The 72,089-nt window shown below is 43.3% G+C and overlaps 1 protein-coding gene across 1 annotated transcript; it reads left to right on the forward strand.

The window, feature by feature from the left end:
• Positions 1-29,078: 29,078 nt before the first annotated feature.
• Cldn11 (claudin 11) lies at positions 29,079-50,432 on the forward strand. The gene is made up of 3 exons (XM_004652353.3): positions 29,079-29,396; positions 33,073-33,237; positions 49,829-50,432. Exons 1-3 carry the CDS (start codon positions 29,171-29,173, stop codon positions 50,059-50,061), a joined length of 624 nt encoding a protein of 207 aa, XP_004652410.1. The 5' UTR covers positions 29,079-29,170; the 3' UTR covers positions 50,062-50,432.
• The last annotated feature ends 21,657 nt before the right edge of the window (positions 50,433-72,089 follow it).

The following is a 72,089-nucleotide window of genomic DNA, read 5'->3' on the forward strand; positions in this document are numbered from 1 at the left end:
GATGGATTGCCTTAAACGATAAGAGCCAATTTAATAGGAAGAAATAGAAAAACATTCCAAAAAGACCAAAAAAGAAAAAAAAAAAAAAAAAAAAGAAGAAGAAGAACAACAACAACAACAATAACAACAAAAGGCTGGAGAAATGGCTTAGCAGTTAAGGCGCTTGCCTGTGAAGCCTAAGGACCCCCCAAACCCACATAAGCCGGATGTACAAGGTGGCACATACATCTGGAGTTTGTTTGCAGAGGCTGGAGGCCTGGTGTGCTCCTTTTCTCTCTCTATCTGCCTCTCTCAAATAAATAAAAATATTAAAAAAATAAAAAAAAAAACAAGAACAAAATCATTCAACCAACTCTCTTGGTCTTTGCAGCTAAATTCTGTCTCCTTCAATACTCACTAGGATTGAGGCAATCGTAGAGGTCAGCCTAAGGTTGCTGTAGTCCCAGGGATCAGCCCAAGATGAATGCTTGACTTTCTCAGGTCTTCTCTGGGCATGTTTCTTGCCTGGGCATGCGTGTGGCTTTCTAAATTCCTTCACATGCACAGCTCTTTTGAATGCCCTTGTTTGCCAAAAGAACTTCACCCAACTTCTCCAGACTGTCTTTAGTCTCCCCCACCCCCAAACTTTGAGACATGGTCTCATGTATCACGGTTTCCCCAATCCACAGACATCATTTTATAAACTCCCAGGGACATGACACCCTGATAACACAGCCTTGGGCAAATCACCACCCTTTAGGTCTGTTGACCCTTTTCCCATGTTCTCAAACTTTAGGGTGGGTCAGAACAACGTGGTTTGGAATGTGACTCTTGGGCTCCCTTCCAAACACTGACCCCTTAGGGCTGGGGTGGGACCCATAAATCATTTTAGCTGACTGAGTTGTATGCTAAGGATCCCCATACCATAGTACAGACTGCAGATCTTTGCTTAGATATCCTCTGTTCTGCTTGGGACAAGGTCAGCTGGCTAAGGGAGGAATGGATTTGCATAACCTGGGGCTGAAGGGAAGTGTCCCACAGCCAGGTCAGCCTGTGGATGGGGTGATGAGTGAGGCCCCTGTGAACACGTGGGTGACTACTCTACTCACGGAGGCCAGTGCAGAAGCAAGAGCAACACTGAGAAGTCCTCAGATGCCCAGATGTTCTTGTGGTCCTGGACGTCTAGATGTGTGTTTTCTCTGACCTTTTGTCGACACAAACACAACCAGGCAGCAGAGGAACTCAGGGAGGTTTTCTTCCTAGCAGAGACTACAATATCTAGAAGGTTTGGGAAAATGAGGCAATGGTGTCTCGTGATTGTCTCAGCTGGTTTTGCTCAGTATGCTGTGGCGGGAGCAATAATAAAAAAGGTGGTTTGCTCACAATACTCCCAGACCCTTGTACCTGAAACTGGGGCTGTAGGAATCAGCATGTCCCCAAGTCTCCCAAGACACAAATATGGTTCCCTTCTCTGTGGAGCACAGACCACGGAGATAGAACTGTGACATAGGGTGGAGAGAACAGCCTTTCCTATCCTCAATACATTTTTTTTTTTTTTTTTTTTGTTTTTTGAGGTAGGGTCTCACTCTGGTCCAGGCTGACCTGGAATTAACTCTGTCATCTCAGGGAGGCCTTGAACTCATGGCAATCCTCCTACCTCTGCCTCCCGAGTGCTGGGATTAAAGGCGTGCGCCACCACGCCCGGCTCTCAATACATTTTTTATCTTATGAATGTTTTGAAAGTTTCCTATCAACCATTTTTTACAAATATCTTCATATATGATCTCATGCCAACAAAATTGAAAAAATAAATGTTTTGTCGGGCATGGTGGCACATGACTTTAATCCCAGCATTTGGGAGGCAGAGGTAGGAGGATCGCTGAGAGTTCAAGGCCACCCTGAGACCACATAGTGAGTTCCAGGTCAGCCTGGACTAGTGTGAGACTCTACCTTGAACACCCCCCCCCCAATGGTTCAAATGATTTGAAAAGAGTAGCATATTCAATCGAAATATATTCTATTATAGGCACTAAAGGAAATAATGTACCCCCTTTCTAAAAAATGCTTAGCATTGGGCTGGAGAGATGGCTTAGCGGTTAAGCGCTTGCCTGTGAAGCCTAAGGACCCCGGTTCGAGGCTCGGTTCCCCAGGTCCCACGTTAGCCAGATGCACAAGGGGGCGCACGCGTCTGGAGTTCGTTTGCAGAGGCTGGAAGCCCTGCTGTGCCCATTCTCTCTCTCCCCCTTTATCTGTCTTTCTCTCTGTGTCTGTCGCTCTCAAATAAATAAATAAAAATTAAAAAAAAAATGCTTAGCACATTGTTTAGCATACATTATATAAAATTATATAAAAATCCTAGAATTTATCCTAAAGAAATTATCATGTGTACATGAAAAGATTTACCTGTAAAAAATGTTCATGGTGGGGCTGGAGAGGTGGTTAAGGCACTTGCCTACAGAGCCTAATGACCTAAGTTTGGTTCCCTTGTACCCACATAAAGCCAGATGTACAAAGTGGTGCATGTGTTTGGAGTTTGCTTGTAGTGGCTGGAGGCCCTGGCACACTCATATTTTTTTCCCTCTCTCTGTCTGCTTGAAAATAAATAAAAATATTTAAGAAAATTTAAAAAAGGTCATGGCAACATTACTCAGAGTTCATGTATCATTAGATGCACCCAAACAATGGAGTATTGTACAAATATTTAAGTCTGTTTTGAAATTTCACAAAACTATATGTACTTTATTTTAAAATACACAAAGAATATATGCAAAAGAAATTACCCTAATGAAATTACCCTAATAGGTGATCTCTTCTTCCTCCTTCTCCCTTTCCCCCCTTTTCCCCCTTCCCCCTCCTTCCCCTTCTCCTTTTGAGACAGGGTCTCACATATCCCAAGCTGGCCTCCCACGTGCCATGTAGCTGGGGACTACCTTGACCTTGTGATCTCTTATGTCTCTGTCTCGGGGCTCCTGGTTTAGGCAGTGCAGTGGATCCAGTCTCGGGCCTGCTAGGCAGGTATTCTACCAACAGAGCTACATTCCCAGCCCCCAGGCAGTCTGCGAAGTGTTTCTACTTACAACTTACTGACTCATGCACCTGCATGTCCCTGGTCCACACTGTATCCTTAGCAAGCAGTGTTCATTGCTTTTTCTAAGGCTCAAGCTAGGAGAAACGGAGATGCATGTCTTGAATTAGTCCTTCGGGTATCTCCCAGAGAAGTTGTTAGCGGAGTTTTAGGGCCAAAGCCTGAGTTCTGAGAGTCCCAACAGACTGGGGTTTGCCACTCGTATGGACATGTCAGTTAAGGAGACAGCGGTGAAAAGTAAAGGAAGGAGAGATGAAAAGGGCTCAGGCTCCATCCAGGTCCATCTCCAGGACACTGACTGAGCTTCAGGCTTGTGTAGAGGAAGCATGTGGGCAGGGGGCACGGGGAATGCGCAATGGACTTGGTCAAGGTGTGGTCTAGTTGATCCCTATCTCAGTTCTAGTTCTGCAAGCTGGTTTGAAGATGTCCTTATTGCTTGAAGGGACAAACCAGTTCCCACGAGATGATTGCTTCTGTTTTGGGGTGATCTCACGACGGAGTGATCTGTCTGAGAGGCTCTGCCGTTCCTGGAATACGAGGTGAGTGCAGGTTCAGCACAGTGACTAAACCTCCAGGCACCTTTTGAGGGTCTGGAACAGGACACTGTAAAAGCTGACAGAAACATGACTCAGTGACTCTTATCTTTGTGCCTTCATCCTTGAGGGAGATGAGACAGGTTAGGTAACTCTGGTTTTCAGACACTCCTTAGTGACTAACATGTCTATGCAGAGTTAAGCAAGTGACTGGCCCAAAGTAAGAAAGTGCCATGATGCAGACAGAGGGCTGAGGCATCGTGTTTCTTCAATAAAAGTAGTGTCTAGCTATCTGTGATAAGATTAGAACAGTTGCATATAACAAATTTCAAGTAAAGTCTGCCCTTTCTCTCATCTGAGGGAGGGAAATGGATTTTGTCTGTTTGCTGCTGGGGAGGGGGTTGGACCAAAGGCATGTAAAAACTCAATGCATGTTTCATACCATTTTCAAAGATGGATTTCTCTTTTCTTTTTTTAAAAGCAGCTCCCTAACTATTTTATTTATTTATTTAACAGAGAAAGAGGGGAGAGAGAGAGAGAGAGAGAGAGAGAGAGAGAGAGAGAGAGAGAGGGAGAATGGGTGCATCAGGGCCTCCAGCCATTGTAAACAAACTCCACATGTGTGTGCCCCCTTGTGTATTTGGCTAACGTGGATCCTGGGGAATCGAACCTGGGACCTTTGGCTTTGCAGGCCAATGCCTTTACTGCTAAGCCATTCCTCCAGCCCAAAGATGACTTTTTCGTAACTAACCATGTGCTTGCTTGGTTACTATAAACTTTACATTATTTTGCAAAGGACCAAAAATATTGTTTTCTTATTTTTATATAATTTAAAAAATATTTTATTTCTTTATCTAGAGAAAGAGAGAATGGGTGTTCCAGGGCCTCTAGCCACTGCAAACAAACTCCATGTGCATGTGCCACCTTGTGCATCTGGCTTATGTGGGTACTGGGGAATTGAACCTGGCTGGGTCCTTAGGCTTCACTAGAGCCTTAACCACTAAGCAATTTCTCCAGCCCTTTTTAAGCTTCAAAAAAAATTATTAGAGATAGAGAGAGGGATGGAGAGAGAAAGAGAGAGAATGGGCATGCCACTGCAAACAAACTCCAGAGGCATGCGCTACTTTGTGCATCTAGATGGCTTACGTGGGGCCTGGAGAATCAAACCTGGGTTCTTAGGCTTTTCAGGCAAGTGCCTTAACTGCTAAGCCATCTCTCCAGGACCCCCTCCCCTTTTAAAACATTTTTATTGACAAATTCCACTATTACAGACAATAAACCATAATAATTCCCTCCCCTTCCCCACTTTCCCCTTCACAAATCCACCCTCCATCATATCCCTGGCCCTCTCAATCTCTCTTTTATTTTGATGTCATCATTTTTCCCTCCTAATATGAGGGTTTTGCAAGTGTAGGTAGTGCCAGGCATTGTGAGGTCATGGATATCGAGGCCATTCAAAGATATTGGTTTTGACAGTTTTTTCTACTGTTTTCACTGTGGTGAAACCAGTGATTGGAGCTTCCTAGTCTACCATTTTGGTTACTGATTAGCCAACAGTCTCTTTATAACCTCACCTGGCAAGTGATCTAGAAACACTTCCGTCATATGCCATTGGTCATATTGACTAACCCTGTAATAATGTGAGAGAATAGTTACTCTTGTCAACTTGACCGGATTTAGAATCAGCATGGAAACAAACCTCTGGGCATATTTTTGAGGGAGTTTCTAGATCCAGATTAATTGCTGAGGGAAGACCCACCCTAACCATAGGTGGTACCTTTCCATGGGCAGGGGTCCTGAACTGAATTAAAAGGAAAGAACGATCTGAGCACCAGAATTCCTCCCTTTCTGCTTCCTGACTATGGGTGCCATGTGGCCACACATTTCACGCTCTGGCTGTCATGCCTTCCCCACCATGATGGACCGTGTCCCTTTGAACTGCCAGCCCAAATAAACCCTTCTCCCCTTACTCCTTTTCAGGCATTTAGTGACTGATACAGAGGGCATCATACAAGACTGTCATTACCAGGAAATGGGGATCACCCAGGGTCATCTTAGAAATCATTTACCCCTTACCACAGTATAGTGCCAGAAAATTCCTCCCCGAAGACTGGCAATAAGGTAGTGAAATACTTTGGGCAGGGCTCCATAGCAGGGAATCTTAGACATTAAAGCTAGAATTTTTTTTTTCTTAATTTTAAAATTTTTGTTTATTTATTTATTTGAGAGTGACAGAGAGAAGGAAGGAGGGAGGGAGGTAGGGAAGGAGAGAGAGAGAGAGAGGAAGAATGGGCACGCCAGGGCCTCCAGCCACTGCGAACAAACTCCAGCTGCTTGCGCCCCCTTGTGCATCTGGTTAACGTGGGTCCTGGGGAATCGAGCCTCGAACCGGGGTTCTTAGGCTTCACAGGCAAGCGCTTAACCGCTAAGCCATCTCTCCAGCCCAAAGCTAGAGTTTTTGAGTATAGAGTCCAGTATTGACTCTGGCTTGACATCAATCCTATAGCTTTATTACAGGAATGAGTCAGACATGGAGTGTGCCTTTGAGGGGTTCCCAGACACCTGAAAGATGCCTTCAGAGTCACGTGGGTAAGTTAAATGGCAGAGGTGTACACAGGACACCAAGGTGAGAGGTACCCCAGTTCAGCCTGGAAGGTGGGGAATGTTCCTGCTCAAGGTGACACCCAAGCAGAGATTTGCAAGGTGGGAGAGCCATGGAAAGGAGGAGAATCTGTGACTGTTGGGGGCATTCTAGGCCAAAGTTGCATGAGGACATATTGGAAATGGTACTAATACTACAACTGTTACAGATGTAGTATTGTATTTACCGAGATAATCACTTGCAATAAACCCAAAGTACAGGACAAATTTTAAAATATGTATTTTGTTCTTTTTGTTTTGTTTTGTTTTTGTTTTCTTGAGGTAGGGTCTCACTTTAGCTCAGGCTGACCTGGAATTCTCTATGTAGTCTCAGGGTGGCCTTGAACTTATGGTGATCCTCCTACCTCTGCCTCCTGAATTCTGGGATTAAAGGTGTGCGCTACCATGCCAGGCTTGTTCTTTTTTTTTTAATATTTAATATAATTTTTTTGAGAGCAAGAAAGAGTAAGATAGATATAAAGAGGCAGATAGCCGGGCGTGGTGACACATGTCTTTAATCCCAGCACTTGGGAGGCAGAGGTAGGAGGAACGCCATGAGTTCAAGGCCACTCTGAGACTACAGAGTGAATTCCAGGTCAGCCTGGACTAGAGTGAGACCCTTCCTCGAAAAACCAAAAAAAAAAAAAGGAGGCAGATAGAGAGAGAATGGGCATGCCAGGGCCTTCAGCCACTGCAAACAAGCTCCAAATGTACATGCCACCTTGTGCATCTGGTTTACATGAATCCTGGGGAATTGAACCTGGGTCCTTTGGCTTTGTAGGCAAGTGCATTAACTGCTAAGCCATCTCTCCAGCCCTTTTCTTTTCTTTTTAGATGTCATGTGTGTACGTATATATATATGTTTGTGTGTATATGTGTGTATGTATGGCTGCACGTGTGCCATGGTGTGAATGTGGAGGTCAGAGGACAACCTTAGGGAGTTAGTAACTGTCCTTCCACCTGTTTTTTTTAGAAGTATTTTATTTTTATTTATTTATTTGAGAAAGAGAGGGAGAGAGAGAAAGAGGCAGAGAGAATGGGCATATCAGGGTCTCCAGCCACTGCAGATGAACTCTAGATGCATGTGCCCCCTTGTGCATCTGGCTTACGTGGGTCCTGCAGAGGTGAACCTGGGTGCTTTGGTGTTGCAGGCAAGTGCCTTAGCTGCTAAGCCATCTCTCCAGCCCCCCTATTTTTTCTTCTTTTTTATTTTTTTTTAATTTTTATTAACATTTTCCATGATTATAAAATATATCCCATGGTAATTCCCTCCCTCCCCACCCCCACACTTTCCCGTTTGAAATTCCATTCTCCATATTACCTCCCCATTACAATCATTGTAATTACATATATACAATATCAACCTATTAAGTACCCTCTTCCCTTCCTTTCTCCACCCTTTATGTCTCCTTTTCAACTTACTGGCCTCTGCTACTAAGTATTTTCATTCTCACGCAGAAGCCCAGTCATCTGTAGCTAGGATCCACATATGAGAGAGAACATGTGGCGCTTGGCTTTCTGGGCCTGGGTTACCTGACTTAGTATAATACTTTCCAGGTCCATCCATTTTTCTGCAAATTTCATAACTTCATTTTTCTTTACCGCTGAGTAGAACTCCATTGTATAAATGTACCACATCTTCATTATCCACTCATCTGTTGAGGGACATCTAGGCTGGTTCCATTTCCCAGCTATTATAAATTGAGCAGCAATAAACATGGTTGAGCATGTACTTCTAAGGAAATGAGATGAGTCCTTTGGATATATGCCTAGGAGCGCTATAGCTGGGTCATATGGTAGATCAATCTCTAGCTGCTTTAGGAACCTCCACACTGTTTTCCACAATGGCTGGACCAGATTGCATTCCCACCAGCAGTGCAGAAGGGTTCCTTTTTTTCCACATCCCCGCCAACATTTATGATCATTTGTTTTCATGATGGTGGCCAATCTGACAGGAGTGAGATGGAATCTCAATGTAGTTTTAATCTGCATTTCCCTGATGACTAGTGACGTACAACATTTTTTTAGATGCTTATATGCCATTCGTATTTCTTCCTTTGAGAACTCTCTATTTAGCTCCATAGCCCATTTTTTGATTGGCTTGTTTGATTCCTTATTATTTAACTTTTTGAGTTCTTTGTATATCCTAGATATTAATCCTCTATCAGATATATAGCTGGCGAAGATTTTTTCCCATTCTGTAGGTTGCCTCTTTGCTTTTTTCACTGTGTCCTTTGCGGTGCAAAATCTTTGTAATTTCATTAGGTCCCAGTGGTTAATCTGTGGTTTTATTGCCTGAGCAATTGGGGTTGTATTCAGAAAGTCTTTGCCAAGACCAATATGTTGAAGGGTTTCCCCTACTTTTTCCTCTAGCAGTTTCAAAGTTTCCGGTCTGATGTTAAGGTCTTTAATCCATTTGGACTTAATTCTTGTGCATGGCGAGAGAGAAGAATCTATTTTCATCCTTCTGCAGATATTTATCCAGTTTTCAAAACACCATTTGCTGAAGAGGCTGTCTCTTCTCCAATGAGTATTTTTGGCATTTTTATCGAATATCAGGTGGCTATAGCTACTTGGGCTTACATCTGGGTCCTCTATTCTGTTCCACTGATCTACATGTCTGTTTTTGTGCCAGTACCATGCTGTTTTTGTTACTATGGCTCTGTAGTATAGGTTAAAATCAGGTATGGTGGTACCACCAGCCTCTTTTTTGTTGCTCAGTATTATTTTAGATATTCGAGGTTTTTTGTGATTCCAAATGAATTTTTGGATTGTTTTTTCTATTTCCATGAAGAAAGCCTTTGGAATTTTGATAGGGATTGCATTAAATGTGTAGATTGCTTTAGGTAAGATTGCCATTTTCACGATATTGATTCTTCCAATCCAGGAACAAGGGATGTTTCTCCACTTTCTAGTGTCTTCTGCAATTTCTCGCTTGAGTATTTTAAAGTTCTCATTGTATAGATTCTTTACTTCCTTGGTTAAGTTTATTCCAAGGTATTTTATTTTTTTTGATGCAATTGTGAATGGGAGTGATTCTCTGATTTCATCCTCTGTGTGTTTGTTGTTAGCATATATGAAGGCTACTGATTTCTGTGTATTTATTTTGTATCCTGCTACATTGCTGTAGGTTTTGATCAGCTCTAACAGCTTGCTAGTAGAGTCTTTCGGGTCCTTTATGTATAGAATCATGTCATCTGCAAATAATGATAACTTGATCTCTTCCTTTCCAATTTGTATCCCTTTTATGTGTGTCTCTTGCCTTATTGCTATGGCCAAGACTTCCAAAACTATATTAAATAGAAGTGGGGACAGTGGACACCCTTGTCTTGTTCCTGATTTTAGTGGAAAAGCTTCCAGTTTTTCCCCATTTAGTAATATGTTGGCTGTAGGCTTGTCATAAATAGCCTTTATTATATTGAGATATGTTCCTTCTATTCCCAGTCTGTGTAGGACTTTTATCATGAAGGGATGTTGGATTTTGTCAAATGCTTTCTCTGCATCTAATGAGATGATCATGTGATTTTTGTCCTTCAACCCGTTTATGTAATGTATTACATTTATAGATTTGCGTATCTTGAACCATCCCTGCATCTCTGGGATAAAGCCTACTTGGTCAGGGTGAATGATCTTTTTGATATACTCTTGTATTCTGTTTGCCAATATTTTGTTGAGAATTTTTGCATCTATGTTCATGAGGGAGATTGGTCTGTAATGTTCTTTTTTTGTTCTATCTTTGCCTGGTTTTGGTATCAGGGTGATGCTGGCCTCATAGAAGGGGTTTGGTAGAATTCCTTCTTTTTCTATTTCCTGGAAAAGCTTAAGAAGCAATGGTGTTAGCTCTTCCTTAAAAGTCTGGTAAAATTCAGCAGTGAATCCATCCGGGCCTGGGCATTTTTTAGTTGGGAGATTATTGATAACTGTTCGGATCTCCATGTTTGTTATAGGTCTATTTAAGTGATTAATCTCATTTTGATTTAATTTAGGTAGGTCATATAGATCAAGGAAATCATCCATTTCTTTCAGATTTTCATACTTTGTGGAGTATATGCTTTTATAGTATGTCCCTATGATTTTTTGAATTTCTCTGGAATCTGTTGTGATGTTACCTTGTTCATCTCTGATTTTATTAATTTGTGTCTCTTCTCTCTTTCTTTTGGTCAGATTTACTAAGGGTTTATCAATCTTGTTTATCCTTTCAAAGAACCAACTCTTTGTTTCATTAATTCTTTGGATTGTTCTTTTTGTTTCTATTTCATTAATTTCTGCCCTAATCTTTATTATTTCTTCCCGTCTACTAATTTTTGGTTTGCCTTGTTCTTCTTTTTCCAAGGCTTTAAGGCGAAGCATTAGGTCGTTTACTTGCGACCTTTCTAATTTCTTAATATAGGCACTTAAGGCTATAAATTTACCTCTTAGAACTGCCTTCATTGTGTCCCAGAGATTTTGGTATGTTGTGTTCTCATTATCATTTGACTCTATAAATTTTTTGATTTCCTTTTTGATTTCTTCATTGACCCACTCATCATTTAGTAGTGTATTGTTTAGCTTCCATGATTTTGTGTGTGCTCTATAGCCTTTCTTGCTACTGATTTGTAGTTTAATTCCATTGTGGTCAGATAGAATGCAAGGAATTATTTCAATTTTCCTGAATTTGTTAAGATTTGCTTTGTGTCCTAATATATGGTCTATCTTAGAGAATGTTCCATGTGCTGCTGAAAAGAATGTATATTCTGCAGCCTTTGGATGAAATGTCCTGTATATATCTGTTAGGTCCATTCCTTCTATGACCTCATTTAGTCCATATGCCTCTCTGTTTATTCTTTCCCTGGATGACCTGTCAATTGATGAGAGTGGGGTGTTAAAGTCACCCACCACCACTGTGTTTGGTGTTATCTGTGACCTTAGTTCTAATAGTGTTTGTTTGACGAATTTGGGAGCCCCCATGTTAGGTGCATATATGTTTAGGCTTGTAATGTCCTCCTGTTGGAGTGTGCCCTTAATCAATATAAAGTGACCTTCCTTATCTTTCTTGACTAACGTCGGACTAAAGTCTACCCTGTCTGATATTAGGATAGCAACCCCTGCTTGTTTTCTAGGCCCATTTGCTTGAAACACCGTCTTCCAACCTTTCACCCTAAGATAATGTCTATCCTTTGTAGAAAGGTGAGTTTCTTGGAGACAACAAATTGTAGGATCCTGCTTTTTAACCCAGTCTGCAAATCTATGTCTTTTCGTTGGGGCATTGAGACCGTTGATATTAAGAGATATTATTGAAAGGTGTGTATTTATGTTTGCCATTTTTGTGTGTGTGTGTGTGTTACTGGTTCTACCTGTGCTCTCTTCTGTTAACTGGTATTTGAGTATAGCTTGTTTTTTCTAGGTTCCTTATATGTGTGCTTTTCCTTTTGTTCAGCATGGAGGATTCTATCAAGTATTTTCTGTAGAGCTGGTTTTGTCTTCAAATACTCCTTTAACCTGCTTTTGTCATGGAATGTCTTTATTTCTCCATCTATTTGAATGGATAACTTTGCAGGATAAAGTAACCTTGGTTGACAGTTGTTATCTTTCAGAACTTGGAATATATCACTCCAAGCCCTTCTGGCTTTAAAAGTTTGTGTTGAATAATCTGCTGTAATCCTGATGGGCTTGCTTTTGTAGGTAACTTGATTTTTCTCTCTAACTGCTTTCAATATTTTTTCTTTGGTGTGTGTGTTTGGAAGTTTGATTATAATATGGCGAGGAGAGGTTCTTTCTGGGTTTTGTCTGGCTGGGGTTCTAAAGGCTTCCTGTAACTGTATTGGCACCTCTTTCCCAATTTGGGGGAAATTTTCCTCTATGATTTTGTTGAAGATGCCTACTATGCCTCTGGAGTGGAGTTCTTCTTCTTCTACTATGCCCTGAATTCTTATATTGGATCTTTTCATAGTGTCCTGAATATCTTGAAATTCCCACTCATACTTTTCTATAAGTTTTTCTTTCTCTTTGTTGGACTGCATTAGGTCTGCCACCTGGTCTTCTAGCTTAGATATTCTGTCCTCTCCCTCATCCATCCTATTGGTGAGATTTTCTACAGCGTTTTTTATTTCATTAACTGTGTTCTTCATTGCTAGTAATTCTGACTGGTTTTTCTTTATTATTTCTATTTCCCTATTTATGTCTTGTATTGCCTTCTTTATTTCATTAAATTGGTGTCCTGCCTCTTTTTTGATTCCTTTGATTTCCTCTTTGATTTCCTCTTTGATTTCTTCTTTGATTGTTTTCATGTGTTCTTTGACCTCTTTGAACATATTTATAATTATTCTTTTGAACTCTTTCTCAGGCATTTCCTCTAACTCTTTCTCACTGGAGGACATTTCTGATGCATTAATACTTTTAGGTGGATTTATATCGTCTTGCTTTTTAGTGTTTCTTGTGTTATAATGTATATATTTTTGCATCTTGGATTAAGTTAATGCTTGGATTTTCTAGCTAGCTGTGTATTCTTAGCTGTATCAATTGATTTGATGTAATATATTTTCAGGGTAGGACCTTAAGGTATTAGGTGTGGCTCTTAAGACTCTCAGAGTATCTACAAAGATGTTCTTAGGGGTTGAGTTTCCCTGCTATAGGAGTATTCAAGCAGGCTGAGTGGAATAAAATACAGGTAGATTCTAAAATTTAACTAAACACTGTACACATTCAATCAAAAACAGCCCCGAGTATGTATGCAAGAGTAGTTATTATAATGACCAGATCCTCTATCAACAAAGAGGTTTAGATTTCTGGTCTGTTGAGGGATCCAAGTCAGCTTGTGACCAAGTGAGACCCTTCCCTGGTACAATCCCAGTTACCTTGGGTGATTTTGGTCTCAGTCAAGTTGCTGCCTGTGTCGTCGGGCTGCTGTTCTGATTTCTGGAGCTGGGCACTTGCTTTTCCTACGGGGCAAACCGAGCTGCTGCTGCTGCCTCTGCTGCTGCCGTAGCTGCCACCACCGGAGCCACCACCGCTGCTGAAGCTGCCGCTGCCGTGTCCACCACTGCTGCTCCCCCCGAAGCCGCTGCTGCGGGATCTGCCGCCGCCTCCGCTCCTGGGTCCACTGCTGCTGGGGCCGCTGGTACTGGTGCTGGAGCCGCTGAATTTGCTGCCGAACTCTGCTCCTGCTTGGGTCCCGCTGTCAGCCCAAGTTGGCGTGGCCGGTCCCGGGCCTCTGCTGTGTTCGCTGGAGCTGGGCTCAGGCGGTGGGGGAGGGGAGGGAGCCGCAGCTGCTCTGGTTGTATCGCTGTTCCACGTGTTCTTCTACCTCGCGGTCTTCTCCTCCGCTGCTCGCTGCCGCTCTCCCCTCACGTTTCCCGAGCTGCGGAGAGCGCGGTGTGAGGGGAAAATCCCGCACCTGGCTTTTCCTGCGGCTCGAGCCGAGTCTGGCGGTTTTCTGCTGCGCCGGGGCCGCGGGCGGTTGGCCGAGCTGCCAGAGCCGCTTTCCCACCTGTGCGGGCTCTGGCTGCTCTATAACTCTTCTATTTCTCCGCTGCCGCCTCAATTTCCTATACACCTCACTTTTTAGTAAAAGTGTGTATTTTGCTGAGTTTTTTTGGTCTTTTTCCCCCCTAAGCAGCTTTGGCGTGGTACCTATGCCGCCATCTTAACCGGAAGTCTATTTTTTTCTTAAATCAAGTATATACTTTGTTTGGATACATTATGTGTTGTTATCATCATTTTCCTCCTCCTTGCCCCCATTCCACTGAGGGCCTTCCTCACTGGGATTGCTGGTATTCATCATGGGGTTGTGAATTATGAGAGCAGCAGTCAGTCATTGGGAGAGGAGCAATACCTCTGGATATGCCATCCCAACCTGTGGCTTGTACAGTCTTTCTGACCCCTCTTCTATAATTTAAAAAATAGTTTATTTTTATTTATTTATGTGTATGAGAGAGAGAGAGAGAGAGAGAGAGAGAGAGAGAGAGAGGGAAAATGGGTGCACCAGGGCCTCTAGACAGTGCAAACAAACTCCAGATGCATGAACACCATGTGCATCTGGCTTATGTGGGTTCTAGGGAATTGAACCTGGATCCTTAGGCTTTGCAGGCAAGTGCCTTAACTTTTAATCCATCTCTCCAGACCTCTTCTGTAAAATTTCCTGAGCCGTGTGTGTGTGTGTGTGTGTGTGTGTGTGTGTATTGGTTTTTTGAGATAGGGTCTTGCTCTAGCCGAGGCTGACCTGGAATTCACTATGTAGTCTCAGAGTGGCCGCAAACTCACAGTGATCCTCCTACCTTTGCCTCCCAAGTGCTGGTCTTAATAGTGTGTGCCACCACGCCCTTCTACCTATTTTTAAGACAAGATCTTTCTTGTCTTTTCTTTTTTCTTTTTTGCCATTGAGAAGGCCAGTCTAATTGGCCTGTGAGCTTTGGGATCCTCCTGGTTCCATTGCTGTGGATACTGGGGAATCAACGATGGTTACATGATGACGTTACAGAGACATGAGTAGGTGCTCAATGACTCTTAGGTAATAACAAATATTTTTAAGCATTTAAAATATTTTGCACCTAAAAATTAAGAGAATTTTCTCATTATCAAGACAACTCATGTTTATTATAGAAAAAATGGAAACTGTCAATAGATCAAATATCAGTAATTGATTGCTGTGGGTGTGTTGAAATTATAGATGTGTGCCCTTGTATCTAGTTTTACATGGGCACTGGCGGTTAAACCCAGGTTGTCAGGCTTGCAATACAAGCACCTTTAACTGCTGGCCTCTCTCCCCTTCCCAGTACATGACATATACATTTTTATATTTTTTTTAGTTTTTTTGAGGTAGGGTCTTACTTTAGCCCAGGCTGACCTGGAACTCACTCTGTAGTCCCAGGCTGGCCTTGAACTCACAGTGACCCCCTACCTCTGCTCCTGAATGCTGGGATTAAAGGTGTGCACCACCATGCCCAGTTTGACATACATTTTAAAATATTTATACCAGTATTTTATTTTTTATTTATTTTTAAAGTTTTTTGAGGCAAACCCAACAGACTGGCCTTTTTTTGAAAAATGATTTTATTTATTTATTTATGAGAGAGAGAGAAAAAGAGAGAGAGAGGATGGGCTTATGTGGGACCTGAAGAATCAAACCTGGCTTTTGAGGCAAGCACCTTAAGTGCTAAGCCATCTCTCCTAACCTGGCCTCTTTTTTTTATGTGAGGGAGCAAGAGAGAGAGGAGAGAGAGATAGGAGAGAGAGAGAGAGAAGGAGAGAGAGAGAGGGGAGAGAGAGAGAGAAGGAGAATTGGTGTGCCAGGGCCTCCAGCCACTGCAGTTGAACTCCAGACGCATGTGCCCCCTTGTGCGCATTTGTGACCTGCAAACTTTGTCACTGTGCATGTGGCTTAGTGGTACCTGGAGAGTTAAACATGAGTCCTTAGGTTTCACAGGCATGTTCCTTAATCACTAAGCCATCTCTCCAGCCCTAATATTTTGTTTTTAAAAATATTTTTTATTTGAAAGCAGAAAGAAAGAGAGGGAGAGGGAGAGAGAGAGAGGGAAAATGGGCAAGTCAGGGCCTCTGGCCACTGCAAACACCCTTTGTGAATCTGGCTTTATGTGGATACTGAGGAATCAAACACAGGACGGCAGGCCTTGCAAGCAAGTGCCTTTAACCTCTGAGCCATCCCCTCTGCCCCATGCATGATATATTTTGATAAGAACATATACAAGGTGCTGTAGGACCCCTGAGAACGCCTCAGGGAGAGATAGAAATGTCATGTTGTGGGAGGTTCTTAGCCTATCTAAAGCTTTTGAATGAATGTAAATTAAGTGAAGACTGCCATTTCCAGCAGAGTGGGAGGCAAAGTATAGACAGCACAGAGAGTGAGATGTGATGTCCCTTCATGAGGAATGGTCCAGGAGTTCAGCTGGGGTGAGATGGACTTGGCTTGGGGAGGATAGTGCATACGTGGTGGGGGCTGTTGACAGAGTTGTGTTACAAGGGGTTGTGTGATTTTTGTGTCTTTAGAATTTGAAGCATGTCCTCATGGTGAAGAAGACTGCTATTGAGGTAGTGCTATGTTACCAGGATGACCACATTGGGGTGGGAGTGTAGCTCAGAGGCAGAGCATTTGTCAAGCACATACAAGGTCCTGAGTTCAATCCTTAGAAAATCAGGGGAAAATAAAAGATGGGTTCATGATAGATCGAGACATGAGTAATGCTTAAAGATTTACATAAAAGAGGTATTTTTTTAAGCACTTAAAATATTTTGCACACAAAACTTAAAAGAATTTTCTTTTGGGTTGGTGAGATGGTTTAGCAGTTAAGGCACTTTTTGGCCTGCAAAGCCAAAGGACCCAGGTTTGATCCCCCAGTACTCACGTAAAGCCAGCTGCCCAGGGTGGCACACGTGTCTAGAGTTCGTTCGTAGTAGCTAGAGGCCCTGGAGTGCCCATTCTCTCTCTGTCTGCCTCTTTCCCAAGTAAATAACTAAAATACAAACAAGTTATAAAATTTTTCCTCATTATCATGTTTATTATGGAAAAATTGTAAAATGTAAATAAAACAAATGTCATTACTCAAAGAAATTATTTGTTAATTTTCAGTGTACATTTTCCAAACATATTTATATGTATTTTAAATATTTTGTTTTTATTTATTTATTTGAGAGAGAGAAAGAGGCAGAGAGAGAGAGAAAGAGAAGGGGAGAGAGAGAGAGAGGATGGATATGTCAGGGCCTTCAGCCGCTGCAAATGAATTCCAGATGCATGTGCCACCTTGTACATCTGGTTTACATGGGTCCTGGGGAAGTGAGCCTGGGTCCTTTGGCTTTCTAGGAAAGTGGCTTAACTGCTAAGCCATCTCTCCAGCCCTATTAAAAAATATTTTTAGTTGGGTGTGGTGGCGCACGCCTTTAATCCCAGAACTCTGGTGGCAGAGGTAGGAGGATCGCCGTGAGTTCGAGGCCACCCTGAGACTCCATATTGAATTCCAGGTCAGCCTGAGCTAGAGTGAGACCCTACCTCAAAAAAGTCAAAGCCAAAAAGTGTTTTTATTATTTATTTATTTATTTGAGAGATAGAGGCAGGCAGATAGTATAAGCAAAGAGAGAGATTGAGAAAGAGAGAGAGAGAGAGAGAGAGAGAGAGAGAGGGAGAAAGACAAAGAGAGAGAATGGGCATGCCAGATCCTCTAGCCACTGCAAATGAACTCCAGATGCATGTGCCACCTTGTGCATCTGGCTTTATGTGGGTCCTGGGGAATCAAACCTGGGTCCTTTGGCTTTGCAGGCAAGCGTCTTAACCACTAAATCATCTTTCCAGCCTCCATTTTATGTATTTACTTATAAGAGAGCCAAGGAAAGAGAGAGATCTGGCACACCAGGGTCTTCGCCACTGCAAACGAACTCCAGATGCATGTATCGCCTTGTGTGTGCATGGCCCACCTGTGTGCATGCATATCCTTGTGCATTTGGATTATGTGAGTACTGTGGAGTCAAACCTGGGTCCTTAGTAATGTACTGCCAGATGCACAAGGTGGTACCTGCTTCTAGAGGTTGTTTGCAGCGTCTAGAAGCCCTGGTGTGCCCATTTTCTCTCCCTCTCTCCCTCTCTCTTCCTCTCCGTGCAAATAAATAAAAATATAAATAGTAAAAAGTTTCTAGTTTGAATGACATTTATCAATGTGTACTTTGAAAATCATATTTTATAACATATCACCTACTTCTTAATTATACTTAATTAAAATGCAAACTTCAAAACTTCATTGAATATTTTATAATATTTTTAAAGAAAGTTGGAGAAGCTGGATCAAAGTCTGTATATATATATATGTATTTTTTTTTTTTTTAGTTTTTCGAGGTAGGGTCTCACTCTGGTCCAGGCTGACCTGGAATTAACTATGTAGTCACAGGGTGGCCTCGAACACACGGCTATCCTCCTACCTCTGCCTCCCTAGTGCTGGGATTAAAGGTGTGCGCCACCACGACTGGCTAGTCTGTGTATTTCTGTTGTTGCTGTCATTTTTTTTAAATTTTTTTTTGTTCATTTTTATTTATTTGAGAGTGACAGAGAGAGAGAGAGAGAGAGAGGCAAATAGACAGAGAGAGAGGGAATGGGTGCGCCAGGGCCTCCAGCCACTGCAAATGAACTCCAGATGCGTACGACCCCTTATGCATCTGGCTAACGTGGGTCCTGGGGAATCGAGCCTCGAACCGGGGTCCTCAGGCTTCACAGGCAAGCGCTTAACCGCTAAGCCATCTCTCCAGCCCTGTCATTTTGTTTTTTGAGGTAGGGTCTTGCCCAGGCTGGCCCTGAATTTACTATGTAGTCTCAGAGTCTCGAACTCATGACAATCCTCCTACCTCTGCCTCCCAAGTGCTGGGATTAAAGGCATGTGCCACCACACCCATCTTATTTATTTTTAGTTTTTGAGGAATATGTATGCTTTAAATCTTTTTGCCATATATTGCCAAATTACTTTAGAAAAGGCTTAGGCCAGAGGCTGCTGTTGACATTTTGTAATTTTTTCGTTCTTTGGATTCATTATTTCTCAGTTCACTTTTATTTAGTATCAGTGGGAGATTGTGAGCACCCTCCAGTGGCCAAGATAATTTTTGCATAACGATATTTTCTGTGGAATTAGAATCATTCCTAACTGTCAGATCTTCACAGCCGAGAGAAAGGGGTGCCTGAGTTTAAAAGGTCTTACTTATCTTGTAGGTGGAACAAAGAGACGCTGTTTCATTTCTTTCCAAATTCTGTCCATGTGCTAATGAATTGTCCTGCAGGGTTATATGAAGATTGATTGTGTTTACAAACAGATGCACAACCAGCTCATTAACTATTTAGCACGTATGGAAGCTCACGTTCACTCATCACTTATTATGAGTTCAGCACTGCTCCAACACTTACAGTGGTACCTTTAGTTCTCACAGCCTCTATGAAATAATGACTACTATTAATTTTATTTTCTGTATTTTTTGTTTTGTGTGTGTGTATGATGTGGGTGTGTATGGGTGAGTGTTTGTACATTTGTGGGGTTGGAGAACAACTTTGGGGTGTTTCTCTTCTCCTCACACTTACTTGAGACAGGACTTCTCCCATCCAACTACCAACCAGGCCCTACCCTGCTTAGCTTCCAAGGTCAGGCACATTCAGGGCGGTATGGCCATAGACTGAGACACGATTTCTTTTACTGCAGAAGCTTGCTATCTTCAGGTTCTGCCTCCATGGCCGTAGGAGTGCTGGGATTATAGACACTTGTATCACTTTGCATAGGGCTTTATGTGGGTGTTGAGGAGGATTGAATTTGAGTCAGAGCCAGGCATATTGCTAAATGCCTTTAATCCCAGCACTCGGGAGGCAGAAGTAGAATCACTATGAGTTTGAGGCCACCCTGTGACTACAGAGAGTGAATTCCATGTCAGCCTGGTCTAGAGAAAGACCCTATCTCAAGCTCCCCCCACACCACTCTACCCCCCAAAATAATTTGAATTGGCAGGTTTGTAAGCAAGTGCCTTTAATTGCTGAACCATCTCCCTAGACCTATTAATGCCATCTTATTGGCAGGAAATGCAATATTAATCACTTAACAAAGAGATTAGATGCGTTATTCCCCTAGTGCCCATAACCACCGTGCAATAATGTCTCCTTTGATCTTAGTGTTCAAGAATGTTCTCAGTCAGGGCATTAATTTAGTGTTGCAGCCAGGTTCACATTGTTGGCAGAAATCACCCGACCAAGAGCAGCTTGTGTGAAAAAGGGCTTATTTTGCTTATAGACTTGAGGAGCAGCTCCATGATGGCAGGGGAAAACAATGGCATAAGCAGAGAGTGGACATCATCTCCTGGCCAACATCAGGTGGACAACAGGAACAGGAGAGTGTGCCAAACACTGGCAAGGGGACACTGGCTATAATACCCATAAACCTGTCCCCAACAATACATTGCTTCCAGGGGGTGTTAATTCCTAAATCGCCATCAGCTGGGAACCTAGCGTTCAGAACACCTAAGTTTATGGGGGACACCTGAATCAAACCACCAAATTCTTCCCCTGGCCCCCATAAACTGATAACCATCCATGATGTAAAATGCAATGCATTCGTTCCTTCAAAAGTCCCCATATTTGTTATCAATCCTAATGATGTTCAAATATCCCCATAATTCAAGGTCTTTTAACTGAGCCATAATATCAAAAAGTCACCCCAAAACCCATAATGGCACAGAATAAACATTCACACTGCAAAAGATGGCATTGGGCATAGTAAAGAAATTTTCAACCAATACAAGATTTAAAACAACCAGAGCAAACATCAAACTCTGTAGCTCCAAGTTCAACAACTCTAGTTAGTGACAAATCTCCAAATCTGTACAAATCTGATAATTCTAACCAGCAACAAGTCTCTGGAGTTTCAATTTCACCCCTCTAGTTAGGCTACTTACAGTCCTGGAAAACTTCAACTGGGGCTGATGACTTTCCTTAGCAGCCATCTTGTGGTCCTGGCATCTCCACTGGGTCTCCATTGCAACCCACAGTCCATCCTCATGCCTCCATTGAGTCTCAATGCAGTCATCCAGCAAATCTGCTTCACACTGCCCATGGCTGTTTCTAAAATACAAGACCATGTTGCAAACTCAATGACCCTCTCTTTTCTGCATTTCTTATTCTCCACAACACCAGGTAGGGTGCCAATTTTTTAATCCAGGGGGGAATAAAGCAGACTTTGAAGAACAGGGCACTCCATGAGCACTCAGGCCCCTTCAAAAGAATCTACATTTTTCCTGTTGCCCCAACACAGGTCAGCTGGCCCAATCTCAAAGGTTGTAATCTTTCAGTTACAGCTAGATGGGCAGCAGTGCACCCAAAGCTTTTATTTTTTTTCTGTGCCATATCCCTCAGCTCACATCAGTCTGTTTCTATGCAAAGCTACCCTGCACAACTTCTCAGGACACAGGCATAACAGCAAGCCTCTCATATAAACTGCTTCTAGCCCAGTCCAGGCAAAGTTCTTTTTTACCCTCATAAGCCAAACCTCACAGTCCTTAGTTCTTACTGCATTCAGGTCTTTTAACTCTGACCAGAATAGTCCATCAAGTTGTACCTACAGCATTGCAAGGCCTCTCTTAGGCCAAGGTTTCAAATCCTTCCACATTCCTCTTGAAAATCAGCTCCAAAAGGCCAAAACCACATATTCTGGTGTCAACAGCAAATGACACCACTCCTCAGTACCAACATTACTATTGCAGTTAGGTTCGCATTGCTGGTAGAAATTACCCAACTAAGAGCAGCTTGTAGGAAAAAAAAAAAAAAAAGAGGTTTATTTTGGCTTACAAGCTTGAGGGGGAGGCTCCATGATGTCAGGGAAATGATGGCATGAGTAGAGGGTGGACATCACCCCCTGCCCAACATCAGGTGGGCAATAGCAATAGGAGAGTGTGCCAGATACTAGCAAGAGGGAGCTGGCTATAACACCCATAAGCCCACCCCCAGCAATTCACTGCCTCCAGGAGGTGCTAATTCCCAAATCTCCATTGGCTGGTAACCTAGCATTCAGAACACCTAAGTTTATCGGGGACACCTGATCCAAACCACCACACGTAGTAAGCACAGTTGTTTATGTAGGCAACAAAAAGAAAAGATATTGGGCATATGGTGGCACATTCCTAAAATCCCAGTGGGGATACTGAGGCAGGAGTCTTATGAGTTCAAGGCCAGACTGGGCTACTAAGTGAGGCCTTGTCTCAAAAAAAAAGATGAAAAGAAATAGAAGAACAAAACAATCAGCTTTTCTTTTGTTCATTTGTAAAATGAAGCAGTTGTGTAGTGTTGATAACAGAATTTATGGTTTTTTTTTTGTTTTTTTTTTTTTCCGAGGTAGGGTCTCACCCTGGCTCAGGCTGACCTGGAATTCACTTTGTAGTTTCAGCATGGCCTAGATCTCATGGTGATCCTCCTACCTCTGCCTCCTAAGTGTTGGGATTAAAGATGTGCACCACCACGCCCGGCAGAATTTATGTTTTTAATGTAATGAATGACTAACCAGTGGACATATGATTAGATGGTATTGTTTTATCATTTACATGTTTTCAGTAAAAAACTTAAAGTTTGACAAACTGGTTTTTACTTCAATGTCCTAGATAGCTAAATGAAAATCCTTTTTCCTTAATTTATGAGCTAGAGATCTTAATGCTGGGGCTTTTAAAGTTTTTTTTTTTTTTAAATGCAGTACTTATATTTTTTATTACTACGATATTTTTGGAGATTTTCAGTTTGGACTTGAAAAGAGTACTTTTACTGCTAGTCAGGAAGTGTGATGTCAGAGGTTGAGTCCCATGCGGGCAGAGACTTGGATAAGTAGAATTGGTTGTTTGAAGGCAGAAGAGTGGACACGAAGTGAAAACTCCAGGTATCACATATTTTCATTGTCTTGGTTTATTTACAAGCTGAAGGAAGGCACATTTGGGATAAAATGGCTTCTGAACAAATGCTATTATAATTGTATAATGAAGGAACAGAAATGAGACCCTAAAAAAGGCATCGCGCAACAGCTGAATATTTATTTGTATTATTTATATGTTTGTTTGTTTGAGGGAGGGTCTCACTCTGGCCCAGGCTTGCGTTGAACTCACTGTGTTCCTGTATCCTCTGCCTCCCAGAATGCCTGGTCATTTGTTTTAAAATTGTAGTTATTTTTTTTTATTGTTGTTTGCTCTTTTTAATTTTTTTCTCAATTTTTATTAACATTTTCCATGATTATAAAAAATATCCCATGGTAATACCCTCCCTCCCCCCAACTTAACCCTTTGAAATTCCATTCTTCATCATATCTCCTCCCCATCTCAATCATTGTACTTACATATATACAATATCAACCTATTAAGTACCCTCTTCCCTTCCTTTCTCTTCCCTTTATATCTCCTTTTTAACTTACTGGCCTCTGCTACTGAGTTTTTTCCTTCTCACGCAGAAGCCCAATCATCTGTAGCTAGGATCCACATATGAGGGAGAACATGTGGCACTTGGCTTTCTGGGCCTGGGTTACCTCACTTTTAGTATAATCCTTTCCAGATCCATCCATTTTTCTGCAAATTTCATAACTTCATTTTTCTTTACCGCTGAGTAGAACTCCATTGTATAAATGTGCCACATCTTCATTATCCACTCATCAGTTGAGGGACATCTAGGTTGGTTCCATTTCCCAGCTATTATAAATTGAGCAGCAATAAACATGGTTGAGCACATACTTTTAAGGAAATGAGATGAGTCCTTAGGATATATGCCTAGGAGTGCTATAGCTGGGTCATATGGTAGATCAATCTTTAGCTGTTTTAGGAACCTCCACATTGATTTCCAAAATGGCTGGACCAGATTGCATTCCCAACAGTGTAGAAGGGTTCCTCTTTATCCACATCCCTGCCAACATTTGTGATCATTTGTTTTCATGATGGTGGCCAATCTGACAGGAGTGAGATGGAATCTCAATGTAGTTTTAATCTGCATTTCCATGATGACTAGTGACGTACAACATTTTTTTAGATGCTTATATGCCATTCGTATTTCTTCCTTTGAGAACTCTCTATTCAGCTCCATAGCCCATTTTTTGATTGGCTTGTTTGATTCCTTATTAGTTAACTTTTGAAGTTCTTTGTATATCCTAGATATTAATCCTCTATCAGATATATAGCTGGCGAAGATTTTTTCCCATTCTGTAGGTTGCCTCTTTGCTTTATTCACAGTGTCCTTTGCAGTGCAAAAGTGATTAATCAGTAGTTTTATTGCCTCAGCAATTGGGGTTATATAAAATTGTAGTTATTTATTGTATGTGTATGTGTTCATGTGTGAGTGTGGGGTCAGAGGACAATTTTGGGGTTAGTCCTTGTCTTACTCCTAATGAAAAATTTATTTTTATTTATTTGAGAGCGACAGACAGAGAAAGAGAGAGAGAGAGAGAGAGGGAGAGAGAGAGAGGGAATGAAAATGGGCGTGCCAGGGCATCCAGCCCCTGCAAACAAACTCCAGACACGTGAGCCCCCTTGCGCATCTGGCTAAGGTGGGTCCTGGGGAATCGAGCCTCCAACAGGGGTCCTCAGGCTTCACAGGCAAGCGCTTAACCGCTAAGCCATCTCTCCAGCCCCACTCCTCATTTTTAGACAAGGGTTTCTCTCTCTGGATTCTCTGCTGCTGTTCTGTGTTGGGTCTTTACAACTTCAGGGTTCTGTTTCTGACTCCATATCACTGTTAGTATGAAGCCCTCTGTGTCTCTTGGTGTGGACTGGGGAGTTGAACTTGTGTATTCTGGCTTGAATGGGAATTGCTTTATTCACCGAGTCATTGCCTCAGCCTGTGTTTATTTATTATTTATTTAGAGATGAGGGTCTTACAATTGTGTGGGACTGGTCTCAAATTCCTGGACTTAACCAACCTTCCTTTCTTAGCCTCCCAAGTAAGTGGGATTATAGGTATGCCCCAGGTGTCCAGTTTAGTAGGTGAGTTTGAAGTTCTAGGTGACAGTGGTGTACAGAGGTGCTGTGCTTTGATGATGCTCAAGGCTGGCATCCCTAGGTAACAAGAAACTCTCTAAAATGAGAGCTGAGCGCATACATCTCTTGTATCGGAGAAGGCTCCACGGTGGGTAGATCACTGCAGCCACAAAGAGATGAACTCCACCCTCTGCCTACTCTCTAAACCAGTTCTAATCCCCCGTTTTTCTGCACGAGGTGTATTTAGATTCCTATTCTGTAACACTTAGGTGTTTTGTTCCCTCAAACGAGACAAGGGAAGTGCACATTCTAGTTAAGTTTAATTATCATTTATTTGGCTTATGTGAAGTTGGGATTAATCGTATTTCTCTACAAGCGACAGCTCCTTTCAAAAGCATTTTTATCAGCCATGCAATGTTACAAAGCAGCCACTAGTAGGCGCTGAGAGCCCATTTCTTTAGCCTAAAGCTCTCTACAAAAGCTTGCCTTGAGAAATGTATTAGAGATCTAACTGAACTGCCCTTTTGTTTGGTGAACACTTTTTAGGTGCACATGGTTGAATAACAGATGGGACTGTTTCCTTTGTTCAGTTCACATCTGTTTTAGCACATTAATTGGCTGCCTCTAAATCCTCTCTTTCCAATACTGTTGGATAAGAAAAGACTTAAGGATTTCTTGCTCAAGTCATAGGAAGGACTTTTACATTTTTCATAAGGAAACGAATATTGAGTTTAGGGTCAGAGACCTGCCATTGGGTGTCTTCTATACACTTATAGTTCTGTGGCATACTGTAGGAATGAGGAGAGGTGGACCATAGAATTTTCTGAGAGAAAATCTAGGTGGATTTGGCTTCTTAGACCTGGGAAGGCTGTCACAACCCAAAGGCTACCTGGAGCCCTGCTGTACCTGGAAGGCTGATTTATTGAATTATACTGCATGGAACTTGGACCCCAATCATATGGAAAGCTTAAGGGGTGTCACAGCAAGGCATGTGGGTGGTGTTAGCACAAATGAGCCAGAAAACCTTCCATACTATCCAGAAAACCTTGCCAAAGGACTACATCCCTAGGGTCTGTGGCCCCTTGAGTCATCTCCTATGGATAGGAAAGGGTCCTTGTGGCTTCTGTCCACCTGCTGGTGACTATTGCTGCTTGGCTTCCTTTGGAATGGACACACCCTCTCTTTACTTATGGCTAATTTATCCAACCAGGATATATCCTTGCTGGCCTCTGGGGAGATTGTTTACACCCCAGTCTTACTGTTCTCTTATTAGATAATAATGATGATGACATAAAACTATTTAGCTTCAGGCTGGGGAAGCGGCTTAGTGGTTAAGGCACTTGCCTGCAAAGCCAAAGGACCCTGGTTCAAATCCCCAGGACCCATGTAAGCCAGATACACAAGGAGGCACATGCATCTGGAGTTTGTTTGCAGTGGCTGGAGGCCCTGGCATACCCATTCTCTCTATCTCTGCTACTCTCTCTCTCAACTAAATAAATAAACAAAACTACTTAACTTTATGTCTGTTAAGAAGAAGTTAAGAAGCGGTCCAAGAGGTGAAGATGGCATGTGAATTCAGTAGTTTCCATTCCAATTCCATAGCAATTTTGACAATGTGGCAAGTTATTTTCTGCATTTAGACACATTTTATACATGCATATATTTTAAAAAATATTATTTATTTATTTATTTATTTATTTATTTATTTGAGAGAGAGAGAGAGAGAGAGAGAGGGAGAGAGGGAGAAAATGGGCCTGCTAGGGCTGCCAGACACTGCAAATGAACTCCAGATGCATGCGCCCCCCTGTGCATCTGGTTTACGTGGGTCCTGGAGAGTCGAACCAGGATCCTTTGGCTTTGCAGGCAAACACCTTATCTGCTAAGCCACCTCTCCAGCCCAAATGTATATATTTTAATCATATTTACCCTCATTACCTTTTCTTGTCCCCCTCTCCCTCCTGCTGAATGCCTTCTTCCCAGTAACCCAACTTCTACCTTGATGTCGTGTGTCCCATTGAATTCAACTAGGGCTGCATGTATGAGCATGGGTAGGGGTTATTTGCCAGAGCATTCGTAACTTACTGGACATTTATGTATTTATACTGTACTTAGTACAAAAGCTATATTTGGATGGCATAAAGAAAAATCTGGAAATATCCAGATTAATAGACCTTGTGATTGAATACTCACAGACACAGAGTTTACCCAAAAAAGGGACATAGGGCTGGAGCGATGGCTTATGGTTAAGGCGCATGCCTGCAAAGCCTAAGGACCCAGGTTTGATTATCCTGGTCCCATGTAAGCCAGATATACATGGTGGCGCATGTGTCTGGAGTTCGTTTCCAGTGACTAGAGGCCCTGGCATGACCATTCTCACTCCTTCCCTCTCTGTCTCTAATAAATAAATAAAATCTTTTAAAAAAGGATACATTCCTGTAAAACAGTTTCTACAAATCAAACTTGTGTAGGTACAAAATTGAGAAGTCTGAGCATCAATTTACAACACAGTAGCAGGTTTCTCAAGCATTTACTTTGTACCAGACATTACTTTTGGCTCCATATGTATATTAAGTTACATAACCATCAAGAGATCTATGAGGTAGGTACCACTTTTGTCCCCATTTACAATTGAGAAAAGGAGGTCAGGAAATGAGTTAATTTGTTCCCACTGTCAGTAAGTTGTGGAGCCAGGATTTGAACTCCATGGTCTGGCCTATGACTGTATCATCAATAGTAACTGACATTGAGTGACACTGAGTGTCACTAGGGCCAGTCCTTGAACCAGCACTTTGTGTGAGTTGTCTCTTTATTTAATTTTTAAAATTTATTTGCAAGGAGAGAGAAGGCGGTGGGGAGAGAAAGGGAGAAAGAATGGGTGTGTCAGGGCCTCTAGCCACTGCAAATGAACTCCAAATGTATGCACCACTTTGTGCATCTGCCTTTATGTGGGTACTGGGGAATGAAACCCAGGCTGTCAGACTTTGCAAGTCTGCAATTTTAACCACTGAGCCATCTCTCCAGCCTCTGAATTATCCCTTGAATCCTCACAGTAATCCTAGTGAATCATTTGTCACAAAGAAACTGATTGTCACATAAGTTAGGAAGAACCCATTTGTTTCCTCAAGGCCAGTCTTTCCTAGACCATGCGGTGACCTGCAGTGATTCTAACATTAGGAAGTTTAACACCTATGAACTGTGATCAATATCCAAGGTTTCAGAATGTTGAGCAGGAATTTTCTTTGCTTGCTGAAATCCTTAATTCCTTGAAATCAGAAATCGGTGAGGAGGCAGGGCCCCGATGAATAGATCAAGAGGCATTTAAGATAAGCCACATAGTTCAGAGTTACCACTGTGCAGGTCCGAGGTTGTAGCCCAGTGGTAGAGCCCTAGCTTAGCCTGCTCAGGTCCCTGAGGTGCAGAGGAGGGCCTCCTCTGAATGCGTGGAGAGAAGGAAGCCGACCCTTGTTGTTGGTGATGCACGCTTGGACACTCACTGTGGGCTGGCGCTTTTCACAGCAGGATATAGATACTATTTTATTTACAGTGTGAGCTAGCTTTCAATGTATCAGAAGTAGGACATAGAGACCTTCAGGAACATCCAGAAACTGATAAATAGGACAGGTTCCCACGAACGGGTAGGGAGGGAGGTGAAATGGGCTCATGGCATCTTGCCCTTTCTTTGCTATGAACTTGAACGACTTAACTTTTCTGGGGCTGTTACTTTTATGCATAATTGACACCTGTTCCTACCAAGAAGGTTATGAGAATTCAGTGAGCTACAATTTGAATGTATGTACATAATACATAACAAAGCTTGTGAGTTTCTGTTATTGACATTATTATTGTCACTTGCTGCCTCTGATGGTTTTCTACGACGGATTGAATCTTTATGATTATTTTAGTACCGATGGAGTGCTGAGTTCTTCGCCTCTGTCCTTTCTGGCAGTTATTAGTCGCTTACAGAAGGCCATGGGAGCACTGTACCCGGCCCCTTTGGGGGTGCCCACAAGCTGGGAAGAAGGAGCAAGTAAGTGGTTAGAAGTTGAGGAGGGAAGGAGCCAAAAACCCTGACACAGAGAGAAGAGAGAGGCAGCTAGAAACGATGCTCTGCAAACCGCACTCCAGCCTCCACGCGCCCACCTTGGCGCTCTCCGAGTCTGGGCATCTCGATGGAATTATTCACTTGCCAGCGCACTTCACCCCGCTCGGGGCGGCCTGATGCCCCCTCCCTCTTCGGAGCCCGCTCCGCGATTGGCTGGCTCGATCCGGGGTCGTCGCTGATTGGCCCTCGCCAGGCCCGGCTACGGAGTTTAAAGAGGGGGCGGGGGCGCGCTGCCCCGCATCGCTGTCCCCGCCGGCCGGCCGCGCGTCCCAACTCCGCTGTCCCCCCCGGAGCCGAGCGGCACCCTCGAGGGAGAGCCGAGGCGGGCGCTGTCCAGCCCCGCGACGGTGACACAGCCGGGGAGGGTCGAGGCGCTCGGACGTCGGGGCGGCCACCATGGTGGCCACATGCCTGCAGGTGGTGGGCTTCGTCACGAGCTTCGTGGGCTGGATCGGCGTCATCGTCACGACTTCCACCAATGACTGGGTGGTGACCTGCGGCTACACCATCCCCACCTGCCGCAAGCTGGACGAACTGGGCTCCAAGGGGCTGTGGGCCGACTGCGTCATGGCCACCGGGCTGTACCACTGCAAGCCGCTGGTGGACATCCTCATCCTGCCGGGTAAGAACCCTGGCTCCTAACCCCGGAGTCTGAAGCACAGGGGGCGCAGAGCTTTGCTACAGTTTTCCCACCACCAGTCCCACCTTGTTGTAGAAAAATTAGGCAACCCTAAGCCACATCCTCTCGGCCTCAGTTTCCTCATCTGGAATTTGGGGCCTTTTTTTTTTTTTTTTTGCCAGGGGTTACAACTGGATAGTCGCTTTAAAATTTCACTGAATAATTGTAGACGCACGACGAGAGCCCAGCCCATGTAAATTCCCCTCTCTTTCTCCGTCCCAGCATCCCACCTTCGGATGACCACAACTGCTTTCTGGCGCTGGTCCCCGCCTCCTCCCATTTGGGGTCCATCTTCGGACTCGCCCAGGCGCAGGCGAGTTGTGGAGACGCCCAGTGACTTTAGGCCCCTCGCTCTGCAATTGCCGGGTTTAGAGGATCCCAATTTGTTCTCCCAGGACCCAGGGTCTGTCTTATCTCCCTTGTTTCCACCCTACCTCCCCCGTGGGGTTCCCCAACAGAGGGATGAAGCGGTGAGACCCTTTCCCGCCCAGGTCTTCAGGGCCTTGAGCAAGCTCCATTGAGAGCCCCAGGCTCAGCGGGATGCAGAGGGGGTCACTTCTGCGATTTCGAAGCTGGGCATCCGAGGCTGCAGGAGGGACTATTGGCAGGCTACCACGTCTCAGATGCCTGCCTAGGACGGGGGTACATCTTCCCTTGTTCTATGGAAATATTCCGGGGGGAATAGTTGCAATTCCATTTTTAATCTCTAGGAAGTTGGATGATTTCCGAGGTTGTGGGTCCTGTCTCAGGTTTTCTGCTAGGAATCTATCCTGCTCTGTCCCTTTGGCTGGCTGGCGAAGTTGACTCAGTTCCTCTGGCTTTTGTGGATCGTGGTTCTTTAAAGGGGCATCCTGGCCTTAAGGTGGGCGGGAACCAGGCCTGAAGTTGCCAGTTTGGAAGCCATTCACTTTGTGCCAGAATCTTTGGCTTCCCAGAGGCCCTGGATCCCTTTTAGCTCTCAGAAGGAGGGCTCAGGGCACATCAGGCTTGCCTTTCACTCCTCTTTCCTCTATGGGACTTTCAGACATACAGAAATCAGAGAACCCAGGTCTGAATCCAGCTTCAGTTAACGCCAGCCTCCTGGACCTACACACAAGACACAAGCTGGCTGATGTGCAACAAACTGCTAACCTCAGCGAACCTTGATTGTCTCCTTTAAAAATTACTATAGGGGCTGGAGAGATGGCTTAGCGGTTAAGCGCTTGCCTGTGAAGCCTAAGGACCCTGGTTCGAGGCTCGATTCCCCAGGACCCACGTTAGCCAGATGCACAAGGGGGCACATGTGTCTGGAGTTCGTTTGCAGTGGCTGGAGGCCCTGGCGTGCCCATTCTCTCTCCCTCCTTATCTGCCTCTTTCTCTCTCAACTAACTAAATAAAAATGAACAACAACAACAAAAATTACCATGGGACTAACTTATCTTTCTGGATTGCTTGAAGGAGTCAGGGACAAGAAATGTAGTCCTCTGAAGGGGGAGATGCCCCAGGAACAGCAGCTGGGGGTCTCTGTTGAAAGCTGGGCATGCATGCCCAGAGTTTTGACTAAAGCATAAAACTATTCTCAGCTTCCTAACCCAAGACTAAGTTTCCTGAGCGTCCTGTGCAGACACTTGTTTTCAGATAACACAGGTCATGCTGTGGGGCCAGTATATTTAAGGAAGAGTCCTTCCCTTAAGTGTTGGATGAGGGCAGGGGCAGTCTTTGGTCTCCATCTTCTGATTTCCAGACATGGCCTTGGCACTGTAACCCACGTGGGCAGCCTGTGCCATGAATCTCAGAACCTCTGTGTCCAGTTGACTGCTTCCCTTGTGTCAGCCCTGGCTCTTCTCCCAGCTTCAGGGGAGGACCTGGGCCATGAACTTCTGGGACTCCTCTCTGGTGTGTTCAAACCCATAGATACCTGATAAGTTATCTTTAATTCTGAAGCTGAAATGGGTGGTGACTACAAGAGAGCCTTCCTAGAGTCTAATTTGAGGCATTGCTAAGGGACTGCATTCAAGCTGGGTCTTCATGCTCAAGGGAAGGTGGCTGTGTTTGACATGGGGCCCTGGGGTGTGAGAAGGAACTGAGGACAGTTTCTTCCCACTGCCATTAGCTCCGCCTTACTCAGGCCACTACCTATAACTTGCATGGGGGGGGGGATAAAAAGGGACAGTCATGAACACAACTTTGTTTTTTAAAGTTAAAAAAATATATTTATTAGTGAGGAGGGAGAGAGAGAGAGAGAGATAGATAGATAGATAGATAGATAGATAGACAGATAGATAGATAGAATGGGCACACCATGGCCTCTAGCTACTGCAAAGAAACTCCAGATGCATGTGCCACCATGTGCATCTGGCTTATGTGGGTACTGGGGAATCGAACCTGGGTCCTTAGGCATCACAGGCAAGTACCTGAAACGCTAAGCCATTTCTCCAGTCTGCAACTTTTTTTTTTTTTTTTTAAAGGGGGAGAGTGTTTCAATGGGAGACAAATAAATTGAAAGGTAAAACAGTAAACTTAAATCTATGAACTTCTCCTAGTACCTTATTAGGTATATTATGCTATAATCTATCTTTTCATAAAGTTATCAGTTGCCATTTTTGATAGCAGAGAGCAGATAGCGTTGCTGTATGTGTCGTACTCAACTCACATTCCTTCACTGATGGTTGCTTACATCACCTTTTATGGGTACATGCAGATTAAGACAGGTGTCTGCCTTCCAGATTTCCCCAGGGCAGGAGAGAGACCTTTTGAAGCAGTGGCAGAGGGTTGGGGAAGCATGCCTTGGCACAGCGAAGGAAGCAGGACATGGAGCTTGTCCCTCCCTAGGCGGCGGGTTCATGAGGGCAGCAGAGGAGAGAGCCTTGGTTTTAGTTTGCTCTTGTTCAAGGCCACACATTATTCATGCCTAATATGAGTCAGGAAGAAAATCACTGAAGATAGAAGTAGTGCATTGGGCCAGATGTGGTGGCTCATTGTCTGTAACCCTAGCACTGGGGTGGCTGAGGCACAAGGATCAGAAGACTGAGGCCAGCCCAAGCCACATAGTGAGACCATGTTCTGAAACAAAAAGGTACTACACAGAACAATAGCAGAGTACTACTGACTACTCATGTTTGAGTACTCAGCATGGAAAATGTTCTAAGCACCTTGTGAAGAGCTAGTTAACTTGGCCCCTAGTAGATTCCTATTATAGAGATGTGGGTGCTGTTATTACTCCATAAATGAGGAAAGTGACATAGCAGGTAATTAACATGACCAGGTCACACAGGTAGACCACGTCACGGCAGGCTGGAACCAAGCACAGACCACAGAAGATTGCTCTGAAAAATTGAGTTTCTGTGTGGATCTTTGACACGGTGTAATAATAACAACGTAAATAAAGCCTTGGTCTCTCCATCCTACAAGTGTGGCCACGTGTGTTCCAAGCCAGGATCATCCTTCTGTTTTAACTAGCACACTCTTCTTTTGTTGCTGGGTTGCTTTGAAAGTTGAAGGTGTGTGGGGATCTTGGATGACCTTCTAAGTCTCTGAACGACCAAGAAAAAGAGGGAAAGTGGTGTGGAACGCCTGGCAGATGTGGGCTCAGGGGCAAGAGAGCCCTGTCTAACCCCCTCCACTGCTCTCTTGCTGGCAGGATACGTGCAGGCCTGCCGAGCCCTCATGATTGCTGCCTCCGTTCTGGGTCTACCGGCCATCCTGCTGCTGCTGACCGTTCTTCCCTGCATCCGAATGGGCCACGAGCCCGGTGTGGCCAAATACAGGCGGGCCCAGCTGGCTGGCGTGTTGCTCATTCTGCTGGGTAAGCTCCCTGTATGTCACCCCAATGCCAGCGGATCTGATGAACCTCGGATCTTGCAGTGGCTACTTCATCAAGATCAAGAGCAAGAGCAAGGTGGAAGGAGACCACGAGAAGTCACTGGGCAGTGTACCCCACAATCTGTATCCCTTTACATGCCAGATGAGGTTTGAAGCTGGGGGTGGGCTTGGGTGATGGATTATTTGGTAAAGCACTTGTCATACAAGTATGAGGGCTTCAGTTAGGAGAACCTCCCACCCCCTCCGCCAGAACCCATGTAAAAGCCAGGCATGGTGGCCTGGGCCTGTAATCCTAACACAGGAGGTGGAGACATGTATAAACTTAAGAATTTTCTTAAATTTCTTACAAAACTGGAGCAAGTTGGCTAGTTGTCTAGCTGAATTGGTGAGCTCTGGACTGAGTGAGAGACCCTGTCTCAAAAGATAACGTGGACAGCAATTGAGGAAGGCACCTAGCATCAACCTTTGGCCTCTACACACACGTGCACACAAGTACACATGTAAAAAGGACAATACCCCTCCCAAGAGCAGAAGTAATGTCTATAAGGAGCACTGAGCATGCAGATAAGTTTTTTTCTTTAAAATTTATTTATTTGTTCATTTATAAGAAAGAGAGAGAAAGGGAGAGGGAGAGAGAGAGAGAGAGAAAGAGAATAGGGAAGAGAGGTACCACTTGGTGCATGTGGCTTTAAGGGAGTACTGGGGAATTGAACTCAGGCCTGCGGGCTTTGCGAAATAAGCTCCTTTAATCACTGAGCCATCTTCCCAGACTTATCTGCAACTCACTTTGTAGTCCCAGTCTGGCCTTGAACTCACAGTGATTCTCTTGCCTCTGCCTGAAATTAGATATGTGTGCTACTATGTCCAGCTCAAGTTTTTTTTTTTTTTTTTTTAAAAGGGAAAAAAGAAAGAGAAGATTTTGAAGGTAAGAAATATCTGTGGGAGACCAGAAGGACAGAAGAGTTCTCTGGTGGCTTTCTAGTTAGGCTTCACTGTGGACTTCCTTTGAGAACACCTGTATCCTGGCCCCACAGCTGATCTAGAATTCTAGTCTCAGGGTGGCCTTGAATTCACAGCAATCCTCTTATCTCTGCCTCCCAAGTGCTGGGATTAAAGGTGTGAGCCACCACATCCGCCCAGCAGGAAAAGATATTTTTAAGAAATTCCCCAAGGTAATTCTCAATGTAGCCAAAACTGAGAACCTCCATGACTATATAAATATAGAGTAAAGAAAGAGAGGTGAAAGGAAATGTATATTGAGGGTGACAGACTAGTTAGGTGATGACTTAAGGTTTTAGTCACAAATATTCAGTAAGCATTCATGCCAGGTACTATTGTAGGCATTGGAGACCTGTTAGGGAAAAGATAGGTTAAAAAAAATTTTTTTTGTTTATTTTTATTTATTTATTTATTTGAAAGTGACAGACACACAGAAAAAGAGGCAGATAGATAGATAGATAGATAGATAGATAGATAGAGAATGAATGGGCACGCCAGGGCCTCCAGCCACTGCAAACGAACTCCAGACGCGTGCGCCCCCTTGTGCATGTGGCTAAAGTGGGTCCTGGGGAATTGAGCCTCGAACCAGGGTCCTTAGGCTTCACAGGCAAGCGCTTAACCGCTAAGCCATCTCTCCGGCCCCCTATTTTTGTTTTTTAAGGCATGGTCTCACTGTACCCCAGACTGACCTGGAATTCACTATATAGTCAGGGTGGCCTTGAACTCACAGTGATCCTCCTACCTCTGCCTCCTGAGTGCTGGGATTAAAGGTGTGCACCACCATACCCAGCTAGTTTTTCCTTCGAGTATACACAGGTATTCTAAGGCATGTAAGATGTAATAGCCATCTTCAAAAGATATGTATACAGCGCACACAGGCAGGAAGGCATGTAACCCATACTGGAGGAGTTTGCCAGAGTAGAGGAAGCCAGCAATGAGAGGCCACAGGTTGGAGGGAGGGGCAATGCAGGCGGAGAGGCAAGGACATGTGTTCACTCAGTTTTTCTGATCACACATGCACAGAGAGGGTTGATTTAACACTTCATGTTGGGGAGGGTCCTGATAGATCTCTCTGCTTTCTATGGTGGTGTCTCTGTCTGTCTTTATCTCGAGGGTGTCACATATTCCAGTGAGTCTTTGAAGTTGCAATGTCATAGGTTTACACCATCTCACTTGATTTCTTTTTCTTTTTTTTTTTTTTGGTTTTTTGAGGTAGGGTCTCACTGTGGTCCAGGCTGACCTGGAATTAACTCTGTAGTCTCAGGGTGGCCTCGAACTCATGGCGATCCGCCTACCTCTGCCTCCCAAGTGCTGGGATTAAAGACGTGCGCCACCGCGCCCGGCTCACTTGATTTCTTACAAAGATAGGGGATCAAGCCCAATGCCTCATGCGTGCTAGGCAAGCACTCTACCATCTGAGTTACATCCTCATCCTTCCTTGCTTTTATTTATTTATTTTTTTTTGATGTCAATTCCTCTGGCAAGCTCTAAGTCCTTACAGAGGATGTGAAAGTTGAAGAGAAGCAGCTCTTGTCACAAAGCGTACACACCAGTGGGGAGAAATTGATGTGGATAGAGGTTATATGTAAAGTCACATTCTCCTAGAACAAAGAATTCACATTCCACAACTGGCAATCAGATCGTGTGCTTAAGGGGTTAGGAGATGACCCCCCAGGTTCTGCGTGGGGTGATGCCATTTAGGGACAGTTACTGGTTTTGCGCCCATTGTGGTATGAGTGAGGTGAGAGAATATGAGAGGGGGGTATATTTCCCCAGGATTGCAGGGGCTTGTGAAGCCATGGAGAATTCCAAGTGTGTGTGTGTGTGTGTGTGTGTTTGTATGTTGTGAAAAAGACCTATATTTTTCAGACAGTTATCTGGCTAGGGAAGTTTTGATTTTTGTCCACAAAGGCTGGGTGTGTGCACCATCTGGAATCTGCTTGATCTAACTCACCGTCTCACTTCTGATGGCACTCGCCTGAGGCCAGACCTCCCACCCAAGTCCTTGTCCAAGAGAATGGCCAAAGCTCTACAAGTGCACAGATTACGGAAGGAATCCCGGGGCAGCCCTTCTGTCTCAGACTCTGGCTGTTGTTACTTTTCTCATTCTTTCAGATGTTCCAGAAGATTCTCCTGGATCCTGGGGTGGGCAGAGCCAAAGGATGGGTCTGTTGTCCTCAGTGTTTAGTAATTCTGACCTTTTATGGCTGGAGATCTAGGTCCATTGCTAGAGAGCTTGCCTAGCATGCATAAAGCCCTAGGCTTGCTACCTGGCACTGCAGGAACTGGGTGGTATATGCCTGGTGATCATATGGCAGTAATCATAGCACTTGGGAGGTAGAGAAGGATCAGATGTTCAAGGTCAGCCTCCAGGCTACATAGTGAGTTGGAGGCTAGTCTGGGCTACATGAGACCCTGTCTCAAGAGAGAGAAAGAGAAAAGAAACTCTGGCCTTACACAAGAGAGTCCTGGAATATCCGTAAGTGAGAGCATGCAACACATTGAAGCAGGTACAGACAAACCCTGTGGAAAATACAGGGCTATAAGCAAAATATATGTAGACAATTAAAAAGAAAAAAAGCCTTGAAAATAGAGATGTCTAGTTGAACAACCAGTTTTATTTATTTATTTATTTATTTATTTATTTATTTATTTTTGTGGGGCAGAAGGGGCAGCAATCAGTGGTTTAAAACTTCCCAGCTGAATTTATACATATATATATATATATATATATATGTTTTTTTGTTTTTTTTTTTTTTGTTGTTGTTTGTTTTTTCCAGGTAGGGTCTCACTCTGGTCCAGGCTGACCTGGAATTCACTACATAGTCTCAGGGTAGCCTTGAACTCTGGGCAATCCTCCTACCTCTGCCTCCCAAGTGCTGGGGTTAAAGGTGTGCACCACCATGCCCAGCTTTTTCTTCATCTTTTAAAGGTGGTTTGGTAGAGGGAGGCAGTTTCGTAGATGAGGAAAGTGAGGTGGGGCTGAGGAGTGGGTACACCTCCTGGTCTCTGCTTGCCTGTGTCCAGTGAGGCTGTGGGGACTGCCAAGGAAGCTCCATCTTGGCAGCAGCTCGTCATCAGGGCATCGGAGCGGGGATGAAGGGACTCAGCCACTTCCAGCCTTGCATTCATCCGGCTGCCTCTTCTTTCATTGTTCCTGTGCAGATTTGCTTCTCGGTCAGTGGCCGCTTGCACTTGGGATGCATGTTGTTTAGCCTGGACCCAGCTGGCTCTGGAAATGTGATGCTCATTGCCTGGAGTGTGACACCTGCCCATCAACTGCTTCTAGGTCTTCTCATCCCTTGGCCCCAAGAGCCAGTGTGCCGCCCTGGGAGTGGGTGGGGGCAGCCAGAGTCTGAAGGCTCCCTTTGTGTTGTTTTGAAGTACTTATGCTTTCTGTCACTCTCCCGGGAGAAGCTGGTGCTGGGCCCATGCTGGGTCCTAGAGGCCACTGGGCGGCTGCTGAGTGCAGGGGGCTGGGCGGCAGTTCTGGGAGCTAGTCCTCACAGGAGAGCCCGTGAACACTGCTGCAGGCAGTTTCTCCTCATCCTGTAGCTGTCATCCTGCCCTGTGTACAACTAGCTTCCCAGCGGTCTAGTCAGCCGTGAGGATTTGGCTCCTGCCGTGTGGGGAAGGAGTAAGAGCCCCGGGCTGCAGCTTCCTGAGCAGCAGGTGCCTCAGATCGATCGGAGGGGAATCTTCGCTGTTTGTAGATTATCAAGATTCCCTGCCAAGGCAGAAGGCACTGTGCCCTAAGTTATTTTATCTTGTCAGTTGGAGTCAGACCCAACTGTACTGAATCAAGACTACTGCTTTCTAGCTGTGTGAACTGGAGCAGTTACTTCATGTCTCTGAGTCTTTTTTCTTTCTTTTTTTTTTTTGAGGTAGGGTGTCGCTGTAGCCCACGCTGACCTGGAACCCACTATGTAGTCTCAGGGTGGCCTTGAACTCACAGCAATCCTCCTACCTCTGCCTCCTGAGTGCTGGAATTAAAGGTGTGTGCCACCATGCCTGGCTTAAAATTTTTTTTTTAAATGTTTTAAAAAAATATTATTTATTTATTTGAGAAAAAGGCAGGGGGGAGAGAGACAGAGAGGGAGAGAATGAGTGTGCCAGTGCCTCCAGCCACTGCAAATGAGCTCCAGATGCATGTGTCCCCTTGTGCGTCTGGCTTACGTGGGGCCTGGAGAGCGGAACTGGGATCCTTTGGCTTTGCAGGCAAACACCTTAATTGCTAAGCCATTTCTCCATTCTAAAATTTTTAGTTAAAAAAATTCTTTTTTTTTTTTTTTTTTTTATGGTAGGGTTTCACACTAGCTCAGGCTGACCTGGAACTCACTATGTAGTCTCAGTGTGGCCTCGAGCTCACGGAGATCCTCCTACCTCTGCCTCCTGAGTGTTGGGATTAAAGGCGTGCATCAACACACCCGGCTTGTCTTCTAATATTTCTATAAAATGGGCAATAATACTGCCTCCTTCCCGGGTTGTTAAGAGTGAAATGATGTTTGAAAATTAGTGTTTTTTTTTTTTTTTTTTGAGGTAGGGTTTTGCTATAGCTTAGGCTGACCTGAAACTCACTATGTAGTCTCAGGGTAACTTCGAACTCATGGCAGTTCTACATCTGCCTCCAGGGTGCTGGGATTAAAGGAGTATGTCACCTCGCCCAGCTTCTTAATGTATGGAAATTAGTTAGCATGGTATCTGACACAGTAAGTGTTCTTTCTATCCAAGGTTCTGATTATTGTTGTTGACAGAGGGAACAGCTAACCCAGAGGGCAGTTTGGTATCTTTCTAACAATGTTTGAGCCCTACAGGGTGAGGTTCACATGCAGAACTGTTGAAGTGAGACAGTAAGTTGCTTCTGGAAACACCACCTTGTATCCTGGCTTAGCGGAAGTGTTTCTTTTGATTTTGTCAGTGGATATCTGTGTGGGGATCTATAGTTCTTTGCTTTTCCCATCATGAAAGGGCCCCAAATCTTTGTTCTAAAGATCCAGTTCTCTTGCTGCAAGTTAGAAAGTATTTTCTTTGGGTGTTTCTTTGGAACTGGGGTGGGGAGTGGAAGGAAAGGAATTGCTCTTTGCTCTCTAAATGGCATCCTTTCATCTCCTCATTGTCCTTTCTAAACATTGCTCCCTGGTGGCTTTATTTGTAGTAGGAAAAGTTGTTTTAACTGGTCACTTTCAGGTTAATAGCAAGCTGTGATAAAATGCAGGGTGGGGGCAAATGTGAGACAAATTGAGCTTGTCACATACACAGGATTAGGAATCTTTGGGTGTGGAAAGAAAAGTGATGTCTTAATCCAGGGTACAGGGAGAACATTTATACAAATCTTCCTGTATACTTATTCGATTTATACACACTTAGCCCTAATTTAAATCAAATGTCACCTGGTTAGTGGCAAGGATGTGGCCCTTTGAGTAAGACTATTTATGACAGTGATCTTGCCAGTCAACTTAGAGGCACTGAATGCCTTATGAATCCTTCTTGTCTTTGAAGTCTGTGAGTTCCTTTTTGAAAAAAATTAATAATTGGTCAGGGATGTGACACAGTATAGAGTAAATACCTAGTGTGTTTGAGAACTAGATTCAGTTTTAATATCACACACATACAATATATACACAATGAAAAAATAAGTGACAAGGCTTGCTTTAAACTGCTATAGGAAAAGAAAGATAATGATTCATGGAATAAATACTAAGGGGAAAATGTCGAAAATAGACCAGGAAAATTCCATTGACTTGATGGTTATTAGAATCATTAGCTTTAAGAGGTAAATGTAAATGTAAATGTCCACTGTCTGCTATGTTTCTTATGTTAATATTTTAGAGAATGAGAAATGAGAACAGAAAACCTCAAACTTTTTCAGTCTTAAATGAGAGAACAGAAAAACTCAAACTTTTTCAGTCTTAAATGAGACAATAAATATGACTCCAACTAACAGCTCATTAAGAAATCTTGTTACTTGTTCCCCAAACTGTTTTTGTCTGTATCTATGTCTGCTTTTCCCTCTCTCTCTCCTCCTTTCCCCCCCCCCATCCTTTAGTCCTTAGGGTCTCAAATACTGGGATCACAGGTACATGCCACTGTGCCCAAATGCCTTAAATGATTTTTTTTGTGTGTAAAGCTATATTAATTGGCTACTCAAGTTATAGGTTATAATAGTGTTGATGTGTCAGAGATTGCATTCAATGCATTGTAGAATGCTAAGTGGAGGCTTTTAAAACCCATATTGTGGAAAATTCCAAATCTAAACAAAAGGAGAAATAATAGCATGGTAACCCCCCCACAGATCCAAACTCCATCTCAATAAAGGTCAACTCACAGCCACTCTGCTCCATCTTCCCACTTCACCATCCCTTCCAGGCCCCACATGTTTTTGATGCCATTCTACATGTATCCATGGAAGACTTTTCCCATTATTATTAATATAGTCAGAATAACTTAAGTAATTTTAATCAGAATATTATTTTGTGCTAGAAATGATGATTTAAAAAGTTCTTTCACTACTTAGTATTTAAAATTACAAAGCCTGAAGAAGTGCTCATCAGAGGAAGGGAGACATGTTAGCATCTGCCGATTCATTCTCTCATTCTCTTAGTCATTACTTCCCAAACCAGGTACATCTGCATCAATTTGATTTAATTTCTTCACATTTATTGCCTTTTCTTTTTTTGCAAATAAAACTTTTTAGTTGAAACATAATAAATTGTACATATTTAAGAGGTTCTATGTATCACATTTATTTAGCTTCTGAATATGTCCATGTGCTATTTAATCTCTAATAAAATGAAAAGATAAATACTTAAGTTTTATCATTCTAAAACCACCTTCCCAAATATTTTCCATTTAGTTAAGTCATATTTTAAACTTAAAAAAATAATTATGGGGCTAGAGAGATGGCTTAGTGGTTACGGTGCTTACCTGCTAAGCCAAAGTTCTTAGGTTTGATTCCCTAGGACCCATGTAAGGCAGATGCACAAGGTGGCACATGTGTCTGGAGTTTGCAGTGGCTGGAGGTCCTGGAACACCCATTCTCTCTCAAATAAAAAAAATATTAACTTTACTGTACAAACATTTTGTGTTTTGGTCATATTCCCATTCCATACTCTCATAGCTCCTCTCCCGTGCACTCATTACACTGAGGATCCTTCTCAGTGGGGTTATTGATATTCAATGTGGGGTCATGAGTGTACCAGTCAGTCTGTATGGTGAAGCAGAATGTCTCAAGATACTACTTCCCACCCTGTGTTTCTTATAATCTTTCTGCAATGATCCCAGGGCCTTGGCAGGCATGTTATGAGTCTCCTTTCAGCCCTCTGTGTCCTCTGACTTTCTGCTATAATGAGTTTTGAGTTTCAGTGTCTACTGGCATCTCCCTGAATGAGGTTGCCAGGCCAGCAGTGAGAGCAGCACTCATGTTTTTTTTTTTTTTTAATTTTTTTCTTTTTTTCGTTTTTATTTATTTGAGAGCAACAGACAGAGAGAGAAAGAGGCAGGTAGAGAGACACAGAGAAAATGGGCACGCCAGGGCTTCCAGCCACTGCAAACCAACTCCAGATGCGTGTGCCCCCTTGTGCATCTGGCTAACGTGGGTCCTGGGGAACCGAGCCTTGAACCGGGGTCCTTAGGCTTCACAGGCAAGCGCTTAACCGCTAAGCCATCTCTCCAGCCCAGCACTCATGTTTAAATCATCACTTCCTCTGTAATGTTGCCTGAGTCCTGGTAGGTGTGATAAAGATGACTCATCTCATGCTAGGTAGTCAAATATCTTTTTCTTGTGATAATGATGGATCTTGGTTCTCCCTGGCATTGGCTGCCATCTGTTAAAATCAGATTATCTAAGAATGAGAGCAACATGGATCAAAGGGCATAAGTACAGTCCTTTAGAAGACTGCTTGATGGGCATAGCAAAGAACAGTGGGAGCTTCTCTCTAGAGTCTGTGACTTTCCTGCTGATAGGATTCTGACTTGGTTCTCAGTACCAGGTATGAATTCCCTCCCACTAAACAGGCCTCATATCCAATCACAGAGCAGTTGATTATCTGCATAAGCTGTGTGCCACTATTGCATAGGTGTGTACATACTGCCTTGTAGGATTCCCTGCTTACTCACTTTGTTGGTGTCCTTTAATCTCCAGACATTCACATAGCATTTTCCAGCACTCTGAGGGCTAGCCAGCAGGAAGCTGGCTTCCTTCTCAGTTCCAACACAATCTCTTGTTGTCCCATGACCACAGCCTGTTGAGTTTTCAGCAATAGGATCTTACCATTTAGTTCTGGTGGGTAACCAAGTGATTTGACAATGGCCTACATTGTTTTGGGCACGTCATGGGCCTCCACGATCAACAGGTCACTGTTGGGGGTAACCTAGTTCTGGAACTGGGATTTACTAGCCAGAAGCTATGGTTTTAGGATTAAATTTTCTCCACCCTCTAAAGGGCATTTCTGCCTGGGCTATTCCCTGCCACCACACCTCTTATTAAGAGTAATCTAAAGCAGGGCATGGTGGCATGCACCTTTAATCCCAGCATTTGGGAGGCAGAGGTAGGAGGATCGCCGTGAGTTCAAGGCCACCCTGAGACCATATAGTGAATTCCAGGTCAGCCTGGACTAGAGTGAGACCTTATGTTGAAAAACTAAAAAACAAACAAACAAACAAAAACCCCACTTCCTTTGGGCTGGCGAGATGGCTTAGCGGTTAAGGCGCATGCCTGTGAAGCCTAAGGACCCAGGCTCAATTCAACATGCACATGATGGCGCACGCCTCTGGAGTTCATTTACAGTGGCTAGAGGCCCTGGTGCACCCATTCTCTCTCTGTATCTCTGTGCCTTTAATAAATAAATAAACTAAATCTTTAAAAAACAAAAAGTAGGAGTAAGTTAGCTAACGGGATAAAGGTTTCCAGGGTGCTGGTTCATGCTGTCATTAGTTTTGTGTAACCCCCACTCTCCCTCACCCTCACCTCCTCCCTACCCTTCTACCCTCTGTATTTTATCCTTCCATTTGCCTGCCAAGCATCTCCTCTCATCCCTCGTTTCCAGTCTCGCCTGGCCTCATTCTAGTTACTTGCCAATACTCCTGATTCTTACTACAGTGTACAGTCAACTCAAGCTGTTCCAAGTTAGGAACACATATGAGGACAAACATGCAGCCATTTGTCCTGTGTCCATGTGACATCAATGTTTTCCGAACTCTATTCATTTTTTTTCTGAAAATTTCATTGTTTCATTTTTCCTTACCTCTGAGTAGAATTTTATTGTGTATATGTATCACATCTTCATTACCTATTCATCAGTTGATAGACATCTGGGCTGATTCCAATTCCTACCTATTGTGAATAGAATAGTGACAAACATGCCTGAGAAAGTGTCTCTGTCGTAAAGAGTAGAGTTTTTATGCCCAGGAGTGGTATAGCCGGATCAAATGGTAGATCCATTTTCAGATTTTTGAGGAGTTGCCATACTGATTTCCATAGTGGCTGTACAAGTTTGCACTCCCACCAGCAGTGAATAAGGGTTCTTCTTTCCCCACATTCTCATCAACATTTGTTGTCATTTCATTTTTTTGATAATTATCGTTCTGACTGGAGTGAGATGGAATCAGGTCCTTAACTTTAAACAAAGGTGTATCCTGTCAACTAGAGAACAAATTGGAACACATTATTAGAAACCTGTTCACAATAGAGGCAACATTTTCAATCTTTGAAGAGAAAAGGATTCTATTTATGAAAGAACCAAGACCAGATGAATCTGTGTGTACATATTGAGCTTCTCTTTCTTGGCTACTTTTCTCCTTTTCTTATCTACCTCTTTCTTATATAGCTAAGAATTCTTCCAAGGCTTTACTTTTTCTTCTCCTAAACAAATAACAGACCCCCCTTAACCTCTCTGCAGTTAACAATTACAACTTCTGAGCCAGGTGTGGTGGTACATGCCTTTAGCCCCAGCATTCAGGAGGCAGAGGTAGGGTATCCCCGTAGGTTCAAGGCCAACCTGAGATTATATTGTAAATTCCAGGTCAGTCTGGGCTAGAGTGAAACCCTACCTCAAAAAAAAAAAAAAAAAAAAAAAAAAAATTCCCACAAAAAACAATGACATCTTCTGAAGGTAAAAGAGGACCAAGAGTGAAAATTCAAGGACTAAAATTTCTCTTATTTTTAGAGGCTTAATTTAAAAATAACTTCTGACATAAAATGAAAAAGGATGAAAACTTCCTTCGTGTCTCTTTATCTTGTTTTCTTACTTTATAGGTAACTGACTTTTCAGAAGATCCTTTTCATTATTTTCTCTAGATAACTTAGTCATTCCAAACTCCTTCCTTCCTTCCTCCCTCCCTCCTCCTCCTCCTCCTCCCTCCCTCCCTCCCTCCCTCCTCCTCCTCCTTCCTTCTTTCTTTCTTTCTTTCTTTCTTTCTTTCTTTCTTTCTTTCTTTCTATTTTTTGGTCTACAAATAAAAACAACCTAGCAAGCCTTCTATGTATTTAAGAAAGTCAAAAGTGAGTTGTGTTTTATAACTAGTTTACATTTTTTAGTAAAGCAGGGATTTGACTTGCATTTTTAACTTTACTGGCCCAAACATACCCTTTTCTCCCTGAAAACCATTCCAATAACTGAGTAAATTCTCTTTTTTTCAGTTTCTAAACGTTTTTCATTTTGAGTTCAATTGGAGGTCATTGTTTCAAGCGAGTCTTTCATTTCCTTTCACGTTGTGTGGCAATCTGCTATTTCTTTGCTGTTTTGATGTGGTTGTCTTTCAGAGCCACAGGCATTCCACCGGACTCCATTTAGCTACAAGGAATGAAAGAGCCTGCTGGGGCTCATATATTTGCCTTGTGTTGCATGGATTATGAAACAAGGAAGTTAAATTTATTTTTATTTTTGTTTATTTATTTGAAAGAGGAAGAGAGGAGAGAGAGGAGAGAAAGAGGGAGAATGAATATAGGCGCGCCAGGACCTCCAGCCGCTGGAAACAAACTCCAGATGCATGCACCACCTTGTGCATCTGGCTTATGTAGGTTTTGAGGAATTGAACCTGGGGCCTTTGGCTTTGCAGGCAAGAGCCTTTACTGCTAAGCTATCTCTCTTGCCTGAAAGAAGGAAGTTTTAATGAGATAAGCCCTGAGATTGTGACTCTGAGTGTGTGAGAGTAACATTAAAGTTTTGTGACTTTCAAAATCAGCTTTGCACCCATCCATCCATTCCATCTGTCCGTCCTTCCATCTTGTCTGTTTCCATTTATCCATTTACTCATTTAGCCAGCCCTAGGAGGTCATTACATAAAATGTGTAGGCTCCTCCAATCCCCCCGCTTTTAAAAGTAGGGTCTCAGCCTGGTCCAGGATGACCTGGAATTGAACTATGTAGTCTCAGGGTGGACTTGAACTCACGGTGATGCTCCTGCCTCTGCCTCCCGAATGCTGGGATTGAAGGTGTGCACCACCATGCCTGGCTGGCTCCTACCTTTTATAGTGAGTTGTATATAATAAAATTTAACAGAATTTTCTAAGACATGCAAAATCAATTGATAAGGAGCCCAATTTTTTTTCTTATTTGAAGTTAACCCCATTTTATAGTTTGCTTAGAATTAAGAGAAGAATTAAGTGAATTAAAGGTAATATTCTGTCTTATTCTAGAACATTTAAACCAAGTTTAACGTTCTTAGGTTTCCTGAGAAGTGGGGAAGGGTTTCTTACATGTATGCATACATGTGAGTATAGATATACAGTAACTGAAAAGCATAAAACTCAATTTGAACCCTAAGCTGTTTTGAAAGAGTTGGTTGTTAATAGGATAGATTGGTTGGATTGAACCATATCAGTTGTTTGGAATTAAATCTATTTTCTCCTCTTGCTATTTCCTCTCATAAGCTTGGGCATTAGGAAGCTCTTGCTCGTGTTTTTTTTTTAACTTTTTACTTTATTTTATTTGAGAGAGAGAGAGAAACACACACACACACACACACACACACAGATATATATATATATATAGAGAGAGAGAGAGGGGAGAGAGGGAGAGAAAGAAAGAATGGGCATGCTGGGCCTTCAGCCACTGCAAATGAACTGCAGATGCATGCACCACCTTGTACACCTGGCTTATGTGGGTCCTGGGGAATTGAACCTGGGTTGTTTGGCTTCACAGGCAAGCGCCTTAACCATTAAGTTATCTCTCTAGCCCGAGTTGTTATTTTTTGTCCACAGCCCACAGCAGAGTGGATGCCCTCTTTGGGAGTCTGGGATTTGTGTCAGATTGCATGTTCATATGGGGGAAACCTATGGCAGTACTCATTCTGAAACACTGTAGAAGAGGGTTTCTGTTCCCTGTCCTCATAGAGAAAAGGATTTTTCTTGGCCATGGGGGAAGTATGACTCTAGTAACCATTACTTCTCCAAGAGGGCTTGACTTAGTACTCCATGGCTGGGGGATGAGCAAGAAAAATTTCTTTTCCTTGCATTTGAATTTTTCAAATCCCTGGGATTGAAATGGAAGACTCATATAAACATGGCTCTTGAACATTCTTCACAGAAGGAAAATACCTCCTCATATGGTATGCCAGATAAAAGTATCCGGAAACAGATGGAATTGTGCTTGCTCTTTAAGGAAAAAGACGATAGGAGAGAATTTATTTTTTATTTTTTTAGTGGTGTGGCCACCGGTAAGGAGCCCATGCTACTGTAAAAATCCTTTACTCAGTTCCCTGTGATCCTGTGGCAGCAGTAAAGAAACACATGGGGACACACAAGGACATGAAAATAGGCAGAAGAAGCGACTGGTTAGAAAGAAGGAGGGGAGCAGGAGGAGTGGGAGGGGCACAGTAGAAAATAACGAGAGGTGAATGGTAAAGATACATTGTGCCCTGGGTGTGGTGGCGTACTCCTTTAATCACAGCACTTGGGAGGCAGAGGTAGGAGGATTGCTATGAGTTCAAGGCCAGCCTGAAACCACAGAATGAGTTCCAGGTCAATCTGGGCTACAGTGAAACACTATTTTAAACAAACAAACAAGCAAGCAAGCAAACAAACAAAAAAGCTACATTGTGTTTATGTATGAAAATGTCATAATGAAACCCATTATTATATATAATTGACATATGCTAATATTTTTTTGTGGGGGGGTTCGAGGTAGGGTTTCACTCTAGTCCAGGCTGACCTGGAATTCACTGTGTAGTCCCAGGGTGGCCTTGAACTCACAGCGATTCTACCTCTGCCTCCCAAGTGCTGAGATTAAAAGTGTGTGCCACCACACTCAGCCTTAAGATATTTTTAAACAAAAGAAAAAGGAAGCCATTAATATGTAAGATCTTAGCTTCTTAGATACTCTATATAAATTCCTTAATTATATGGGTAGCTTGTAATTAATGGAGTTAGACTGTTCAAAAATCATTTTGGGTAATTCAAAGCCTCCCAATGACCCTTTTGCCCCAGACGTTTTCTTCTTCTTCTTCTTTTTTGAGGTAGGGTCTCATTCTAGGCCAGGCTGACCTAGAATTCACTATGTAGTCTCAGGGTGGCCTCGAACTTATGGCGATCCTCCTACCTCTGCCTCCGAAGTGCTGGGATTAAAGGCGTGAGCCACCACACATGGCTCTTTTATTTTTTTAAATAATATTTTATTTATTTGAGAGAGAAAGAGAGAAAAAAATTGGCTCATCAGGGCCTCCAGCTGCTGCAGATGAACTCCAAATGCATGTGCTGCTTAGTGCATCTGGCTTTACATGGAATTGAACTTGGCTTTGCAGGCAAGCACGTTAACCTCTGAGCATTCTCTCCAGCACTGTATGTTTCTTTATTATGCATGCATTCCTTGTTCATGGGGTGCACATAGTGCATTATTAGCAAGAAACTGTCACAAACCACACAGATGTAACAAGATAATTTAAGGTCTTTCAAAATGGCTAAGACTTAAGTCCTTTCTGTATTTTATAGTTGATGTACAGGGTTATTATACTTGAATGCTGATGTTAAAGAGAAGTATATTTCTTCTCTGAGAGCAGAAATGGTAAGTTGGGAGACAATATAGTATGTGTAGAAATCAGATGAAAAGCTTGCTGAGTTGAAAGTGACAAGGCTTCCGCAGGTGGCAAACACAAGACTGGTAATGCCATGTCCTGCCTTGAACTTGTTGATGGCTTTTATGACTAGTCATTGGAAGCCCCATAATTCTTATTAGCCTTATGTCTGCTAGTTTTTACGTGCTATCTCAAGTTAAAGCTTTAACTAAAATTTCTTTCTTGCTGTGGTTGTAAGATATTGGGTACTATCAACGAAAGCCACTGGGTTCCTTTGCTTTAACTTGTGTTGTCTAATAAAGGGCCAGTAGACACACATCACCACTTAAATTACTATTATTATTATGTGTAGTATGTGAAGTGGTGTGTGTGGTGTTTGCATGTGTGTGTGGGCATCTGCACACAGCCCATGTGTATACATGTGGAAGTCAGAGGTTCTTGCCAGCTGCAGAATTACTTTACTTAGGAAGAGAGGAAGAACTAAATGAAACGAAAGCTATTTCTTTTCTAAAAAATAGTTTATTTATTTATTAGAGAGGGGGGAGCAGGTGTGAGTATAGGCACACCAGAGCCTTGTGCTGCTGCAAACAAACTCCAGACTCACATGCCACTTTGTGTTTCTGGCTTTTCATGAGTTCTGGGGAATAACTGGTGAATTGAGCCTGGGCCGGCAGGCTTTGGAAGCAAGTGCCTCTAACCACTAAACAATCTCTCTAACCCACTATTTCTTAATCCATAAAAACCTAAACTCCCAAGGAATGTTGAAAAGATTGGCACAAAGCCAAACTCTGTACCATGGCGACCCATTTTGACAAATTCCATCATCGTAACCTCCTTGAATGGGTAAATTCTTTTACTCCAGCAACTGTTCATTTATGAGTTGAGGTTTTGCCATCATTGATAGCATCACACAAACCCAAACCCTTGGCTGGGAGTCCCCTTGAGCCTAGTGGCAGTATTCACCACAGCAAGAGAAATCGCGTGGCCTCTCCTGGTCTATGTAAGATGAACTGATTATACTGACAACAATGGCTACCTTATTTTCTATCTCTAAATAGCCCTGTCATTTAGTCATCCAGCCAGTATACACTGAACATATTCTATGTACCCAGTGCTGACTCAAGCATTGCATTTACAGGCACACGAAAGACATGATCTCTAACTTCATGGAACTTAGAACATGGCCTGGGAAGTAGGCACGTAAAGAGATAATTAGGATATGACTGGGTAAGCGTAACAGCAGAATCGCAGCCCTAGATATAAAGGCGTGATATACAAGTAAAAACAAATACATAGTTTTGAGAGTTTATGATTCCTTTGAAGTTTTTGCAGGGGAGTTTCATTTGCTTCTGTTACTTGTTGGGGGAAGGAAAAAGACCAGCAGTTTGACAGGTCTGTGATAGAGTAAGTCAGCTCCTGCAGACATCTATGCTGAGACTGCTCAGAGAGCAGAGGCGTGTGTATTGGGGTTTTGGGGAGCTAGTTGGAAAGGGTGTCTACGAAGTGCCCACTGCTCTTGGTAAGTGGTGGGTATGCCCAGTCACACGCTTGCTCTCCCTCTCTTCCCAGCTCTCTGCGCCATCGTGGCCACTATCTGGTTCCCCGTGTGCGCCCACCGCGAGACTACCATCGTGAGCTTCGGCTACTCCCTGTATGCGGGCTGGATCGGCGCTGTGCTGTGCCTCGTGGGTGGATGCGTCATCGTCTGCTGCTCTGGGGACGCCCAGTCATTTGGTGAAAACCGTTTCTACTACTCTTCCGGTTCCAGCTCCCCAACTCATGCCAAGAGTGCCCACGTATAAGAGAGCTGCCAGGCTGCCCCAGAGGTGCTATAGATGCTGGTCCTGGGGCCCAGGTTTGCTTGCCATAGTTAGGGGAAGCCCAGTTCTCCGCCAGGCACCAAAGCCGAAGTTCTAGAAAGCAGCCTGTCTGGCGTTTTGCAGTCTTAATACCCCTCCTCCCCATCACCTTTCAGTTGCCTTAGAAGATATCTCTAGTTCAGATAATGGCCACAGTTTTCTCATGGTGTTGCCTGCTCTTAAGTTCTTTTCACGGGCGTTCCTTTGTCGTTTATTAAAAAATAATGTCTTATTTCTCTTTTAAAGTTTAAATGTCTTGCAAACATTGATGACTTGGGCATGGGGAATGAAATAAAAGACACTTTTCAAATGGATACAGTGACAATGGGAGTCTCACAAAGATGCCTCTCTGTTGTTTTCTTCTATTCAGTTCCAAGGCCACTTAGGAGCTAGAAAAAGATAGAATTGGGAACATGGGTGGGAGGGAGGGGATCACGGAACTTTCTCTCTGTGGGAAAGCTTCCCTTTTTAAAGCTGAGGGTGAGAAGCTTTCTTAGTTTATGATTTTAAATTTATCTGTACATACTTTTTCAAGATTGATCACTTTTTTGGATCACTTTTATAACCATGGTTTTCCTGGAGTTCTTTCTTGATTGATCAACATGAAGGAAATGAACCAAATATACTTTAATTCTGCCCTAAATAACACGACACAGAAATTTAACGTGAACTGACATTCTACAACATATTTTTGATTTTCAGGTTTGTCTGATGTGGTCTTTAACAGATAGCTGCATATGCTTTCAGTTAACACATCTTTAATGCTTTCTTCTCTTTTCTCTCTGTTTCCATTCTGTTCACTATTTTAAAGTAATGTTGTTTAACATAATTTGTACTGTTGAACTTGACTTCCCAGCTGTAAGCACTGATGCATATCAGTATCTGAGACCCCAGACTCTTCAAACACGGTTGGTGCATTTTGTTCAGGTAAAATTTGTGCAATAAAATAACAAACTGTCTGCAAAACAGGCCTCCCATCTTTTGTTGTGTCCGGAGTATCAGCTACTGATTTTCAACAGTCTCACTTGTCTCTATTGCAGGGAACCTGACCACTGAGTCAAGGACAAATCACTCTATATTTCCCCGAGTCATTCAAAAGTTACGTTCTATTTGCTATATCATCGTGGCAATGTGTGAGCATGTAACTTAGGAGTTCTCTAGGTTTCTTTTCTTTTCTTCTTTTCTTCAGAGGTAGGATCTTGCTTTAGCCCAGGCCAACCTGGACTTCACTCTGTAGTCTCAGGATGGCCTTGAATTCATAATCATCCTCCTACCTGTGCCTCCCAAGTGCTGGGGTTAAAGGCGACACCATGCCTGGCCCTCTTGTTTACTTGACTGGAATGTTTTATTTTCTTACCCCTTTATGTCATGAAGAGATGAGTGGCCATAAAAAAACCATGTTCTAAGTGGGATACAGTTTAACTCCATCTCCTTTGAGCACATATACGTTTTTTTTTTTGTAATTTTTCTTGCCTTTTTTTTTTTGCATGTGCTTGCTGGTAAGCCAGTATGATCAAAACAATGGTATTCGTGCATGTGTGTGCACATGCATGTAGAAGGCACAAGTAGATCTTGGGGGTCTTCCCCAGGCATTCTCCACCTTGTTATTATTATTATTATTGTTTTTGTTTTCTGAGGTAGGGTCTCACTCTAGCCCAGGCTGACCTGGAATTCAGTACGTAGTCTCAGGGTGGCCTTGAACTCATGGCGATCCTCCTATCTCTGCCTCCTGAGTGCTGGGGTTAAAGGCGTGTGCCACCACACCCAGCTTCCACCTGATTTTTTTTAAAGATATTTTTATTTTTATTTATTTATTTGAGAGAGGGAGAACATGGGAGAGAGAGGTAGAGAGAGAGAGAGAGAGAGAGAGAGAGAGAGAGAGAGAGAGAATGGGTACACCAGAATCTCCAGCTACTGCAAATAAACTCCAGATACATGTGCCACTTTGTGCATCTGGCTTACATGGGTACTGGGGAATCAAACCTGGGTCCTTAAGCATTATAGGCAATCACCTTAACCACTGAACAATCTCTCCAGTCCTCCACTTTATTTTATTTTATTTTTTTGGTACAGAATCTCTTACTTAATGTGAAGTTCACTGATTCAGCAAGCCCTAGGGCCTCTGCCGTTCCAGTGCTGAGATCACTGGCGCCTGTCGCCATGCCTGGCATTCTACGGGAGTACCGGGAATCTGCACTCCGTCCTCATGCTTGGGCCACAAGTACTTTACCCATGAGCCGTCTCTCCAGCCCCAGAATGCTGTTCTTGATCATCTGGCTTCTCCCCCGAGGCGGCTGCTTATTTTCTCTCAGGATGGAGTATGCTAAGCCCACCCCACTTTCGCTGTAGCATGAGAGGGGAGACCTCAGGTCTCCCTCAGCTGATGTTGCCTGACTACTTAGGGAATCCCATTCTGTAGGTCCTGCCTGCCGTGTCAGAGCTCATGACCAGTTTGTGAGAGGAGGTAGCTGACCCTCTAGAATGCCACTGTCCAGGGCTGGAGAGATGCTTCAGCAGTTAAGGCACTTGCCTGAAAGTCCTAAGGACTGGAGTTTGATTCCCCAATATCCATGTAAAGCCAGGTGCACTAGGTAGCACATGCATATGGAGTTCGTTGGCAGTGGCAGGAAGCCTTGTGTGCCCATACTCACTCTGTGTGTGCCCTCCATCTAAAATCAGTAAACAAACAAACAAAAAAAGAATGCCACTGTCCAAAGGGAATCTGTGAGGCATGCATGTAATTTGAAATTTCTAATAGCCATGCTAGAAAAGATAAAAAATGAACAAGTGAAATTAATTTTAATATGTTTCATTGAATTCACTACATCCAGCATGTTACCATTTCCACTTGTATGCAGCCCATGAGATCTTTTCACATTCTTCTTTTTATATTTTTGAGGCTCCAATATGTTTTATACTTACAGCACATCTTAATTTGTATTAGTCATATTTCAAGGGCTCAGTAGCCCATAGGTGTCTAGGGGTCATTGGTTGTGTTAGTCCAGCTGTCCAATAACAGGCTGCATCCTAGTGCTCAGGAGGGAATGAATTGCGTTTAATGCACTGCCCTCTCATTAGAGTTTCATAAGAAGTTGGCAAGTACAGAGGCTGGGGAGGCGGCTCAGTTGGTGAGAGCACTTGCCTTACAAGCATGAGGGCTCAACCCTGCATGAATTTGGTTCCCAGTGTGTCCACACGTGCCTGTAACCCCAGTTCTGTGGCCACACTCACAACTTCAGATCAGGAGGATCTCTGGGGCTTGCTGGTAAGCCAGACTGATCAAAACAATGGCAGCTGCAGGTTCAGTGACAGTCTTGTCTCAAGAAAACAATACAAAAAAAAAAAAAAAATGAGGGTTGGAGAGATGGCTTAGTGGTTAAGACATTTGCCTGCAAAGCCAAAGGACCCAGGTTTGATTCCCCAGTACCCACGGTAAGCCAGATGCATAAGGGGCACATGTGTCTGGAGTTCGTTTGCAGTGGCTACATGCCCTGGTGTGCCCATTCTCTCTCTGACTCTCTTCTATTTCTCTTGCTCTATGCTTGCAAATAAGTAAAAAAAAAAAAAAAAAAAAAAAAAAAAAAAAAAAAAAAAATTAAAAGAAAAGATAGAGGAGGACACCTGACATTCTTCTCTAGCCTCTGCAAGTGTGTGCACAGGATGTGTATATCTATACACATATACACTATGTATGCACACACAACACTACACATACTATACCCAAATGCCAAAGAAGAACTTGGTAAGTACAATTTATTACATAGTTAAGACATATCTTTGGTGAAGACAATGATTTCCCTAATAATATGCAAATATCATGGAAATCCCAACATTTTCCCTTCCTAAACAATAGAGAAAAGGGAATTTGTGCTCTTGAGACCTGCTCTTTCCAGCAATATGCTATGCTTAATCCTCCTCACAGTCCCCATTTTATGGATGAGAAAATGAGGTGTGGAGAGTTTATGTTGCTTGTTAAGGTCAGACAGTCACTATATAGAACTAAGAGGGATTTAAGTTAAGTCTGAAGTTGTCACTCTTCAATGTAAGATCTTACCGCTCTGGGAATCAGGTATTCACACTTTTTTTTAAATTGAGACCTCTACTGTAGGAACGTATGGCACATTGGTCATATTCCCACTGCTCTTTTCTTCCTCAGGCTTGCTTTGAGGAGACCTGGGTCCAGACATTGGCTTGTAGCTATGGCTCTGGTGAGGTGCCCCTCCCCCGCACACTTTGAGAAACAGCAGTGTCAATGGTTCTCAAACTTCTCTGGAGTGCTTGTAAAACCATCCCTTTCCCCCTCTGGGATGGTCTTCAGGGATTAGACAATTTTAGAAGCAAGACCACTTTTTTCTCTTATCAGCCTGTTCTGAAGACACAGTGTGTAGTATTTGGTCATGATTTTCAAGAATTTGCCCCAAAACAAACTAGAGAATTGAACGTTTCAAGGGAAACACTGAATCTAGCTACATATGTTCATGACGATGACAGTCCCAGAAAGAGAAGATTGTGCGCTTACAGAATACAAGCATACTTGTGCTGAACTGGGGGCTCGATGTAACAATAGAACAAGGTCTGGTTGTATCTTTTCCTGTGTCTTCTCCTTTTTAAATTAAAAATAATCTGCGTGTCAGTGGCTCTCTTACACTGTACACAATGAGAGCTCCAGCATCTTAAATGTTTGGCAGGACATTCATGCTCATGACATCACATGCTGAGAGGACAGGGAGGCCACTGTGGGGCTGGCCCTGGGGAGGGACAGTATCAGTGCAGCCATTGAGATGGCCCCACAAAAGAGTGTGTGACTGCCAGATGTGCGCCTTCGTGGAGGCTGAAGGAGGATTGTGGGGGGAGGACATTGGCACATGCTGCTGATGGCTTGAATAGCAGCTCTTGAGGAATCTATGTATCTCCAGCTCCTGTAGCATCTCAGAGCTCAGGCTTCGTGGCTGTGTCTGGGCGGGGGGAGGGAGTGGAGATGGGGGGACTTGTCACTGGTCCATGCTCCATTGTTGAGATGTGAAATGTGGAAATGTGAAGCCATTCCTAGAGGATCACGGAAAACAAGGGTCATATGCAGACTATCTTCCACATAGCAATGAGTACCTGTTGACATCCCTTTCTCTTTGGCTTAATCACATGTAGCTCCGATGGGAATTTTGTTACATTCTGATTCTGGTGTGGGCAGACCTGAGATTTTGCATTTTTAAAAAAATATTTCATTTATTTATTGGAGAGAGAGAGATCGAGAAAATAGGTGCATCAGGGCCTCTAGCCACTGCAAACAAACTCTAGATGGATGTGCCACCTTGTGCATCTGGCACAAGTGGGTACTGGGGAATTGAACCTGGGTCCTTATGCTACACAGGCAAGTACCTTAATGGTAAGCCATCTCTCAGACTCAGATTTTGCATTTTTAACTGGTGCTGATGCCATTTGCCTACCCCCACACCCTGGGTAACCAGCCTCTAGAGGGCAAAATGCAGGCCAGCTTAGCCATGTACATGAGTGGTGCATCTTCTGGGCAAGTTCCTGGCCTTCATTCTGGAGCTTTGCTGGCCAATAACTCCAGTGCAGAATCATTCCTTTGACTTCACGGGCTCTGTTCTTCAATGAAACATTAAGTAGAGCCTGGTGTGGTGTTTCATGACTTTAAATCTAGCACCCAGGAGGCTGTGGTTGGAGGCTCAAGGCCAGCCTGAGCTATCGAGTGAGTCCCAGATCATTTATTGTGGGCTAGATTGAGCCCTTGCCTCAAAAAAGCCCAAACCCACCCCAAACCAAAACAGCATCCCACAAAGCAAACAACAATCCCTGCCCCTACAAAACCCACTAAGCACCTAGTGAAATGTCGGGGCTTACTAGTACAGGTAGGTCAAGTTCTGCTGGTTCAGGAAAGTGGGTGATTACATTGTCAGGAATTTTGTGAGCTAGTTGATGTTGCATAGGTAGCTTTTAAAAAATATTTTTATTATTTATTTACTTATTTATTTGACAGAGAAAGAGAGAGAGAGAGAGAGGGAGAGAGAGGGAAAGAAAGAAAGAGAGAAATGGGTGTGCCGGGGCCTCCAGCCACTGCAAATGAACTCCAGACTCATGTGCCCCCTTGTGCATCTGGCTAATGTGGGTCCTGGGGAAGCGAGCCTGGGTCCTTTGGCTTTGCAGGCAAATGCCTTAACCACTAAGCCATCCTTCCAGCCCAGCATAGGTAGCTTTAATAACAGCCATGGTAGAATATTTATACCAAACACTACAAATCAGGCATTTCTCCTCATCTGGCTCTCACGTTTCAGTTAGCTGCTAACCACTTACCAGCCTGGCACTTGGGGAAGTAGACATAAGCTACTGACACCTTTGGTACTTTTATTGTGAAAAACTGCACTTCTCCTTTTCTTCAGAAGTGCACATAAGGGAAGGTGGGGGAGAGCCCAAAGTACATGTGGTGATGGAGAAAAGGAGACATGGCAGCTGCTAGGTCACAACCATGTGTGCCTCATGTCCTGAGTCAGAGGGCCTTGGTGGCCTGAGCAGAGGAAGGGCTGTGTCTCCACCTGGTAACCTGATCCTAGCTAGGTTCAGAAAAGTCAGTAAAACTCACATATAACAAATACTAGGGCTACCAGGTAGGTGTCTAGAACCATCCTGTCCTCTTGTGACCCTCTTATGCTGGTTTTATTGGTATCATTAATCTGATTTCTAGAAGTTTCTTGACAGATTCAGTTTTGAAAAGTCCTGATTATAAAAGCAATACTCCAATAGTTAGCATTTGTTGGAAGTTTATTCTTTTTAAAAAACTTAAAAAAAATTTGTATTTGTTAGAGAGAGAGAGAGAGAGGCAGATAGAGAGAGAGAATGGGAACGCCAGAACCTCCCAACCTGCAAACTCCAGACTCATGAGCCATCTTGAGCATCTGGCTTACATGGCTCCTGGGGAATCAAACCAGCATCCTTTGGCTTCACAGGCAAGGGCCTTAACCATTAAGCTATCTCGTCAGCCTGAAAGTTTATTCTTTGCCAGACACAGTTCTGCTATTTTACCAGTTGCTAATGATTTCTCTTTATAACAACACTTTCAAGTCATGGGTCCTTTTGACTGCAAGTTTTACAGATGACAAGGTTATTACACAGAGAGGTTAATGTCTCTAAGTCATACAGCTATTGAGTAATGCCTATTCATTACAGAAAATTTGAACACAGAGGGAAAATGCAAATAAGAAAACAAAAAAGTCACCCATTATTTCCTCATTAGGGTAATTTCTTTTGTACACATTCTTCATTGTATTTGGAGACAAAAAGTCTAATGTACTTTACATACAATAAATAGGGAACATTTTCTTATTTCATTATTTTTCTATAATGGATCTAAATATCTGCACAATATTCTGCTATTTGGATGGATCTTATGATACATGAACTCTCAGTACTATCTTGGCTAATTTGGTTCTTTTCTAATTTCTTATGAGTAATTTTGCCATGAGCATTGTTACAGGTAAATCTTTGCATGTACACATGATGATCTCTTTTAAAAATTATTTAATTATTTTAAAATTATTAATTAAATTATTATTTTTAAATTATTTATTTTTAAGAGACCCTGTCTTTTAAAAAAAATATTTATTTGAGACAGAGAGAAAGAGTGGGACAGAGAAAGTGAGTATGGGCCCATTAGGGCCTCCTAATGCTGTAAATGAACTCCAGATGCATGGGCCACTTTGTGCATTTGGCTTTGCAAAAAGTGCCTTTAACCACTGAGCAATCACTATAGCCCTTTTATTATTATTGTTATTATTATTATTAATTTTATTTGTTTATTTATTTTTGAGCATGAGAGAGGGAAAGAGGGAGAGACAGAGAGGGAAAGAATGGGTGCTCCAGGGCCTGCAACTGAACTCCATATGCATGTGCCACCTTGTGCATCTGGCTTATGTGGGTTCTGGGGAATCAAACTGGGGTCCTTTGGCTTTACAGGTAAGCACCTTAACTGCTAAGCCATCTCTCCAGCCCTATTATTATTATTTTTTAAATTATGTGATAACATTTTTTTTTGCTTTGGCTGTGATGTGTGTGTGTGTGTGTGTGTGTGATGTGGTATATGTGGTGCATGCATGTGCATGTGTCCATGTAGCACCCCATGCACTTGCTTGTGAGGGTGTGTGCTCGCCTGCAGTGGCGGGAGAGGGGCATTAGGTGCTCTGCCCCATCACTCTGCCACTGGTTCTTATTTGAGCTGAAGTCCCTTACTGGTGGAGCTGGAGAGGTGGTTCAGTGGTTAAAGGTGCTTGTGTGGAGTCCCTTACTGATCCTGGAGCTTGCTTTTTTTTTTTTAGCGATCTCTCCAGCCCACATGAAGATCTCTTTAGGATAAATTTAGTATTTGGATAGTGTATTCCAGACAATGCCTTAAGCATTCTTACTTTTTTTTTTTTTTTTTGCAAGGGGATGCCTAGCTTCCCCTAGTGTTTATAATAGAATATAGTAGATCAACTTAATATGCTGTTCTTTTAAAATAATTTAAAATATTTATCTTAAGGTTTAAATTTTTTTGTTTATTTTTTATTTATTTGAGAGCAACAGACAGAGAGAGAGAGAGCGGGAGAGTGGGTGTGCCAGGGCTTCTAGCCACTGCAAACAAACCCCAGACGCGTGCGGCCCCTTGTGCATCTGGCTAACGTGGGTCCTGGGGAATCGAGCCTTGAACTGGGGTCCTTAGGCTTCACAGGCAAGCGCTTAACCACTAAGCCATCTCTCCAGCCCTTATTTGAAGTTTTGCCTGAGATTATATATGAAAATATTTGTAATAAGAGGTTGATAGGAAAATTTCAAAGACATTCACAACAGGAGACAAGGTGGGGCTGTAGTTCTACTTGCCCTATATTACAGTTCTATCTTGACGGGTTCTGCTCCACAGAGAAAGGAGCCTACTTGTCTCCTGGGTGACTTGATGGGGCGGGGAGCATACTGTTTCCCATAGCCCCTGCTTTGGGTGGAAGCCTCTGGGTATATTGTGAACTATATCCATTTCACTTATTGCTCTCACTATAGCACACTAAGCATAGTCTACAGAGACAAACATAAGGCAGGGTAAAATGACTCCCTTGCCTCATTCTCCCGAGTCTTCTAGACATTGAAGCTTATACTAGGAACAAATCCTCCCTGGGTTCCTCTGCTGCCTGGTTGTGTTTTTGTCTACAAAAGGTCAGGGAAAACATACATGTAGAGGTGTGAGAAGGCCCAGAACTGTGGGAGCGTTTGGGCAGTTGAAGACTTCAGAGTGGTTCTCTTGTTTCTGCACTGGCCTCCATGAGTACAACAGAGTCGCCCACATGTCCATAGGGGTCTCACCTGGCGCCCTATCCACAGGCTGGCCTGGCTGTGACGCTTCTCTTCTGTTCCAAGTTTTGCCAATCCATTCCTCCCTCACTCAGCTAACCTTGTCCCAAATAGAACAGAGTTCAGACTGCCCAGCCATGGATGTCTAAGCAACCAATCTTTAGTCTTTCCATCCAGGATTTCTGTACTATGGTATGGGGATCCTCAGCACACAACTCAAATCAGTAAAATGATTTATGAGTCCCATCACAGCCATAAGGGGTCAGTGCCTGGGGTAGAACCGAGGCAGCTTTATTATAAACAACTTGTCAGGTTAATCTGATCTGCCCTGAAGTTTGTGAACCATGGAAAATGGTTCAATGAATGTAAGGTATAGTGATTTGCCCAAGACCATGTTTCTAGGGAGTCATGTTAAATTACTTGGTACTTTGCAGAATGATGAAACTGTTCATGCTTGTGAAGGAGCCATTCCATTAGAGTGAACAAACCTGGGAAGATGAGAGTATTCCAGCTGTATGGAAAACCTGAGTCTTGGAATAATGAGGCCAACACTCAGAAGGATGTAGGAGCCTAAAACAAGAGAGTTTATGGTATACATGGGACTGGTCCTATGCTTCTAGGCCAACTTCATGGATGCCCTTTGATCCCACAAACTGTCCAGCAGCCTGCCGAAGAGGCTGTCTGTAGTGAGACACAGGATGTAGAAATGAGACCTGAAGGACAGGAAGCCAAAAACATTTGGTCTCTAGTCCTAGGTGACCCTAGCTAGAGCCAGTACCATGCATAGTTTTTGGTCATAGCTAGTGTATTTGTTACTTTTCTCATTGCTGTGACGAAAGGGCTGACAAAAAGCAGTGTAAGGGCTGGAGAGATGGCTTAGCGGTTAAGTGCTTGCCTATGAAGCCTAAGGACCCTGGTTCGAGGCTCGGTTCCCCAGGTCCCACGTTAGCCAGATGCACAAGGGGGCGCATGCATCTGGAGTTCGTTTGCAGAGGCTGGAAGCCCTGGCGCGCCCATTCTCTCTCTCTCCCTCTATCTGTCTTTCTCTCTGTGTCTGTCTCTCTCAAATAAGTAAATAAAAATTAAAAAAAAAAAAAAAGCAGTGTAAGGAAGGAAGAATTCACTTGGGTTCACGAGTCTTAGGGTTCGGTCTGCAGGGAAGGCCCGGAGGCAGGAGCATGAGGTGGCCGGTCACATGACATCTGCAGCCAGGAAGTCAGAGAGATGACTGCTCTTCACTGGCTTGCTTTCTCCTCTTTGTCAGTCAGTCTGCCCCCTCCCCCGCTGGCCAACCAGCTGCTCAGTCAGGGCCGGTCATTCCCTTTAGTTACTCCTGGTTGGAGATCCCTCACAGACATGGCCATAGCTGGATCTCCTAGGTGAATCCAAATCCAGTTCAGGTGACAGTGGAGATTAATCATCACTTCTAGTCTGAGATGAGATGCCATCCCTTTTTTTTTTCTCTCTTCTCCCCTTTTTCCTCCTCTTTCTTCTCTCTTCCTCTTTCTCTCTCTCTCCCTCTCTTCTCCTTCTCTTCTTCCTCCTCCTCCTCCTTCACACACACACACTTGCCATAACATCTCATTCTAGAGCCCAGGCTGGTCCAGAATTCACTATGTGGCCAACAATCCTCCTGCCTCAGTCTCTTGACTGCTGGATTAAAAGTTGGAGCCACCAGACCTGTGTAATAACTGTCACTTTCACACTTTGCTTTCAATCAAGAATCTTCTGCCAGGTATGGTGGCATATACTTTTAATCCCAGCACCTGGGAGGCAGAAGTAGGAGGATTGCCATGAGTTCAAGGCCACCCTGAGACTACAGGAGCCTACCTCAGGGAAAAAAAGAAAAGAGAGTCTCTGGGTTAGAGGACTTCCTGAACTATTTGGCTTACACCTCAACTGTGTGGGCATCTCTAGTTTGGGCTGCTGCTTTGGAGTTCATCCTGCACAGAGGGTAAGATTCCACTCATGCACAACCCCCTTACTACTGCCTCACAGGCCTGGGTCTTTTGCCCCTAATATATTTATTTTCCTGGCTAGTTGGGAATGAGGAAAATTTCCTCAAATGAATTAGTGATGTTACTGAGAAAAAGGGACATGGATTCCAAAAGAATCCAACATAAAGCATGTCCATGACCTTTACACATCTTCAATAGTTTCATTCAAGCTCTCCTCCTCCTGTGTGTGTGAGAGAGTATGTGTGCACATGGTTATGCAAGTGTGTGAGGTCCGAGGTCAAAGTCAGGTGACTCCCTCTATGCTTGCTCTCCAGTTTCCACCAGTGAACTCAGAGCTCACGGAGTTAGTCTAGCTAGTTAGCTAGATCCTGCTTCCTCCTTCAGAGTGCTGGGGTCACAGGCAGGTTGCTCTATCCACCTGGCATTCATGTAGGTGCTATGGATTCAAACTGGTCCTCATACTTGTGTGACAAGCATTTTACCAAGGGAACTGAACCACCACCCCAGTCCTCAAGCTCTTAATTTTTTGTTTTAAATATTTTAAATTCACTATGTATCTCAGGTTGGCCTAGAACTCATGATGATCCTCCTACCTCTGCCTCCCAAGAGCCGGGATTAAAGGCGTGCGCCACCACACCAGCTCTCAAGCTCTTAATCTCTTGTACATTGTCCCCATTCCCCACTGCTCGGTCCTGTCTCTCCACCATCTCATTGAGACAATCAGCCATCACTAAACAAAGGACACTTTATAGAATAATATCCTGAGAATCAATTCTGACAAAATTAGAACTCTTTCTCCAAGGCTATTTATATTTTCAGTAAGTCTAAAAAGCTTACATTAATTAAGATATTTCCCTTGGGCTGGAGGGATGGCTTAGTGGTTAAGGTGTTTGCCTGTAAAGCCAAAGGACCCAGGTTCAATTCCCCAGGACCCACATTAGCCAGATGCACAAGGGGGCGCAAGCGTCTGGAGTTCATTTGCAGTGGCTGGAGACCCTGGCGCACACACACTCTCTCTCTTTTGCTCTGTCAAATAAATAAATAAATAAACAAACTTTCCTTTATAAAAAAGATGCTTCCCTCACTGCCTTCTGCATGGGACGGAGCAGAATTCAGAGGCAGCTGGCCTTCATTGTGTGGTGTCAGCTACGTACTCCATAGCTGTGCTGTTTCCAGTAGCTTTCCTTCGTACCTTACTGATATGGGATTCAACATCTTATTTCATGTCTAAAAGATCACAAACTCTTTAAACTTTGGCCATCTTAACATGACTTGAAGACATTCGCTAATATTCTATTGTTTATCATCATTTGTTGACGGATTAAGTAAACATTTAATGAGCATTTGCTACATGCCAGGCATGCATTGGCCACCAGATAGAAAAAGGAAGCACATAGTATTTAAGACGCTTGTCTGCAAAGCCAAAGGATCCAGGTTCAATTCCCCAGGACTCACATAAGTCAGGTGCACAAGGTGGCATATGCATCTGGAGTTCATTTGCGGTGGCTGGAGGTCCTAGTGTTCCCAGTCTCTCTCCTCCCTCATCTGCCTCTCTCTCTCATAATGAAAATAAAAATTAAAAAATTTAAAAAAAGAAAGAGAAAAAAGAAGCACAAAGAGAGCCCTGGCCCTCAAATAACTCACAGTTCAGTGACACGGTCAGGTAGGTCATGAAGATTGACACCACAGTGCCTTATTCTCATCTTTCATCTACCCTGGAAAGTTACGCCCTGACTGAAAAGGGAAACTAAAGCATGAATAGATACCAAATTAAAGATTAAAGGTGCCACTAAAAAATAATAAAGATAAGAGACTATAGAATATTTAATGTGTGAGTGCATATTGACTAGGTCTTCCTCTGACCGAGCATGTTTTCTATGGCTGTGGAAAATCAGCCTGTATCTAAACTTTCTAGAGCCTAATGACTGAACAAGGTGTTGGCGGAGAAGTGCTTCTGTGGAATGTCCTGCTGAGACCCACAGAGGAGCGTGCTGTTTCTCCCAGAGCTACACCCTAGCTGAAAGGTCAATCTTTAGCTCGTCTGAGTAACTGAAAATCTCACTGTCCAGGTGTCAGAGCTCAGCTTCTACTGTGAGAGTGCAATGGGACACAGCTGCTGGCTGCCACCTGAAGGCACTTAAAAGAGGACGGAAGCAATGTGGGGCCTGAAGATGGTGAAGGATGCCGAACTATCCCTAACGGAAAACATGAAGAATAATGTTGCTTTTCATAGCTGATTTTACTTGTGGTGTGTGTGTGTGTGCATGCGCGTGCATGCATGAGCATGTTTGTATAAGCGTGTATGTGTGGAAGCCAGTGGACAACGTCAGTGATGTTTCTCAGGATGCTGTCCACCTTTTTGGGTTTCTCATTGACTTGGAGCTCACCAATTAGGCTAGATGAGCAAGCCAGCGAGCCCCAGAGATCTGGCTGTCTCTGCCCCGCCCCTGTGCCTGCATCATAGACATGTGTTACTGTGCCCTGCATTTTACATGGCTACTAGGATCCAATTCAGATCCTCATGCTTTTAAAGCATACACTTTCCTGACTGCGCCATCTCTTCACAGTTGATTTTATAACCATCTGATTAACTACCAGTAGTAACAACTTAATCCTAAACATTTACTGACTGATGAAGAAAGGTAACACGCCACTGTGTGAATTATCCATTCATTTTACAAAATGCAACAATGAAAGTCTGGCGACCCATAGTCCATGCTCGTTATGGCGGCATTTCTTGGGGGTCTCAGCTCCTGCAAGCACGTTATTTCACCAACCCAAGGAGATGGCTCTTGGACTCATGGTCCTAGGGCAATACATACTGCAGGCGGGAAAGGTCAAAGAGAAGGGCAAAGGTCAGTTGCCTGCTGTCTCCAGGGATGTTCCTGATGCTGTCACAGGTAAGTCACATGCTTCACCTAGCAGCAAAAGCTCAGAAGTATAGTTGGTGTCAGGTCTAGTGGCATGACGTGGGTACTGTGTGTGAAATAAAACTGAATTGTGATGGAACATCATTTACTGAAAGCACAGTTCAAATTTAGTGTTTGATTCTTGGATGTAAGTACTGTCACAATTAAAATATTAGGGCTGGAGAGATGGATAAGTGGTTAAGACATTTGCCTACAAAGCCAAAGGTCCTAGGTTTGATTCTCCAGAACCCATGAAAGCCAGATGCACAAGGTGGTGCATGTGTCTGGAGTTCATTTGCAGTGCCTTAGAGGTCCTGGCGCTCCCACTCTCTCTTTATTTGTTTCTCTCTGCTTCTTTCTCTCTCAAATAAATAAATAAAACTCAATTAAAAAAATATTAGTTTTAGAGCCCACGTTAATTTCTGGACCTCTTCATCTTCCAAACAGATGTTTTTAGAAAGAGATGCTTTATCTGTAGTCAATTGGCAATTCAAGCTTCTCCACAGAATAAGGGTAATGGGATGCTGTCTCTGAGAGAGGAGTCACACAGTCCTGTTCTCACTGTTCTAGTAGTAGGTTCTCAGGAAGTAAGCGGGGATTAGCTACCCAAGGGGGTAAGCACAGTCGTCGATTTTGGCACTCAATTAATGACATATAACCTGTGTGTAGAAAGTAGAGCCACGGGGAGCCCTTTGCTAGATGCGCCCACTGTGACTTTCACTTGTTGGCAATCCCTGATGCTGCTAGGCAGGGTGAGGGCAGTATGCAGACTGCAGATTTGGTTTGCAAACAAACAACAAAACAAGAGAGTACTCTTTTTTTTTTTTTTTAAGTAAAAATATCATTGAGTTGGAAAACCTGAACATATCAATCATTCAGGAAGGCCTCCTTAGGAAAACGACATGATTTTTGCTCATAGTCCTTTTGAAGTTAACTAGTTTGGACTGAAAACTTAAGAGAATATACTAGGCCAATCACTACTTGGCCTTTTGGCTAAGAGCAAGTGGAGAATACACTAGGTCAGAAGGTCTTTCTGAGCTATTTTCAGGCCTAGGGGACCCCAAAAAGAAGCAGAGTTTTGTGTTTATTTACTTATTCACTTGAGAGAGAGAGAGAGAAAGAGGCAGATAGAGAGAAAGAGAAAGAGAGAATGGGCACACCAGGGCCTCTAGCCATTGCAAACAAACTATAGACACTTGTGCCTCCTTGTGCATCTGGCTTACGTGGGTCCTGGGGAATCGAACCTGGGTCCTTAGGCTTTGCAGGCAAACGCCTTAACCACTAAAGTATTTCCCCAGCCCAGTTTTGTGTTTTTTTTTAATTATTTGTTCTTATTTATTTATGGGAAAGAGAAAAAGAGGCAGATGAGAGACACAGAGAGAGAAAAAGAGAGAGAGACACACAGAGAGAATGGGTACACCAAGGCTTCCAGCCACTGCAAACAAACTCCAGATGCATGCGTCACCTTGTGCATCTGGGTTATGTGGGTCCTGGGGACTCGAACCTGGGTCTTTTGGTTTTGCAAGCAGGTGCTGTAACCTCTAATCCATCTCTCCAGCCTTCAGTTTTGTATTTTTAATTGGCTTTGGGATGGAAAAGAAGGGAAGCTCTGGTTCCGATTTTTCAGTTATGTCCTCTTTTCCCGAAGCAAAAGAGAATGGACTGTGCCAAGACCTGGAGGCTATAAAAGAGTCTCCATGTTAAGGTTGGGGATTCTTTCTGGTGTTGTGATAGGAACAAAGGATCTTACACTGTGTCTGGAAGGGCAGCTGAAGAGCTCCTGGTGGAGGGGGTGGTGGACTAGGTGCCCCCTGACCAAATGTGGCACTCACTTTATGGCTCACTGGAGAGTTAGGCTCCACAAACGCGTATGAACCCTCCTTGAACCTTGGAGTGTTCCAGGCAGCACTGTCACTGAGTACTTACAAGTTCCATGTGTTCCCCGCCCATGTTGAAAGCACTGTTCCCTTTTGTCGGTCCTCAAATTGCCCCCTGCAGGCTGGTTATCTCGCCCCATCAACTGGTCATTTGCTGCAGCCAAGCTTGCTCACCTCATCACCCAAGTCACCATCCTGATCTCGGTACCCAGAAAGAACATCTTTTGGGGTGGGAGTCTGGCTGAACAAGATTGACAAAATGTTCTGCAGGCCCTTTGGGCACAACAACAAATGAATGGGCATCAAATGCACCCATCTTCTGCTTTGTTAACTAGAGACAAAAGCATCACAGAATTTGTGAGAAGAAAATAAGACATGTCACACTCTCATTTTCAAAGCATTAAATCATTACATGATGATAAGTGATAAAATGCCTCTCATTTCCTTCTGAGCTTTCTCCTAACTGCCTGGGCATTTCTGGCACCATAAATTTCATCATATTCATGAATTGAAATCAGTGTGTTATTAGGAAAGATACTACAAATGTACCTTTGTTTGGTCAAGTGAGTTTATTTAATAATCAGATCTTCAGAGCTAGCCAGAAAATGCTACTGAACTTCAAGAAATAATTCCTATTATATTTTCTTATATGGTACATATATATATTTGGTACATATATATATATGGTACATATATATTTTCTTATATGGTACACATACATATATATATGAAATTTCATATATATATATTTTTTTTTTCACATTATCGTTTATTTAGTTCAATTCAAGTTCAACAATTCAAGTTCTAGGCTGTTCAAATTGAATTTTAGAGAGTATTTCTTTCCCTTTGCTTGTTATAAAATAAAGTAGATGGGCTGGAGGGATGGCTTAGCAGTTAAGGCACATGCCTGTGAAGCCTAAGGATCCAGGTTCAATTCTCCAGCATCCATGTAAGCAGATGCATATGGTGTTGTATGGATCTGGAGTTCATTTGCAGTGGCTAGAGGCCCTGGCATGCCCATTCTTTGTCCCTTCCTCTTTCTCTCATAAATAATTAAAAATTAAAAAATTTAAAAAAACTTAAAGAAAAGCAGTTCATGACATTCCTAAGGGAGATAATTCTTCATCCCTGTATTAGTTACCTTCCTCCTTACTGTGACAAAATGCCTGGAAAAGCTCATTAATGAGGGAAGGGCTTATTTTGGCTTGCAGTTTCTGGGCACACTCCAACATAGCAGGGGAAGCATGAAGGCAAAAATATGAGGCAGCTGCTCACATTGTGTTTATAGTCAGGAAGCAGAAGCTTGCTGATGTTCAACTGGCTTTCTTCTTTTCTTCTTTTTATTCTGTCTGGGACCCCAGATATGAGATAGTGTCACCCACATTTAGGGTGAGTCTTCCCTTCACAGCTATACTTCTTTGGAAACACCCTCAAAGAGATGTGTCTTGGTGGCACATGCCCTTAATCCCAGCGCTCAGGAGGCAGAGGTAGGAGGATCACTGTGAGTTTGAGGCCACCCTGAGATTATATAGTGAATTCCAGGCCAGCTTGGGCTAGAGTGAGACCCTACCTTGAAAACGCTAAAAAAAAAATGTGTCTGAGGTGATTTTAACTTGTGAGCAGTCTTTTTATTTATTTATTTATTTGAATAAATAAATAAATAAAAAAGTGGCATGTGCACCTGGTCTTCATGTGGGTACTGGGGATCTGAACTTGTGGCATCAGGCTTTGCAAGCAAGCATCTTTGAGTTTTGAGGCATCTCCCCAGCTCTAAGGTGATTTAAATCCAGCCAACTTTCTTCACTTACATTCTATGAGTGGGACTCATGGTATATTTTGTATCTTTTTTTTTTTTTTTTTGAGGTAGGGTTTCCCTGTGGCCCAGGCTGACCTGGAATTCACTATGTAGTCTCAGGGTAGCCTTGAACTCATGGCAATTATCCTGCCTCTGCTTCCCAAGTGCTGGGGTTAAAGGCATGTGCCACCACACCTGGCTCTATTTTATATCTTTACTAGTCAAACATATGAGATTTTCTTTTTTTTATAATTAATTTATTTTTTATTAACAACCTCCATGATTGTAAACAATATCCCATGGTAATAATGCCCTCTCTACCCCCACTTTCCCCTTTGAAACTCCACTCTCCATCATATCCCCTCCCACTCTCGATCAGTCTCTCTTTTATTTTGATGTCATGATCATTTACCTCCTATTAGGATGGTCTTGTGTAGGTAGTGTCTGGAGGAGCACGTTGTAAGGAGTCCTATCCTTCCTTTGGCTCTTACATTCTTTCTGCCACCTCTTCTGCAATGGACCCTGAGCCTTGGAAGGTGTGAGAGAGCTATTGCAGTGCTGAGCACTCCTCTGTCATTTTTTCCCAGCACCATGATGCCTTCTGAGTCACCCCAAGGTCACTGCCATCTGAAAAGAGAAGGTTCTCTACCAAAAGTGAAAGTAGCATTAATATATGGGCATGAACATTAAGAGAAGTGCTTACTGGGCAGTTTGATAAGCATAGTATATATGTTTAGCCAGACACCAGCAGATGTTACACCCCTAGGGCTCATGACTACTCCTTTTTTTTTTTTTAATTTGAGAGCGACAGACACAGAGAGAAAGACAGATAGAGGGAGAGAGAGAGAATGGGCGCACCAGGGCTTCCAGCCTCTGCAAACAAACTCCAGACGCGTGCGCCCCCTTGTGCATCTGGCTAATGTGGGACCTGGGGAACCGAGCCTCGAACCCGGGTCCTTAGGCTTCTCAGGCAAGCGCTTAACCGCTAAGCCATCTCTCCAGCCCTTTCTTTGTTTTTTTGAGGTAGGGTCTCACTCTAGCCCAGACTGGCTTGGAATTCACTATGTAGTCTCAGGGTGGCCTTGAACTCATGGCACTCCTTCTACCTCTGTCTCCCAAGTGCTGGGATTAAAGGCGTGCACCACCACACCCGGCAACTACTCCTTTTGTTGGTTTTCAGTATCAGGGATGTATTCCCTCCCACGGAGTGGGCCTCCAGTCCAATTAGAGAGCAGTTGTTTTCCTCCATGACAGACATGCCTCTATTGTAGCTCATTTGGCCTGGCTGGCCAAATGTAAGGCTTGCAGTGCACACTGTTGAGTATTTTGTTTTGTTTTTTTGAGGTAGGGTCTCACTCTGGTCCAGGCTGACCTGGAATTCACTATGTAGTCTCAGGGTGGCCTCAAACTCACAGAGATCCTCCTACCTCTGCCTCACGAGTGCTGGAATTGATGGGTGCGCTGCCATGCCTGGCCCTATTTTATATCTTTTCTAGTCAAACATATGAGATTTTCATTCCATGAACTTTTATTAATTATTTCCTCTCCCTCTCTCTCTCTATCTATCTATCTATATGTATGTATGTATGTTTATTAATCTTTTTGGTTGTATGTTATATAAATATGTATGGTATATAATGTGGACAAAATATTGGAAGAATGGGAAAGACAAATAATACTTAAATTTTGTTTTATATTGTTCATTAGTGGCACAAGCTATTTTCATTCTTTTAGTATGTGCAATAATATTTTGGTGAAAGAAATTATTCTGAACCTTTATAATTTGGGAATAAAAAACAGTTCAATATTTCATTAGTTGATTTTAGTGGCTTCTTTTTCTTTTGGTACTGAGGGAGTTAATCAAGGGCTTTGTGCATGTGAAGTACACTCTCTATCACTGAACTACACCACAGCTCCCTTTATGGCTTTTGTACTTTAGGGTTTACTGTTTTTGCTGCCTAGGTGTCTTTTTAAGAAACTTTAAACTGGGCATAGTGATGCACACCTTTAATCCCGGCACTTGGAAGACAGAGGTAGGAGGATCTCTGAAAATTTGAAGCCACCCTGAGACTACATAGTGAATTCCAGGTCAGCCTCTGCTAGAGTGAAACCCTACTTTGAAAAACAAAAACAAAAGCCCCCCCCCGTAACTCCCCAAAATGGCTTTTCTTGAGTTATTTTAATAAAAACAGATAATGCAGTCTATGAGACTCCTTTAATTGGTATTTGTAATCTATGAAAAAAAAAAACTTCTCTTACAGGGCATGGTGGTGCATGCCCTTAGGAGTCAGAGGTAGGAGGATTGCCATGAGTTCAAGGCCACACTGAGACTACATAGTGAATTTCGGGGAGTGGTGGTACATGCATTTAATCCCAGCACTTGGAAGGCAGAAGTAGGAGGATTGTTGCTATGAGATTACATAGCAAATTTCAGGTCAGCCTGGGCTAGAGTGAGACCCTACCTTGAAAAACTAAAAACAACAACAACAAAACAAGCAAAACCTATTTTATTTTCAAATACCATGTATGGCAGATACCTTATCATTGCTGGGACAAAAACATCTGACCAGGGCTGTAGAGATGGCTTAGTGGTTAAGGTGTTTGCCAATGAATTCTAAGGACCCAGGTTTGGTTCCCCAGTACCCACGAAAGCCAGATGCATAAGGGGGTGCACTTGTTTGGAGTTTGTTTACAGTGGCTGGAGGCCCTGGTGTGCCCATTTTCTCTATCTGCCTCTTTCTGTCTCTCAAAATAAATAAATACATACAAATTAAAAACAAAACAAAACAAAAAAACACCTGACCAGAAGCAGCTTAAGGGAGAAAAGGGTTTATTTTGGCTTTCAGTTTTGAGGAGTATTTCTAACTTGGTGGGAAAAACATGGCAGAGCAGACAGCTGTGGCATCACATCTTGCTACATCTTGTCATGTCGTCTATTATCATATATCAATAGAAGGCAGCAGCAAGAGTAAGAGAGCTCTGAACTCCCAATAGGCTGGACTAAATAAATCTCAGGGTCTACCTCCAATGCCACATATCCTCCAGAACGGCACCACCTCCCAAAAGCTCTCCCTGTCATCTAGGGACTAAGTAGGAGGCTATATCACAAACACTTGGGGTTCTTGGGAACATTTTATGTTAAAATCACCACACCATATCTTAAGTATTGTATTATCACATTGTGCTCCATAAATTTGTACAGTTATTGTGGCAACTAAAATATTAAGGAGCATATTTGAATGAAGGTGTGGTAATAGCTACTCTCCTCATTAATGGGGATTGTCTTCCCTGTAAGTTGTTGAGTATCAGACCCATATAAGTGGTCTCAAGGATGTATGATCCCATAAAGAATGCATAATAAGCACAATAATACAATGCAATATAAAACAATATAACTAAACTTTGGATATTGCACATAAGGCTTTATTTTTCTTAATTTTTAGATTAAGGGAATGATAGAAAATGGAGGTCCTAACATATGTATGGGTCGTATCTTTTTGCAAGCTTTAGATTTAGAGAGGGACAGAGACATATAAACATTGACCATGTAAAATGGTACTAAACATGATGAAATGAATGCAAGCCACACAGAACATGTGGTTGGAGGAGCAGAAGGGTAAGTTCCAGAAATTCAAAGCCAGGAGATACATATGAAAGGAACTTGAGGGATGTTGCAGTTACCTTCTTGTTGCTAGGAGCAACACCTGACCAGAAGCAGCTTATGGGAGGAAAGGGTTTATTTTATGCTTATAGGCTCTACAAGAAGCTTCATTATGTCAGAAGAAGCTGACTCACTTGTCATACATCCATAGCAGAGAGACAAGAGCCAGCACCAGTAAGTATGAGCTGACTCTGAACATGCAGGCCTGGATTCAGCCTCCAGGTCCACCCCTGGTGACACAGCTCTCCCAGCAGAGCTCCACCTTACAAATGCCCCCAAGATGAGGATTAAGTAGGAAACTTAAATCACAAGTCCCTGAGGCTGTGAGGACATTTTACATTCAGACCATTACCTTCTGCCCCTGGCCCATAGACACAGAAACCTCTCACCATACAAAATTCACTCAGCCCAACTTCAAAATCCCCATAATCTTTACCAGTT

This window comes from Jaculus jaculus, chromosome 11, assembly GCF_020740685.1.
Source record: "Jaculus jaculus isolate mJacJac1 chromosome 11, mJacJac1.mat.Y.cur, whole genome shotgun sequence".
In the NCBI taxonomy this organism is placed as follows: Eukaryota; Metazoa; Chordata; class Mammalia; order Rodentia; family Dipodidae; genus Jaculus; species Jaculus jaculus.

What these genes read in the sequence shown, in the direction of transcription:
- Cldn11 (XM_004652353.3), top strand. Translation starts at nt 29,171, where the DNA reads ATGGTGGCCACATGCCTGCAGGTGGTGGGCTTCGTCACGAGCTTCGTG. An exon ending in GGACATCCTCATCCTGCCGG is followed by an intron (nt 29,397 to 33,072) that starts GTAAGAACCCTG and finishes TCTTGCTGGCAG; the next exon opens with GATACGTGCAGGCCTGCCGA. An exon ending in CGTGTTGCTCATTCTGCTGG is followed by an intron (nt 33,238 to 49,828) that starts GTAAGCTCCCTG and finishes CTCTCTTCCCAG; the next exon opens with CTCTCTGCGCCATCGTGGCC.